We start from the raw sequence: 72089 nt of genomic DNA on the forward strand, positions 1-72089 counted from the left end.
TAAGGGTCCTTCTTGAGTTGTATTTAACTTCACATATATTATCCATATAACTTGTCATATGTCCTTTATAAGATCTCGACATGTGGACCCCACCTCAGCTTACGATTACGAGGGCTATATATCTTTTAACGTATCATTCCAATCGTATTGTACGAATTCCAAATATCATACTCATGCTATCCTCATGCTAATACAGTAGAATTTCATCCTTTATACATGTAATATTTTCTCCTTCTTGAGCTCACATTAAGCCATCTGTAGCCTTAGTAACACGAAATTTTCTGGGGCGTAACATCCTTCCCCTCTTAGAAACATTCGTCCTCGAAAATTAGTTCGCTCATGAACTGGAATTAGCTACGGTGACGCATGCCTTAAAGATACGGCGGCATTACTTACACGGGGTCCGCGTTGATATTTATACGGACCCTAAGAGCTTTCAGTATACATATATTTTAAGAAAAAGGAGCTGAACTTGCAGCAAGAAAAGATGGTTCGAATTATTGAAGGATTATGATGTTAATATTTTGTACCACCCTAGGAAAGCTAACATTGTGGCAGACGCACTTAGTCGTGAACCCATGGACGGCATTGACCGGCGTACATTCGGAAACAAAGAATTGGTTTGTAAAACTCATCAGTCGGCTAGCCTTGGAGTTTGTTTGGTCGGTTCTGAAGATATTGAAATTTTCGTCTTAGAAGTTACAGAATCATCGATTATAGAATAGGTAAATCAGCGTCAGTTTGAGGACTTTATTCTTGCATGATACAAAGATACGATCTTTGACAAGGAAAATACTCAGTTTGAGGTTTCGTCTGATGAGTATTATTATACCGAGGTAGATTATGTGTGCCCGACATCGTAGGGCGGCAACGGCCAATTATGAGCGGAGCGCATAATGTTCGGTATTTCGTTTATCCCGGATCCACTAAAAGGTACCATGACCTCGGATGTCTATATTGGCGGAATAGTATGAGACGGGACATCGCAAGGCTCGTGGCCCAGTACCCGAATTGCCAACCAGTCAAAATTGAGCATCAGAAACGGGGTGGACTGTTCAGGAAATGGGAATTTTGATATGGAAGTGGGAAATAGTCAATATGGATTCCATTACGGGTTTGCCCCGTATTCCACGGAAGTATGATTTCCATATGGGGTATGGTTAATAGGCTGACAAAATCAGTCCATTTTCTCCCCGTCAGAGCCATTTATTCAGTTGAGGATTATGCCAGACTATATGTATTAAAGGAATAGTGAGACTCCACGGAGTTCCTATATCTATTGTCACTGACAAAAGTACTCAGTTATGACTAATTTCGGGGAATCTGTTCCCTGGAAGGATTAAGGGCTCAGGTAAGTCTGAGCACAGTATTCCACCCTCAGAGCAGACAGGCCGAACACACTAGGCAAATGCTAGAAGATATGTTTTGGGCCTGTATTATTGACTTCGTAGGTAGCTGGGATGATCACCGCCATGGATTGAGTTGCTTATAATAACAACTACTATTCTAACGTCTAGAGGGCTCCTATGAGGCTTTGTATGGCAGAAAAATTCAGGTCACTGAACGGCTAGTTCGATACTGGCGAAACAGAATTAATCGGTCCAGATATGATCCAATAAGCCGTTGATAAAGTGAAACTTATCCGAGAGAGACAATTAGCAGCTTCGAGTCGACAGAAGTCATATTCTGATAAGTGACATCGACCCTGGGAGTTCCAGGTCGGTAATTGAGCATTTTTTTGAAAGGATCGCCTATGAAAGGCATAATGCAATTCGGCAAGAAAAAAGGGTAAGCTCAGCCCGCGACGTATCGGACTTTATTCGATTGTTTGAAAAATTAAGAATGTCTCCTATGGATTAGATTTACCATCTGATCTGGAAGTGGTACATCGGGCATTTCATGTATCTATACTTCGTGAATGCGTCGGTGGCCCTCCCAAAATATTTCCAGTAGAAGAGATTCAAGTGACGGAGGAATTTTTTGATGAAGAACAATCTATAATTATTCTGGATCGCCAGGGGTAGAGATTACACACTAAATATATACCCCCTATTAAGGTCTTGTGGCAAGACAATAATGGAGAAGTAATGACCTTGGAAGTTGAGGACGGAATGAAAAAGAAGTGCCCTCACTTGTCTCTTATGCCCACCAGTAATCTAAATTCCTTACTTGGCTAAATTCAAAGATGAATGCGTATAAATTGTGTTGACCATAAAAAGAAACTCCCCCGAAGTGCTTACAGACCCTACAAGACTAATCTAACATTCGAGGATGAATGTTTTAAAGGGGGGGAGGATGTTATATCCCGTACTTTCGCGTATTCGGAAAAATTTGAGATAATTTTGATTTGTAAGGAATAAGGCCATATGTTGATTTGAATTAGTATATGTGTGTGTTGTTCACGAAAGATATTGGTGTGGAAACACGGAGGAAGGCCAAGGGCAAAAATTGGAATTATGAAAATTAGTTTCGGGAATTACAAAACGAGAATTATCATTAATTGGGCTCAAATAAAAGAGCAAAATGAGGCCCAAAATGAGGTGGGGTGGCCGGCCATGTGCCTTGGCCCAACCACCAAATTAATGAATATTTTTCCATGTGACATAATTAATATAATAGTCTTCATCTATTAGAAGACACAAGAAGCAAAAGGAAGAGAGAGAAAAACAAAAGATGAAGAGCAAGGAGATAAGGGCCATTTCGGCCAAGGCAAGGGGAATTTCACCCCTCAAAATCTTGCCTCTAAAATTATTGTTTTGTGATTTTCCTACTATATTAAAGGCCCTCTACAACATGGTGCAATTGTTTGGGAAGAAAGAGCACTAGTTCCTCCAATATGACAACATGGTTGAGTGAAGGAGATTGAAGAAAAAGGTAAGAATTCATTCCACGTTATTATGTTATGAAGGTTTGTTTGTGTTGTAGTGTATGAAAATGAGTAGAATTCATGAAAACATGAAAGTTTGCAAAGTGGGTGTGTATGTATATATGTGGCCGTGTACGTGCTTGGTTGTGTAGTTAAGATGTGTTGAATTTTATGTTGTATTCTAGTTGTGTGTAGGGTGGAATGTATATTGGAAATGAAAGTTGAATGAATTTGGTTGGAGTTGGAAAGATGATATGTGGCTGTGAGGTGTATTGGAATTGGAATGGGAATGAATCACTTTTGTTTAATATGTTAGTTGTGTTGTTGTGATGCTTGCAATGTAAATGAAGATAAAATGATATAAGTTTGCATTGAAATGGAATGTAGAAGTTTGTGTCGTTTAGTATGATTTTATGACATTATGAAAATGGAGTTGTTAAGGTGCAAATTATGATAATTGTTGATGAATTTGGGATATGGAAGCATGTTATGAATAAGTCTGTTAAAGATTAGAAGTTTTGAATGAATTATGACTCGGGCGGAAAGTTTGTATATTATGTATATCTTGTGAATATTTTGTAGAAATGATATGAAATGCTTCTAAATTGTATTGTAATGATCTTGAGTAGTAATGAATATGAAAATATTGAGCTTAGTTTGGAAGTGTGAAGTCGGAATGAACGTTATTGCATTATGTCGGAAAGTAGAACTAGTTGCCTTATATTGCGATGATTGTTGACATTGTTGATGTTGTTGGGTTGTTGTTGCTACTATTGAGCCGAGATGATTCTCGGGGGCGCTATATTTATAGGGGAGGTGCTGCCGAAATTTCGGTAGACAAAACTGAAGTTAAGTGCATTCTTAAGTCTTGAAATTCCTAATTGGTAACAATGACCAATTGCAGATTTTGGACGAAACGGGAATCGAGTTTGAACGAGCGTACGAAGTGAGAAAGGTATGTAAGGCTACCCCATTCCTTCTTTTGGCATGTCCTAGGTATACTAGGTCGATATCGGAGCCTTGGAGGCCATTCTGTTCTTGGAAATCCGAACTAGAAATTGGGTACTATTCATTCAATTCAATTGAAGCATAAAACTCTCATTTGTGTTAAAAAGTGATCTAATGCCTGAAACGTTTGTAAATGTATTCGAATCGCTTCGAAACTTCCCCGTATGATCTCATAGACCCCAAATGTCCGTAACTCATGTCCGCCACCTCGACTTGACCCGAGGTGGGCCCGCTAACTCCGAAACCTTTTGTTTGCCCTATAAAGCTCATTTTTGTATAACGTCGGCAAAAGACTTTTGTTTATGAACTTGGCTATTGTAAAATAATGTTTGGATTGCCACGATGTCCTAAATTATATTTTGAACTATAATTACCGTTTTGGAAATACTTTTGTGAAATGAACCCCGTTTTGATTAATTGTTCGAACTATTTTGACTAATGAGTCAACATGTGATTTTATCAAGTTTGCAAAAGTATTTTGATATATGAATTGCATTGTTTTCTCATGATTCCGCTCGTGCCCTTATTATGATTTCGTTCACCAGTTCCCGGGCTGGTTATGATTCGTACGCCCTATGATTAATTCGGCCGTATGCTGTGTTACGGTTCCCGAGACCTCGCCATAGGGTCGGGTTCCATTTGGAGTTATGTTGTGATATGGCTGGTGATATGTTATGATGATATGTGTGTTCGGGGATGTACGGAGATTTGAACCTTCTGGTGTTATGCTGTGTGTGGCACCTGCGTCGGAGGGGTGACCACGTTCCTGAGCTTTCATGATTTTTAATTGCATTATGTACATACGTTTTGGTACAGATTTTCATATACTGGTCAGTATTCCTTTGTTTGTATCCTGTTTGGTTTCAGTTACGGTTTACACTTCTGCACTCTATGCTTTACATACTCAGTACATCTTTCGTACTGACCCCCTTTCTTCGGGGGCTGCGTTTCATGCCCGCAGGTACAGAGATCCGTGATCTGCCAGCATAGGCCACACGTCCTGCTATTATAGAGTGCTCCTTTTGATTCGGAGCCCATATGTCGGTATAAATATTTTGTGAGGTATATGTATCTGTATATTTGACTATTTGGGGTACGGCGGGGCCCTGTCCCGTCATATGTTTTCGTTTTGTATTTGTAGAGGTCTGTAGTCATGTTTGTGGGTCGAGGGTCCTATATGTGTCTGTTGGATTAAGATCTGTGTCTTAATGCGGTCCGTCTGTTAAGGTGGCCAGAATGGCTCTTATGTTTATATTTATACATATGATCGGTGATGTGCATTCTGCCGCTTCTAGTTGTTCCGGTATGATATTTTGGTATGCGACCGCTTAAGACAAGTTTTGTTTTATATTATGTTTAAAATAACTATTATGAAATCTGAGTTAAGCTTTGATTTGACGATTTGGCTCGTATGTCCGTTTGGGGTGCCCAAGTAGGGCGCCAGTCGCGGCCCACGGGGATGGGTCGTGACAGAAGTGGTATCAGAGCGGTTTGTCCTCGGAATGTCTACAGGTCGTGTCTCGTAGAGTCTTGTTTATCGGTGTGTTGTGCACCACATCTATAAACATGAGGCTACAGGACATTTAGGGTGTTACTTTTCTTTGGATCTTAGATCGTGCGATAGAGCCAGCTGTAGGAAATGAATTTCTTTTTCTAACCTTTGATTGCAGCTGGAGAACGGTATCGACGTAAGACAGCGACTGGTGATATTGGAAGCTACACAGTACTCAGGTAAGCAATGATATGAAAGATGTATGTGGGGTAAGGTGTTTGAAATACGATTGGAACATAAAGTCGAACATTGAAAGGAGAAATAAAACATGAAAAGTGTAGCAGGTGCAGTTGAGTTTGGGCATGTGAGGTAAGCCTCGACATCTGTATACTTCTATCAGAAATTGTTAACCCCGTGTGGCTATGATGTGATATGATATGATATGTATATACGTATATGTGTTGGCCCTGTGAGGCATCGTTGGTATTTCCTGTGTACAGGTTTGGGATAGTAAGAAATACAGGGGAACCTCTGCCCAAATTTTTCTAGAAATACGAAAAGAAAAATGGGATATAAATTCCTAACATGTCTTAAAGGTCGATACCGATAGGATAAATCTATTATGGTGGATTAAAAGATTAAGAGGTACCCTCCATGTCATCCGTAAGAAGCATTACCCTTATCGGGAAGGTTTGATCTCGAGAAAACATATACGAGTAGTAAACTCGCAATTTAATCGGAGGGACCAGAAATATGTTCCAATCCATTTTGTCTTAGTACAGCCCATGTGAAGGGGAAAAAAATGTCCGACGATCAAGTTTCCTCTAATTGAAAGAATACAAAACGTGTGACAAGCAGTTGAGAATTGAGCGGTTCGCTCTCGGCTTAAGTATATAGATATATATATATATATAAACGTAGAGGTAATTATGTGAATTAAATATTAAAAGATTCCGCGAAGTTCGTCGGACTCTAGCTTTCTGTTGCGGGTGGTCGGAAGATACCCTACCGTAACATTTTATCAGTTCTCCTCGACTGAGTGGAGATAAAATTTATGGGATAAAAATTTAAACTCGTGGGTTGTTTGAAATTATATATATATATATACGCATGAAGGTAAATATTGAGGATTTACAAGGGGCGACACGGAAATCATAAAGTCAGAAAAGTAATAGAATTCTCGTTAGGCCGGGGTGGGACCCGCTACGAGAACGTTTTGAAAAGTTGTTAAGGCCCCGACTTGTCTTAAATTACGTGACAAAGGTTGTGTGGGGCAATCGGTGCAATTACACCCGTCTTAACGTGCCTAAATTCATTAAAGTTGTAAGGTTAAGCGTGCCAGGGCCAGAGCAATTCTGGGATGGGTGACCCCCTGGGAAATGTACAAATATTTTCGCAAACATAGGCATGAAAGACGAATAGGAAATTCTGGGTAATCAAAAGGGAATTAGGATGTGTGATATGGCTAGAAACTTTATAGGGGCCACAGGAGCTGAGACGGATTAGATTGCTAAAACGGGAAGAAAAAGAAGCGCAGCTCTGAAACTAGGGTAAGTATGAACAAGTGATTGAAGATGTATTGTAAAAGAAATGGTAGTGATATATATGTGTATGTATAGGGCCCCATTTATGACTGTGTTGATTGATTGGCGGATCTTGATAGCCATTATTGTAATATATGGAAAACATTAACCGAACAGAATCTATGAGATAAAGTGAAAAGTATGGTACAGATGTTACGAAATAAACTAAGATTCATTTTGCTACCGGTTGATATTGGAAGATTCTAATACGACGATGGTTGGAAAGAAAAGAGAATGATTGAGTGGAAGGTAATCAAATGTCAGAAAAAGTGAACCGTAAGAAACATAATTGAGTAGAACCTCTAAGAGAGTCAACGGGGAAAGCACGAGAATTATTTGTGAAAGCGGACTAAAATGAAGCAGTGCAGGACAAAGGAAACCTATGGTATGGAATGATGAATCGTGTGTGTATCGAGTAATTCGAATATAAAAAAAAACAGAACAACGGATAAGGAACGGGTATGAAAGAAGGAATAACTTGGCCAAATCATCCAATGAGGAAGGATATAATTATTAAAAGATAAATTGCTATATTAATTACGTTATCTGAGCGTCAGCTATTGGATAAGATGGTGTACTATGTAATTATGATTCTGTTAAGGTTTCGTACGAAGATAACCAAGTTGTAGATTAGAAAGAAAAGATAAGAATATGGTGTAAGTATAACTCCAAAGAGGGGTAGCGAAGGAGAGTGAGCAAAGTAAGTGTACATGCAAACAACTGACATACAGAAGACTGAAGCGATAAAGGACTGGCTTAGGCCTTAGACATCGACAGAAATATGTAGTTCTTTGAGAATGGTCAGATTATGGCCTATGTTACCCGGCAGCAGACCGCACGAGGGAAAATTAGTTCGCTCATGAACTGGAATTAGCTACGGTGACTCATGCCTTAAAGATACGGCGGCATTACTTACACGGGGTCCGCGTTGATATTTATACGGACCCTAAGAGCTTTCAGTATACATATATTTTAAGAAAAAGGAGCTGAACTTGCAGCAAGAAAAGATGGTTCGAATTATTGAAGGATTATGATGTTAATATTTTGTACCACCCTAGGAAAGCTAACATTGTGGCAGACGCACTTAGTCGTGAACCCATGGACGGCATTGACCGGCGTACATTCGGAAACAAAGAATTGGTTTGTAAAACTCATCAGTCGGCTTGCCTTGGAGTTTGTTTGGTCGGTTCTGAAGATATTGAAATTTTCGTCTGAGAAGTTACAGAATCGTCGATTATAGAATAGGTAAATCAGCGTCAGTTTGAGGACTTTATTCTTGCATGATACAGAGATACGATCTTTGACAAGGAAAATACTCAGTTTGAGGTTTCGTCTGATGAGTATTATTATACCGAGGTAGATTATGTGTGCCCGACATCGTAGGGCGGCAACGACTAATTATGAGCGGAGCGCATAATGTTCGGTATTTCGTTTATCCCGGATCCACTAAAAGGTACCATGACCTCGGATGTCTATATTGGCGGAATAGTATGAGACGGGACATCGCAAGGCTCGTGGCCCAGTACCCGAATTGCCAACCAGTCAAAATTGAGCATCAGAAACGGGGTGGACTGTTCAGGAAATGGGAATTTTGATATGGAAGTGGGAAATAGTCAATGTGGATTCCATTACGGGTTTGCCTCGTATTCCACGGAAGTATGATTTCCATATGGGGTATGGTTAATAGGCTGACAAAATCAGTCCATTTTCTTCCCGTCAGAGCCACTTATTCAGTTGAGGATTATGCCAGACTATATGTATTAAAGGAATAGTGAGACTCCACGGAGTTCCTATATCTATTGTCACTGACAAAAGTACTCAGTTATGACTAATTTCGGGGAATCTGTTCCCTGGAAGGATTAAGGGCTCAGGTAAGTCTGAGCATAGTATTCCACCCTCAGAGCAGACAGGCCGAACACACTAGGCAAATGCTAGAAGATATGTTTTGGGCCTGTATTATTGACTTCGTAGGTAGCTGGGATGATCACCGCCATGGATTGAGTTGCTTATAATAACAACTACTATTCTAACGTCTAGAGGGCTCCTATGAGGCTTTGTATGGCAGAAAAATTCAGGTCACTGAACGGCTAGTTCGATACTGGCGAAACAGAATTAATCGGTCCAGATATGATCCAATAAGCCGTTGATAAAGTGAAACTTATCCGAGAGAGACAATTAGCAGCTTCGAGTCGACAGAAGTCATATTCTGATAAGTGACATCGACCCTGGGAGTTCCAGGTCGGTAATTGAGCATTTTTTTGAAAGGATCGCCTATGAAAGGCATAATGCAATTCAGCAAGAAAAAAGGGTAAGCTCAGCCCGCGACGTATCGGACTTTATTCGATTGTTTGAAAAATTAAGAATGTCTCCTATGGATTAGATTTACCATCTGATCTGGAAGTGGTACATCGGGCATTTCATGTATCTATACTTCGTGAATGCGTCGGTGGCCCTCCCAAAATATTTCCAGTAGAAGAGATTTAAGTGACGGAGGAATTTTTTGATGAAGAACAATCTATAATTATTCTGGATCGCCAGGGGTAGAGATTACACACTAAATATATACCCCCTATTAAGGTCTTGTGGCAAGACAATAATGGAGAAGTAATGACCTTGGAAGTTGAGGACGGAATGAAAAAGAAGTGCCCTCACTTGTCTCTTATGCCCACCGGTAATCTAAATTCCTTACTTGGCTAAATTCAAAGATGAATGCGTATAAATTGTGTTGACCATAAAAAGAAACTCCCCCGAAGTGCTTACAGACCCTACAAGACTAATCTAACATTCGAGGACGAATGTTTTAAAGGGGGGGAGGATGTTATATCCCGTACTTTCGCGTATTCGGAAAAATTTGAGATAATTTTGATTTGTAAGGAATAAGGCCATATGTTGATTTGAATTAGTATATGTGTGTGTTGTTCACGAAAGATATTGGTGTGGAAACACGGAGGAAGGCCAAGGGCAAAAATTGGAATTTTGAAAATTAGTTTCGGGAATTACAAAACGAGAATTATCATTAATTGGGCTCAAATAAAAGAGAAACATGAGGCCCAAAATGAGGTGGGGTGGCCGGCCATGTTCCTTGGCCCAACCACCAAATTAATGAATATTTTTCCATGTGACATAATTAATATAAGAGTCTTCATCTATTAGAAGACTCAAGAAGCAAAAGGAAGAGAGAGAGAAAAACAAAAGATGAAGAGCAAGGAGATAAGGGCCATTTCGGCCAAGGCAAGGGGAATTTCACTCCTCAAAATCTTGCCTCTAAAATTATTGTTTTGTGATTTTCCTACTATATTAAAGGCCCTCTACAACATGGTGCAATTGTTTGGGAAGAAAGAGCACTAGTTCCTCCAATATGACAACATAGTTGAGTGAAGGAGATTGAAGAAAAAGGTAAGAATTCATTCCATGTTATTATGTTATGAAGGTTTGTTTTTGTTGTAGTGTATGAAAATGAGTAGAATTCATGAAAACATGAAAGTTTGCAAAGTGGGTGTGTATGTATATATGTGGTCGTGTACGTGCTTGGTTGTGTAGTTAAGATGTGTTGAATTTTATGTTGTATTCTAGTTGTGTGTAGGGTGGAATGTATATTGGAAATGAAAGTTGAATGAATTTGGTTGGAGTTGGAAAGATGATATGTGGCCGTGAGGTGTATTGGAATTGGAATGGGAATGAATCACTTTTGTTTAATATGTTAGTTGTGTTGTTGTGATGCTTGCAATGTAAATGAAGATAAAATGATATAAGTTTGCATTGAAATGGAATGTAGAAGTTTGTGTCGTTTAGTATGATTTTATGACATTATGAAAATGGAGTTGTTAAGGTGCAAATTATGATAATTGTTGATGAATTTGGGATATGGAAGCATGTTATGAATAAGTCTGTTAAAGATTAGAAGTTTTGAATGAATTATGACTCGGGCGGAAAGTTTGTATATTATGTATATCTTGTGAATATTTTGTAGAAATGATATGAAATGCTTCTAAATTGTATTGTAATGATCTTGAGTAGTAATGAATATGAAAATATTGAGCTTAGTTTGGAAGTGTGAAGTCGGAATGAACGTTATTGCATTATGTCGGAAAGTAGAACTAGTTGCCTTATATTGCGATGATTGTTGACATTGTTGATGTTGTTGGGTTGTTGTTGCTACTATTGAGCCGAGATGATTCTCGGGGGCGCTATATTTATAGGGGAGGTGCTGCCGAAATTTCGGTAGACAAAACTGAAGTTAAGTGCATTCTTAAGTCTTGAAATTCCTAATTGGTAACAATGACCAATTGCAGATTTTGGACGAAACGGGAATCGAGTTTGAACGAGCGTACGAAGTGAGAAAGGTATGTAAGGCTAAACCATTCCTTCTTTTGGCATGTCCTAGGTATACTAGGTCGATATCGGAGCCTTGGAGGCCATTCTGTTCTTGGAAATCCGAACTAGAAATTGGGTACTATTCATTCAATTCAATTGAAGCATAAAACTCTCATTTGTGTTAAAAAGTGATCTAATGCCTGAAACGTTTGTAAATGTATTCGAATCGCTTCGAAACTTCCCCGTATGATCTCATAGACCCCAAATGTCCGTAACTCATGTCCGCCACCTCGACTTGACCCGAGGTGGGCCCGCTAACTCCGAAACTCTTTTGTTTGCCCTATAAAGCTTATTTTTGTATAACGTCGGCAAAAGACTTTTGTTTATGAACTTGGCTATTGTAAAATAATGTTTGGATTGCCACAATGTCCTAAATTATATTTTGAACTATAATTACCGTTTTGGAAATACTTTTGTGAAATGAACCCCGTTTTGATTAATTGTTCGAACTATTTTGACTAATGAGTCAACATGTGATTTTATCAAGTTTGCAAAAGTATTTTGATATATGAATTGCATTGTTTGCTCACGACTCCGCTCGTGCCCTTATTATGATTTCGTTCACCGGTTCTCAGGCCGGTTATGATTCGTGCGCCCTATGATTAATTCGGCCGTATGCTGTGTTACGGTTCCCGAGACCTCGCCATAGGGCCGGGTTCCGTTTGGAGTTATGCTGTGATATGGCTGGTGATATGTTATGATGATATGTGTGTTCGGGGATGTACGGAGATTTGAACCTTCTGGTGTTATGCTGTGTGTGGCACCTGCGTCGGAGGGGTGACCACGTTCCTGAGCTTTGCATGATTTTTAATTGCATTATGTACATACGTTTTGGTACAGATTTTCATATACTGGTCAGTATTCCTTTGTTTGTATCCTGTTTGGTTTCAGTTACGGTTTACACTTCTGCACTCTATGATTTACATACTCAGTACATCTTTCGTACTGACCCCCTTTCTTCGGGGGCTGCGTTTCATGCCCGCAGGTACAGAGATCCGTGATCTGCCAGCATAGGCCACACGTCCTGCTATTATAGAGTGCTCCTTTTGATTCGGAGCCCATATGTCGGTATAAATATTTTGTGAGGTATATGTATCTGTATATTTGACTATTTGGGGTACGGCGGGGCCCTGTCCCGTCATATGTTTTCGTTTTGTATTTGTAGAGGTCTGTAGTCATGTTTGTGGGTCGAGGGTCCTATATGTGTCTGTTGGATTAAGATCTGTGTCTTAATGCGGTCCGTCTGTTAAGGTGGCCAGAATGGCTCTTATGTTTATATTTATACATATGATCGGCGATGTGCATTCCGCCGCTTCTATTTGTTCCGGTATGATATTTTGTTATGCGACCGCTTAAGACAAGTTTTGTTTTAAACTATGTTTAAAATAACTATTATGAAATCTGAGTTAAGCTTTGATTTGACGATTTGGCTCTTATGTCCGTTTGGGGTGCCCAAGTAGGGCGCCAGTCGCGGCCCACGGGGATGGGTCGTGACAATAATGATTGCCCCTTCGGGCAGCCGCTTCCAGCATAATAATGATGGCCCCTTCGGGCAGCCGCTTCCGGCTTAACAATGATGGCCCCTTCGGGCAGCCGCTTCCGGCTTAATATCACCATCATATCAACACAAACTCAATCCACAAATATCAATTTCAATTCATATAATAAGTCACTAAACAATTCATCACAATCTAGTTATTAGCCTTAGTCTTTATAAGAAGTTATCAAATTTTTGTCTCGCTAGACTCAGGAGGACATACTTCCAGGTTTGAGGGTAGAATTGTTATGAAATTCTTACTACTTATAGTCTAATCAATTTCATCTTATTGCCCTACTCAAAGAATAAATGATCATATCAATACAAAGGGATGATACTATGGAATGTAAACATAAATCGTAAATGAAATGAAGTAGTAAAATATCGCACCCCTTTCGGAGTGGTTTTGAAAATCAAACTTTATGTTTCCTTTAGTATAAAACTCATTTCTTCTAAATCATTAGTAAAACCATATACACAACTCAACTTGGCATCTTATGGGTGTTCCCTTTGGAACAGAATAGGAGTACAATATCAATAAGCCATCACAAGAAACATTTAGACCTTATTCGTCTAAGAATGGAATCATATGGAGTACATATAGAATGAATAACAGCAAGAATCATGCCAAAGGAAGAAAGGTTTGCCTTACATACCTTGTCGCTTACGTGATTAGCTTAACTTATGCTTCCAAACACTGGCCAATTTACAATCAAGGTAAAGGAAACTGTAGACAACTTGAAAGAGGCTCATATACTTCTCTAAGCTCGTAATTAACTTTCGTAAATTCGGGCAGCATTTTCCCTGAAAACTTCGTTTCCCTCTAATTCCAATTCAATTTAACAACGCAATCAGCAACCAACAACAACAACAACAACCATCTCATATAAGCCTCTTTAAACTCAAAGCATCAACTCCCAAAGATATACACCAAAACAGCCCAGTATACGCTTTGTATACGATATCTACATTCACTTTATTCTCCTAAATTCAAGAACTCCAACTTATCAAAAACATCAACACAAATATCAACAATCAATTTATATCAATATCCAACTAATTCTATCCATTTAATCATACCAAAACAGACCCCAACTTATTTGATATCCAAAAATGATAACCGAACTTTCCACGTTATTTTCTCTATTGTAACCCGTCAAATCTATCAATGATCATGATAAGAACATAATTAACATTTTAAAAATACCTTATCTGAGCAGCCACCACGAAGCCAACATCCCCCAAGTTCAAAGTTTAGCTTAAAATGACGGCAACAACTCATACTACACTTTATCATTCACGAGCCTGGGGATTCGAGGCCTCGAACTTGCTCGATTCTCCACTTTCTCTTTCTAACTCTCCTCTCTCTCTAAAAGTTTGTAGACTGCTTGATTTGTAAAATGAGTGAATTTGTATGCATTTAGCCCTTATATATGGGTCTTGGGTCGGTTCCCACCGACCTTGAGTCGGGTTGGGCCGAGCCCACTGCCCAGCTTGACCTTGCTGCATTAAAACGTCAATAAATTTTTATCCCTATGTCGTGTGAAGGCCCATGACCTATGGTTGGAAGGCTAATTCAATTATCTACAACTGTCATATTTGGAGTTTTCCCATATTCCCAAATAATGATGGGGTTATGGCCTCCCGAAGTCAGATAACCCAAAAACGTAACTTAAAAACATCTTTTTAGAGGGCTTTCACTTTGATTTGGCTCAAGGGTCCTTCTTGAGTTGTACTTCACATATATTATCCATATAACTTGGCATATGTCCTTTATAAAATCTCAACATGTGGACCCTACCTCAGCTTACGATTACGAGGGCTATATATCTTTTAACGTATCATTCCAATCGTATTGTACGAATTCCAAATATCGTACTCATGCTATCCTCATGCTAATACAGTAGAATTTCATCCTTTATACTTGTAATATTTTCTCCTCCTTGATCTCATATTAAGCCGTCTGTAGCCTTAGTAACACGAAATTTTCTAGGGCGTAACACTCCGGTTGGGTCGTGACAATAGTGGTATTGGAGCCGTTCTGTCCTAGGTGTGTCTACGAGCCGTGTCCAGTTCAGTCTTCTTTATGGGTGTGTTGCGGGACACACTTATAAGCAGGAAGTTGCGCGAATTTTAGGAATGAATGACCTTCTTTTTTCATAAGATCGTGCAATAGAGCCATGATATAAGGATTTCTCTATCCTTAACCGTGTATTATGTGTTTCAGAAATGCCTGTAAAGAGGAAAGTTCCGGTAACCCAAAAGGGCAAGACAGTGGTAGAAAAGCGGGTTTAAAGAATACCACCACCAGTCATAGAGGGGGATGAGTCCCAGAATGAGGTTCCGTCTAGATCCTCCTACTCATTACCCGCTTCAGAGGAGAATGCGGGAGCCTCAGCCCCAGCTCCTCCACCAGATGCTTCGGGCCAAGATGTGAAAGAGGCCATTCATTTACTTACTCTATTGGTTGCCGCTCAGACTCAGCAGCAAGGTACAGGGCAAGGTGATAGGGCAGTTAGTGCACGGGCCCGTGATTTTATTAGCTTGAACCCTCCGAAATTATTTGGGTCAAAGCCAAATGAGAACCCTCAAAACTTTATTGATGGGATGTTGAGGACACTTCGGTTAATGTTTGCTTCAGACATTGAATCGGTAGAGTTGGCGTCCTATAGATTGTGGGATGTTGCGGTTCATTGGTACACAGTTTGGATGGCTTCACGAGGAGTCAATGCACCTCCTCCGGTATGGCAAGAATTTTTGGATGCCTTCCTTCGACATTACTTACCTCCCAAGGTTAGGTGGGCTAGAGCCAACAAGTTCTTGAATCTTAGGCAAGGAGGTATGAGGCCTTATAGTATAGTATCCGCTTCAATTCTTTGGCAAGGTATGCTCCGGCCATGGTAGCGGATATGGGTGACCAAGTGTACCGATTTGTGAGGGGCCTAGGGCCACATTTGATGGATAGGTGCTTGACTGCGTCCTTTCAGGACAACATGGATATTTCACGCATTCAAGTCCATGCCCAGAATTTGGAGGAAAGCCAACAATCACAAAGAGGTGAACGTGAGCTTGATAGAGGTTATAACAAGAGGGCTAGATCTTCGGGTCCGACGGGCGAGTTTAGAAGAGGGCAAAGACAGTAGTTTTCTAGGCATTCAGGCCATCCTATGACTAGTTCGCCACCACGGTTTACAGGCCAGAGATTTGATAGATGTACTTATTCCGGGCCGAGTCAGAGTTTCAGGGCTTCAGGTTCTCATTTCAGAGGTGATTCGGGTCAGGCAAGGCCACCCGTGCCATGATGTTCTCAGTGCAGGAAGTTACATTGGGGCCAATGTCGATTAGGCTCAGAGGTTTGCTATACGTGCAGTCGGCTAGGCCATATGATGTGTGACTGCTCCTTGGTTGGTGGAAGGGGTAGAGTCCAGCCTTCAGGATCGGCAGTCGGGCCTTCATCATCGATACGCCCTTTGGGGAAAGGTTCACAGGCGCCGATCAGCCATGGTAGAGGTAGAGGGAGAGCTCTCAACTCTAGTAGTCCTCAGCACCGTATTTATGCTTTGGCTGGGCGCCAGGATCTTGAGCCTTCCCCCGATGTCGTCACAGGTATATTATCAGTATTTTCTCATGATGTATATACTTTGATAGATCCGGGCTCCACAGTCCATATAAGGAGGGTCCGTATAACATTACCTTTATAGAAAGGGAAGTTTCCATTGTGGTGTTATATGGTCCACTTATACGGACCGTATAATATTATACGGATCGTATAAGTCCGTCGAGTAGATTTTTATTTTTTTGTATAAATAGATGGCCCTTGTTCTTTTATTTCAGTTCTCACATTTCCACATGTCTTGAGAGCGCCAAAACGTTCTCCCAGCATATTCCACTCCAACCAAAGAGATTACAAAGATCAAGAGGCAAGAATCAAGGTACCCATGTGTTAGAAGTCTTGCTAGGGTTAGTAGGCTACAAGAAATTCTTGGGTATTGAAGCTAGGGTTTTCACATAAGTTGATAGCTGCTCGAAAGCTCATTCCCATGAGATAAAAGGTTAGTTTTCATGCTTATTTCAGGTTATCATGAATGCTTGGTTGTTGAACAACTTGGGTAGAAGAAGAAAGTAGAAAATGAGGTCTAAATGTAGCTTTTGTGATGTTTTTGAGTAGTAAGGTAACTTGAGTCATGATTCTAAGTTTGATATAGGTATAATCTTTTTATGGAAGGTAGTAATAGTGATGAGGAAGCGTTGTATGAAAATGTGCTAAGAATGGGAGTGAAGTTATTAGTATAAGTTGAGCATGAGAATGAATTTTGAAGGCTTAATGGAATGTGATTACTTGATTATGATATTGTGGATGTTATTATGGATGTTTGGGAGTTGTTTTGTAATACGGTGGAAGTTGACGAAATAGGGGAAATGCTGCCCAATTTTCATTAGATCAAGAATTATTCTAGTCTGAATTTAAGAGTATCATCAAGGCTTAACCATGGTATGAATCCTTCTAAATGTAGATTTTTCAAGCTTCAACGGTGAACGTTAAGTAGTTAAGAAGACCAAGGGGTATATAAGGTTAACCCTTCTTTCATTAAGGCATGATTACTTTGTTATATACCCTCTCATGAGTTCCATAATGTCTTCCGAATGACTCTATCTCTAAAAGTTACTAAAGCTCATGATCCTCGATACTTTCACGATGCTATTACCTCCCTTATATGATAGTTGATCCTCTAAGGATAGACGTAACGAAAACGATGATGGTGCTGATGTTGATGATACTTATGGACTCTTATGTATACGTGTCTAAGTATGTATGAATGTTATGTAACACCGAGCTTATATGGCCGGGTATGATACCTATCACGCGCACACTACTGCCGTTGGGTACGGATACCACTGAGCCTTGGTAGGGCCACGTATGTATAACACCGAGCCTTGTCATGGCCGGGTATGTGAAACACCGAACCTTCATGGTCAGGTATGATACAAACATATTTATATATATACATGAGTAAGCATTAAAAATGGAATGTCCCTATGAGAGACAAGTAAGTAAATATGATGATGGCCATTAGAGGTACAAATGGCTCTATTGCCTTCCGATTCTTCTATCTTATGTTATTTCTTATGCTATTTCTTATGCTACTACTATGATGTTGATTATGCTTTACATACTCAGTACATTATTCGTATTGTCGTCCTTTTGTTTGTAGACGCTGCGTCATGCCCGCAGGTGGACAGGGAGACAGGCTTGATCCATAGATTTTTTGTTCAGGGACTGCATAGAGGAGCTTCATTTCATCCAAAGCTACAATTGTTGGTATTATTCTTTTGTGTACATACATATGGGCTTGGTGGGGTCCTATCCCGTCTATATGATGTTACATACTCATCTTAGAGGCTCGTAGACAGTTGTGTATGGTTAGATGTCTTGTAGCCTTGTCGGCTCACATTTTGTATATTATTTTGTTAGCCTCGTCGGCTTGTGCATATGGACATAAGCATTGTTATTGATGATGATAAAAATGTGTTGTTGCCCGATGTGATTGGCATTGTGGATGTATAGAATTTATGAGTAGGTCATGTGGCTCACCTAGATGTGAATGTACGGTAATAGGTGCCCGGTTGGGTTAGCACCGGGTGCCCGTCATGGCCCTCCGGTCGAGTCGTGACAAACAGTTGACGGTACATACAAATCAGCGAGGAGCCGTAACGATTAGGAGTTAAGATCACCATAATGGGAACAGAGCAATAACTGGATATTAGTTGGCCACTGACTATATACATAAGAACAGAAGGCTATAAAACTTATGGATGAATTCGACAAAGAGTTAAGGGAAAATGAGAGGAGACTGATAAGCTCACATTGCAAGGGTATGAAAACCAGGGTTAAGATAAGGGCAATCAGTGAAAACTTTAAGCTCGCAAGCTATAACATTAGAGGACGAATGTTTTAAGGGGGGGAGGATGTTACATCCCATACTTGCGGATAAGCACTTATCAAATTTGAGCATAAGAATATTGGACTACGGCTGAGTAAAGAATCTTCAGAGTATAAGAGACGAAGCATTATTAAGTACATTCTATGAGTAAAGGATACATATGAGGAATTCCGGGAGGTCCTATAAAGAATTGAGTGGAAGGAATTGAGTTAGTATGACTTTGGAAAAAAGATAAGCGTCACTTTGAACAACAAAGTATAAGTCAACTTGGGGAAAGAATATCTTTTAGTATATGAGGAGTTTTGAAGTGAAACGAAAGCCTAAAATGAAGTTCGGGAAGTCTAGTTTCCAACGCAATAAACCGTGCATCGATCAGGCATCAGAATCAAACATTGAAGGAATTTCAAGACGAACTACCAGGGCAGAGGATAACTCTGCCCGAACGCGCCAGGAAGTAGCGCGAACGCGTAGAGGAGCAACTCTGCGCGAACGCGCCACAAGGCTGCGCGATCGCGCAGAGCAAATTTTAGGTCGGTGGAACCCGACTCTAGAACACTATATAAAACCCCCCTCATTCTTCATTCAAAAACACCTCAAAAACTCTCTAATATTTTGGAAATTTCCTCAACCTTCAAACACCAAAGTTTAGCCCGAATTAAGTATAATCTCCAGATTCAAGTTCAGACATCGTATAGTTACGATTATAAAATCGTATTGCGATGGATCTTGGCTTGGATTCACGACGGATATTGAAGATATTGCAGTTCCAGCGGAAGTAAGGTATGAATCTTCCCTTGTTGATATTAATTCAGGTTACTTACGGAGATAAGGCTACTAAATGACTATATAATAAAGTTGGTTAGTTAATAAATTTGGAAAACATCGTGGGGGATGGTTTATGGAGCATATTGGTGTTGATAATGTTGTTGTTGATGTTGGTATTGTTGTTGTTGTTGTTGGTTGTTGGATTGTGAATTCGGGCTAGGCATATAAACAGGGGAGATGCTGCTCGAATTTCGGTAGATTCTAAATGGAATTAAATTTAAGGCTTAAGATGGGCGTATGGCATTGAGCCTAACAAAAGTATGAATGGTTTACATGTAGATTTATGATCTTGGAGGGATAAACATTGAGTGGCCAAGGAGACCGAAAGGTACATTAAGGCTAGTCCCTTTCTTTCTAAAGGCATGATTCCTTTCTTGTGAATCTATACATGTCTTCCATAGTGTCCTTATATCCAAAAGCTAGAGATTTATGATTCTTAGAGTCTTATGATGCTAAATATGAGTATGCTTTTACGATGATAATGATGATGATGATTGTGATGATCTTATTTCTAGAAACTCCAAAGTTATGGTTTTAATACTATCATGAGATCATTGAGTATCTTTCATGATTTTCTTGATTTCATCCATTGTTGTTGACCTCACCTTATGATAGTTGTTCCTTCAAGGTGAGATATAGCGATGATGATTGTTCCGCAGCACTACTATTACAGGCCATCTTTATCTCATGCATAAGGCCATCTTTATCTCATACTATTTTATATATGTATGAGAAATGTTTTTGTGAAAAGGCTAAGCATGCATGATATCTGCCTTAAGAGGCAATTGGAGGTACAGGCCATCTTTATCTCATGTTATGTTTCATATTTCTTATTATGTTTTTATTCATACCTTACATACTCAGTACACTATTCGTACTAATGTCCTTTCGTGTGGGCGCTGCGTTCATGCTCGTAGGTTCAGGTAGTCAGCCAGACGATCCAGCCGAGTAGGACCTCCACTAAGCTGCAGTCAGTGCGCTCTATTTGGTTCGGTGCTGCAGCCCTTTTTGGTATGCTATCATGACATGTAGATATATGGGTATGACAGGGCCTTGTCGTGTCCTCCCTACAGCTCATATTCCATAGAGGTCTGTAGACAGTTGTGTATAGTAGGAGTATTGTTTAGCTATGTCAGCTTTTATTTTGTTGTACTTCATATGTAGTGGCCTAGTCGGCCTACACTGTTATCCTTGGTACGCATGATTGTTTAAATATATGTATGTACGGGTTGTGAGTTTTCGATGCAAAATTCGTGTTAACTCTACCGGAGACGGTATAGTTCAGTTATGAGTTATATATGGGCCACCAGGTTAATCAGTGAGAAGTAGGTACGAGTATAGGGGTGATTGGTCAGTAGTGGTCGGGCACTCATCACGGCTCATCGGTTTGGATCGTGATAACAAGAACGCAGCTCAGACGATAATTCAGCCTTTGAAGAAGTGTCACCTCTCATGTATAGTAATTGATGAAAGAAAGCAACTCTCACAATAATAATTATGGACAAACAAATTAGGTCTCTTAAATTAGGAGAATGGGAGAATGCTGATTGAATTTTCCACTACTCAAACATGTAAGGATCCTGAAAGATTCGATCGATTACATTTTTATAAAAAAGCCTTATATCACTAAAATAATTACCAGATATTGCTGTCATAAAATTCATTTTTTCCATCAATCTTCAGATAAATTCATTACTTAATCCTATGAACGGTAATTTTTGCACATATGCACAACCATAAAAAGAGGAGTGCATTTTGATATCTGAAAGAGGCTTTTGATGCTCTCTAATAAGAGGAAGGAGATCAGTTCCATCAGTTCTTCTTACTTTACTCTTGCTACACGAAGAGAGAAGAAAGATTCCTAGTCTCACTTCCTTAATATTCTATTTGTAGAATACTAGATGGGCATGGCCCGTGCTCAACACTAATGCTCTATCACTTTCGCTATGGTATTATTAGTTTTATAATTTACAGGAAGTTGATTCATTCATCATTCGTAAAATTATGGGAAGTCATCAAACTTCTACCACTGTAATAAACAAAGATAATCAGAATTATAGAAGGAATAAAATAGGCTCCTGTATGCATTTAATAACATTAATCTTCATTATTCTGGCATTAAGTATATCAAAATAGTTACCGAACCATGAAATCAACACTGATCCACATTGAAATCAAAATAGATTAGATAACCATTACCCAAACACTACTACGTAGATATATGCATATTAAGGGCATGGATGCATAATATGCCATTTTTATGTATGATAAGCACAAAAGATAACACAACTACATTCTACGTCCCTAGCACTATTTAGCTCAATCGTACTTGAATACTATAAACACTACAATTATGTAATAAAAAATATACTTAGGAAGTATTTGCATTTTCAAGCACATCACTCAGCATGCTTAATTAATCATTGCTATGAGTACCAGCTTAATCCCCAACTTGATAGTGAGAGCTTTGCTCTTCCAAAAACAGCAAAGTGGGAGAAGGTTGTTGTACCTTCAAAAAGCAAACAAATACCAATAGTGTAATACATATTCTGCAATAACTGGCAGGGAAAATATCATAGATTATCCTAAGAGCTGCATGACCTTAACATACTAAACTAACCAAAAGATAAAAAATTCAAATCGTTCGTGTACCTGTCCCAATGGAAGAATGAGTGATCTGTTCCCCTGCGGATCATGATCTTACCACTTTGTCCCTGATGGCCAGCGAGGAAAAATATCTTCATCATTTAAAAATCCAGGACCAATCTTTTATCAAGTGCGGAGCTCAACATTACACGCTGTAAATTGTTACATTAGCTGTAAATTAAGAAAAAATATATATAACTTGTATCTTATAGTTCAGCCAAAAAAATTGATAGAATTGATCAGAAAAGGAAACCTACTAAATGCACTTAGTTTGAAGATGTAGGTGCAGTTACGCATTTCTACATATATTCATATGCATAACTGTACTAAGCACTAAATCAAGAACAGTGCAAATGTCACAATTAATTTAAACCAAGAGTGTAAGAGTAGGACTAAAGCTAGCAAGAAAGTGGATAAGTTCTACTAACTTAATCCATATTATGAGTCTGCTAAAGCTTTTGAAAGACTACCATAACAGTTTTTTGTAGTTGTGGTTTAGGTACATGTCTTGTTGCTTTTGTTAATGAACTTCTTTTTCCTTTTAATCTTTCGGAGGAATTTGCATGTTAAGTTCATATAACATATCATGACAACTCCAGATTCTGATATTACTAAGGTACTATATTTTACTATAAAATAATAAGATGAAGTTCAGGAAATCATTTCAGAAGGGAAGTGTTAAGAGATAATTATATACAAAAATAACAGTGTTTCCCTCTCTATGTACAGTTTAAACTTTTAAATGAGGCAGTTCACTCAAATTTAACTAAAAGTACCTAAAGGACCATGTCTGAGGAAAAAGGGACCTGCTTCTGTTTATGAAACCTAGCAACCAAACTGATCCCATTGGGCTTGTGTTGACCAGATCTAGCAGTGAGTAGTAGATATTATTGTTGCATAGACAAACTCAGAGATGCAATGGTAAACAGTGAACAGATTATGACAAGGAAAATCTCATATCATGTTTATATTTGTACACAAATAATATGAATTACAGGGTCCAACACCAGTAAATGCCGCAATTATTATGTTTGCACTGGTAACTTTATCATCAAATATGGATCCTTGAGTACTCAATTTCTTTTGGTGATTCTGCCAAGCACAATGTTTGTGTTAGATAGAAGTCTACTATTTAGATGTTTACTTGGAAAATTTTCTCCTCTGTCCCAATTTGGTTATTCAATTCTAACTTGACGCAATTATTTAAAAAAGAATACACTGCATACTTAAATACCCCACTTGTGGGGTTGCATTAGGCATTGGTTGTATACTACATACTTAAAAGCCGTAAATCTAGTCCATGAATTCTCAGTTGTTTTGGACATTTTATCAAACACTAAGCGTATCAAAGTTCTAACTAATTTGGCTTTAGGACAAGAAGAATGGGCCTAAAAAATGAAAACCAACAGAATGAGACTGGTCCCATATCCTAAGTGAGAGCAGCATAATAATAGCTGAAACTAAATATTTGAAGGAGAACAACTGAATTTCTCATCCAGAAAGAGTTGCTATTAATGTTCAGAGTCAGCTTATCGACAAAATGTTCAAAATCAAGTAAAAGAACCATTTGCACGCAATTCTCGACCAACATCTGGAAAGTTGTATATTCAGTCGAGGAGAAACAAAATTAGCAATTGAAGAAGGTGGATGTTGAATATAAGGAAGATGTAAACAGCTATAGTTGATAACATAGCAGGACAAAAAAGTGGAAGAGTCTGAAGACTGATTTGTATGCAGTATGCTTTTGTTGTCTAATCTCTGGATTTAATTTTTCTGATTGAAAAAATGTTTTCCTTTTCAGGAGACATCAGCTATGTCCAAAAAACAGTGGCACTTTTGTTGCATAAGATCAACCATAATCTCACAAGATTTCAAGCAGAAGTAATCACAAAGAACCCATAAAGATCACTATTTTCGCCAACACCCATATAGATTATCTCATCAGATTAAGAACTAAATCTATCTACAAAATCTTTCTACTAAAACACACACACACACATATCAAGAAAACAAAAACAGGAATAAATCAACAGTCTGTTCATTCAGAAAGCAAATTCATTTAAAGGAAAAGCTAATCTAAGGAAAAAGTCGAAACCCACTATTCTAGTTACCAAATATCCTTGAAAACACCATGAATCATACACAGATAAACTTCAATCCCATCAAATCTAGAGCGAGATGTCTCCCAATCAACATCTCCATACAATACCAGTGACTAATTTCAACAGCACCAGCACATGTTTAAACCCTTTATTGAATCTATTCACTTACCAATTCAGATGAAGTGTCAAATTTCACTACTTTCATCAAATAAATAGAAGGAAAAAAAAGAAGAAGTTGAATTCTTAACCAACTCAAATCAACCAATGCACAACAATTTTAAGAACATTTTTAGGGTTTACCAAGAATCACAATCAACTATCACTCACATCATCGAAAGAGGAACAAAAAAATAAACATCTTTACCCAAACAACAAAAATTAAGACATACCTAGATCAAATCAGACACAAATCAACATACCCTGATGTTATTTTCACAAACAAAAAAAGTTTCATACCTACGCTTCCTATTTCCTACGCCAACTTAGTACATGCCCCAAGAGAAAGCACCCAAGTTGTAAGGAAAATGGCCAAAGCACTCGAGCATATCTGGGTATAAACATGCGACAACCTTGGTTACTGGAGATTAGGGCTTAGAGATTGGTAGACCTGCTGGTGTTTCCATAAAACAAATAAGTGTTTTTAATTTTTAGAATGTTTTAGTTTTATTATATTTCATTTGGCAACTATGTTTTCAAGGAAAAAAGGTTTTTAAGTTCTCAATGTTTTGGTACTCTATTTCATTTGCCGCTCCTCTTTGGCGCTCAAGGCCCAAATAATGAATTGCGATTTGGGACCAGTTACTGATTTTTTTAGAACTAGATTTAGTACATTCTATAAAGTACACAATTATGGACCAGATTATTATCTCATCCCTATGTGTACTTTTAGGGACCGAATTTTTATCCCGTCGTTAAATGTTGGTCGCAGATAAGCCTTTTTCTTGTAGTGTTTGGGCCGTAAATCACCAATAGTAGCGCACCCCCACTGTTATCATAATATAGTGTGGGTTCGTCCAACATATGGTTCATTCATCCAATATACGGTTTGCAAATCCAATATATGGTCCATATATCCCACCTTCGAGATGAAACTTGGACGAAACGTATTCTCTTCGATTCATTTAACCTCTAATCCTTCCAAAGCATACCAAACTTAAACTTAAACCCCCGTATACTCAAAATGGACATGTCTATTCTCAAGAAACCTAAATTATACTATCCTCTCAAAATCTACGACGACCAACTCATGATGGAACTCAACGTACGAAAGTACGAGGTGTAACATCCTTCTCTCCTCAGAAACATTCATCCTCGAATGTTAAACTCTCAAAAGTCCATAAAATTTTTGATAGAGTCTTCTCCATAATTATACGGCTACCCACCTGTCATGCAGCCCAATAACACAATATAATGCCACATAGGGCTACAACAATCAATTCAACCTCACACGAATGAAAGTAACTGACAATATAGTGGTTACCTAAAGATGATGGTATCATGGCCTGGACCTGCTCTAGGGTCGGAAACAAATAGGGGTATCTACATATCATATCTTCCTCGGCTTTCCAAGTAATCTCTTCTACATTCCTATTCCTCTCGAGCACTTTTATGAACACTACATCTTTTGTTCGCAATCTACAAACCTAGCGGTCTAGCAAGAACTTCCTCATATGATAACTACTCTGTAACCTGAACATCAACTATAGGTATGACTTTGGAAGGGTCTCCGATGCACTTAAGAAGCATGGATACATGGAAGACTGAATGTGTTACGTCCCGTATTTTATACATTGGGACAATCCGGATTAACTATGATAAGTTAGGGCCAAGACCATTCCGGGACTTGAAGTCGAGACTTTTGACCTTCGATTTTATTTTGAGACATAAGTTGTTCATGAAATTGTTAGCATGGAACACTTAGGAAAAGTTGGGACCAAAAGTCACATAATTGGAAGTTGAAAATCATGCAAGTAGTCCCACACTTTGTGGCCAATTTTAATTGGTCCAACTCATGTGTGGGCCATGGACACATGGAGAATTTATGTGGAGGCTTAAAAGATGACTTCTAAGTCATCTCTTATCATTTCAACACTTAGAAGAAATCAAGAAGTTGAAGAACAACTTCAACACCCCTCTCGGTCAAGAACAAGAGAAAACCAACTCCAATTTCATCCCTTCCAAAAATATTTCTTTGGTGCAAATCCACTAATTGAAGGTCCCTAAGTAACGTGGAAGTGTTGTTGGAGCGATCAAGCCATCCGTTTAGTAGATCGCAAACCCTAGACAAAGTGTGGAGTTGAAGAAGAAAGGTAAGATTTGATCTTGTTTTATGTGTCATAAATGTTGTATGCATGTTGTAGTATGCTAAAATGGACGAAAATCATGAGATAGGGTATGTTGGAAATGGGTCGTGTGCTTGGTGTGTTAGCCGTGTGAGATGTGTGTATGTTGTGTGGTGTGGAGGTGATGAATTGATCTTATGTAGCACGTTTGATTGTTGTAGTGTGTAGGATGGCTAAGAATCACTAATATATGCATGTGTGGTAATAGCCGAATGTGGGTCATACTATATGCCAAAGAACGCATTAATGTCGCTTAGTGTTTTAGTGGTTGTTGTGATGACTTTTATGTTGGAAATGAGAGTTTAATGTCGCAAGTTGATATGGTAAGTGTTGTGGACTGATTTGGAGAATTATGTGCAATTAATGCAACTTTTATTTTCATGAGAATAGCATTGTTAGAATGTGGATTGGTGGTGCAAATCATGATTCGAAAGTCGGAAGTGTGTACAGCGAGGTTCTCGGGTTTGGGACTGTTTTCGGAAAAATTGGAGCGATTGTTGGATTGTTGGAAATATTGTGTAAATTGTTTAAAATGTCCTTGAATATTGTTGGTATGGGTTCGGGTTGGAAATTGAATGTATGAGCGGTGATGTGGCTTGAATGTAAGCCGTCGAATTGAATATTATGAATGTTATTGAATGATGAAAAAGAGAGCTATTAATGTTATATTGCCTTTCGGATTGGTCATTGGGGTTGTTAGGTTGGTTATTGTTGTTGTGATTGTTGATTTGGCCGAGTTAAATTCTCGGGGTTGGCCTTTTTACAGGGGAAATGCTGCCCAAATTTCTGTAGACTTGAGTATTAGTTTGGAGTAAATCGCCTAAGTGCCTATGGCTAATGTTTGATATTCGTTGGCATATTTGTAGAACTTGGAGAGCCCGAGGCGTAGGTTGGGATTAGCTTGAGTTGGGCTAGCTTGGAGTGCGTACGAGGTATGTAAAGCTCAAACCTTCCTTCTTTTGGCATGCCTTAGTTATACATAGGTTATATCACGAGCCTCGAGGAAATTCTAAATTCGCAATCCGAGTACGTTATGACTCTTATATATTTCTTGGCACTCGTATGTTTGATGTGATGAAATATGAATCCTTATGTCTTTAAAATAACTGATTTCCAAATGTTTCACAAAAAGTTTTGTTTTAAAGAATTCCGTAATTATGGACGCCATATCTTTCACATAAAGGCTCGGATTGCTTCGATATCTTCGTAGGAGTTTGTATGGCGTATGATGAGTATGTTCTCCATAGGCGGGCCCAGCTCGGGTCGATACTCGTCCGTGGGTCCCGCGACTTTCCTTTATGTAATTCGGAAGACTTTTGAAATAATTTGGTATGACTATTATTTCGATTTCCAAGTATGGTCATTTTACTTATATTTGAGTCCATGATAATGATTTTATGCATATGGTTACTCACGACTCTGCTCGTGCGTTCTGTTATATCTTTCACCGGATCCCGGGCCGGTTCTGTTGTCGTGCGCACTTTGATATATTCCGGTGTTATGCTGTGTTGATGGTTCACCGAGCCACTCGCTAGAGGGCCGGGTTCCACTTATATTTGGCGTTATGCTGTGTATGGCGTTATGCTGTGTTATGATGTGTGACGGGGATACGGAGATTTGAACCTTCTGGTGTTATGTTGTGTTATGGCGCCATCGACGGGCGGGCGACCATATTCTCTGTGCCCTATGCATGACTTATATTTTGAGAGTAAACATTTTGATATTTTGGGTTTGCACTTATGTTCTGTACTTCTATTTCGTTTATGCCTCAGATTTGTTTTCTGTATCTTCTGCTTTGCATACTCAGTACATATTTCGTACTGACCCCCTTTCTTCGGGGGGCTGCGTTTCATGCCCGCAGGTGCAGACGCACAGTTTGGTGATCCAGCCGTTTAGGATACCCTCTTCTGCTTTTTGGAGTGCTCCTCTTATTCCGGAGCCTACATTTTGGTATATATCTTCGTTCGTTGCATATGTATGTATTTGTTCAGGGGTACGGCGGGGCCCTGTCCCGCCATATGATTTGGTCTGTCTGTTTAGAGGTCTGTAGACGTATATGTGGGTTTTGTGCCTACTTCTGTACGGGTGTGTTTGTATGATCCCACTTGCCATGGCAGCCTTGTCGGCGTGCATTTGTATATGTTTTGGGCTGTTGCGCCATTTGATAGCCTTGTCGACTTCTGATATATATGTACATATATGGTTGTGTTTGAAATGTGTCTGAGACAGTTTGATATAATTTGAGGCAGCGTGTGATATTTGTGCCCGTATACGCTATCTGTATGTGATTCGGATTTGATGAGTGTGTTCGGGTGCCCAGTTCGGGCACTAGTCACGGCCTACGGGGTTGGGTCGTGACAGAATGTACAGACTCTAAGTTTGAAGTTAGGTCTAACTCATAGGCTACTTGGCCTACTCTACGCACAATCTTGTAAGGCCTGATGTACCTAGGGCTAAGCTTGCCCTTCTTACCAAATGTCATGACGCCTTTCATTGGCGACACCTTCAAGAACACCTAGTCATCTACTTGGAACTCTAAGTCTCATCGTTGATTATCGGCACAAGACTTCTGACCACTCTAAGCTTCTAATAATCTCTCCTGTGTGAGCTTAACTTTCTTTACCGCCTGCTGGACCAAGTCAGGCCCTAATAGTCTGGATTCTCTAACCTCGAACAGTCAAATAAGGGATCTACACTTCTGCCTATAAAAGGCCTCATACGGGGCCATTTGAATACTAAAATGATAATTGTTATTGTACGCAAACTCAATAAGCACAAGTGGCCATCTCAGCTACCTTTGAAATCCAACACACATGCTCATAATATATCCTAGAGCGTCTAAATAGTGCGCTCGGCCTGTCCGTATGTCTGGGGATGGGAAATTGTACTAAGATTTACCTGTGTCCCCAATCCCTTCTGGAAAGACATCCAGAAGCAAGCTGTGAACTGTGCACCTCTATCTGAGATAATAGATACTGGGACACCATGGAGGCATACTATCTCTCTTATACATAACCTCGCATACTCCTCAGCAGTATAAGTAGTCCTGACTGGCAGAAAATGTACTGATTCTGTCAGCCTATCAACAATCACCCAAATACAGTCAAACTTACGCTGAGATCGGGGTAAAACTGTAATGAAATCCATATTAATCATCTCCTGTTTCTAAGTTGGTATGTCTATATCCTGCAACAACCCACAAGGCATCTGGTGCTCAACCTTTACTTGCTAAGAATTGGGACAGTGGCTATGAACTCGGCTATCTCCTTCTTCATACCATTCCACTAATAAATCTCCCTAATGTCTTAGTACATTTTCACCGATCCTGGATGAATAGAATAGCAGGAATAATGAGCCTCCGCTATAATCTGCTGGCGTAACCCTGCAACATCGAGAACACACAATCTGCCTCGATACTTAAGGACTCTGTCCTATGATCTCGAATGGTGACTTCTCCTTCAGCGGAGCTGTTTCTCTATAATGGGTCAATAAAGGATCTTCATCCTTACGCTTTTTTCACCTCGGCTACTAAGGATGATATTGTTGTTTCTTGGATAGTAACTCCTGCATCCCTTGAGTCTATCAATCTGACTCCCAAGCCGACTAACTGATCAAGTTCATGATCCAACTCTCTTTTCTCAGCCTGCAAATATGACAAGCTACCCATAGATCTGCGGCTGAGAGAATCAGCTACTATATTTGCGTTCCCTGGATGGTACATAATATGAATATCATAATCTTTCAGCAGTTCTAATCACCGCTTCTACCACAGATTTAACACCTTCTACTTAATGATATATTGAAGACTCTTATGATCTGTATAGATATCCGCAAGAAACCATATAACTAATGTCTCTAGATCTTAAGGGCATGAATAACGGCAGCTAAATTCAGGTCATGGGTCGGGTAATTCTTCTTGTGCTTCCTGAGCTGCCTAGAAGCATAAGCAATTACCTTACCATGTTGTATCAATTCACAACCCAATCCGATGCCTGAAGCGTCACAATAAACAGCATATCCCTCGAATCTCTGTGGGAGTGTCAGAACTGATGCCTAAGTCAATATGTCCTTCAACCCCTAAAACCTCCGCTCACAGGTGTTTGTCCATGTTATATCCCGTATTTCGTACGTTCGGATATCCCAAAGTAGTCGTGACGAAGTAAAGGGAATGACCATTTTCAAAAATTTATTATAATGTATAAGTTGTTGTGAATATTATTTACGAACATTGGTAGTATGGAAATAGTGAGGAAGACTAAGGGTAAAAAAGAAAATTCACGAAAAGGGTTCATGGAAAATATTGCGAAGGACTAAGGGCAAAATGGAAATTTCACAAAAAATATCAAGAATGTTCTTGAAGGGCCCTTGGCCGTGTGGCATGCCCCTATATGTCCACATTTTTATTAATTAATAACGGCTAATGGTAAATTATAACAACATAAGGGGCAAAGCTTGCCAAAGAAGACATTAGTCTTCTTTGTTAAAATTTCAAGAAAACTCTAGAAACAAAAAATGACAAATAAGTCATCTTTGCCACCAAATTAAGAAGAATCTAGAGATGGATAGGTGGCCACATAAGATTCGAGGAGACTATATATATATATATATATATATATATATATATATAAGGAGAGGACTAATTCATCAATTTGGAGAGTTGAAGAAACAAAGAAAAAAGAAGACACTTTGGAAGAAAAACAAAGGGCCAATTTCGGCCAAGCTTGGAGGTAACAAGAACCTTGGAAAAATTTCTCAAAAATTACTCTCTAGTAATTGGAAGGTCCCTAGCAAGGAGAAGAGGTCATTGGAACAAGTAGAACATTTATTGTTGCAAGATCAACATTCTAGCCAAGTGGGAAATTGAAGAAAAAGGGTAAGAACTTAATCTTCTTTTATATTTTATGTATGGTTGTATATGTTGTGGTGTGTGGGAGTGAATGGAACTCATGAAGATTATGAAAATATGGATGTTGAATAGTTGTCCGTGTATATGTAGTTGTGGCCGTGTGGTCATAGTGTGATTTGGAAGAGAATGGATTAATTCTATGTAGTATGTTAGTTGTTGTTGCAATGTATGGAAAAGGATGGAAATTCATGAAAATAGGGGTGTAGTTGTTGTGGCCGAGAATGTTATTGTGTGGTAAGCTATGATGAATTGATTTCATGTAATATTCTAGTCGATGTCGTTGCGGATTCTATGATATTATATGAAGGTTTAAAGGGTTGGAACGAAATGGAAATTGGTTGTAGATTGGTGGAGAAGTTGATGTAATATTAGTATGCTTCTTTATGTTTGTATGGATATGATGTTAGCAATGCATGGTTTTAATGTGGGTTATGAATCTAGAATAAAAATGTGTGGTTACACTTTTGTTGAAGTTTTCGGGTAGCATTAAATCATTGTGAATATTGTGAATGTTGTCGGACTATGTAGGAAGAGCGCTTAATGTTAGAATGTATTCTTGAATTGATTATTGACGTTATAGCTTGGTTGTTGGTTGGGTTGCTGTTGAATTGGGCCGAGCCATATTTTCGGGGGTGGCAAATTACAGGGGAAATGCTGCCGAAATTTCGGCAGACAAAGTGTTACTTTAAAGAATCAACTTCTAAAGGCTCTAATCAAGTTTTGGTAAACATGACCAATTTGTAGATTTTGGCGGATTTGGAACGTGAATTTGGAGTCGCATAAGAAGCAGAAAAGGTATGTAAGGCTTCACCCTTCTTTCTATGGCATGTCTTAGACGGAATATGTTGGATATGAGCCTCGGGAATAACTCTACCCTCCGGAATCCGCGCCTAAAGTTTTCTCTTTTTCAATCAGTAGAATTGAACTAAAAAGTGTGCAAAATGTTGGAAGAATTTCCTAAACCTCCAGAACTCGCATAAATAGGACCCGACTACCCTAAAACCCTCACAAGTAACGCCATGACATGTAACATATGTAAATTTGGTACGCCGCCTCATTTGACCCGAGGTGGGCCCATGGTCCCCGGATTTTCCTTATTGTTCCGTTTGATCTATTTTGAAGCAGAATCCAAAGAAAACTTTTGATCCTTATCCCGTTCACCGAGTGACAAGTACTGTAACTATGCTAATGAGGATACTTCTATGATGACAATGATAATGATGATGTTAAGAAAGGGAATATGCCTATGATAAGTATGACAAAGATGATTCCATGACTAAGATGATGAATATGATCTTATAATGATAACGATGCAGTACAAGATGAGAAAATGCCTACGGTAGATGTGTTAGCAAAATGTTCTGCTATGAAAAGGAAAATATGGAAACGTTAAACTAATTCTTGATATCTCACCTCTATTTCAGGTAATGACTACTCTAAAAGGTCCTATGTATATGAAACTGTAACCTATGACCCTATTTGATGTTTTCCTCATAATGACACTTTTCATTGGTAGTCTCGCCTCATAATACTCGTTCCTTCAAGGTGAGACAAAGCGACTATGGTTGTTCCATAATGTAATCGGAGGCTACCGACCTTCCGTCACTTTGATGGACACATGAATTTCTTTGAGCTCTCATGCATGCCAATGGTATGACATATGTATATGAATGTGAATATGTATATGTATATGTATACGGGGAAAAGGGAAAGGGCCACTGTTATATCACCACCTGATTCAGTTGGATTTCATCCCGGACGCGGGATATGGGAGAGCCGGATACGGCGTCTGTATATGTGATATATATATTTATATATAATATGTTGGGACACTGTTGGGGAGGGGGGTGGGAGTGCCGATGTACTCGGCGTCTGTAAATATGAATAAAGGATTCCGTTTTCTGAAATGTTCTGTTTTATGTACATGTAAGTAAGAAGTACTGTTTTTCTGAAAAAGGGACTAAGCATGCATGGCATCTGCCTGAAAGGCATTCATATGTACAGGTTACTTCTGTCCAAGATAATCTCCATATGTCTATTCCGTTATTAATCATACTGTATATTCCTTTATTATGTCACTATTCATGCCTTACATACTCAGTACATTACTCGTACTGACCCCTCTTCTTCGGGGGCTGCGTTCATGCCGCGCAGGTACACCAGATGAGCCACAGCTATCATAGAAGATGTTCCAGCGGAGTTGGCAGGCTCCACTTGTTCTGGAGTGTTGCCGAGTCAGAGTGTCTGAGCCATGATGTTTGTTTGATGTTAGAGACTTTGAAGACAGAGTCGTGGGTATAGAGTGTCGATAATATGTTGTATCATAAAGTCCATGTGATTGCAGATTCTGTTTGACTTGAGTACGATGGAAAAAAAAATCTCTTGAAAGTTTTACTATGTTTTCCATTTTTATTGATATAAGAGTCTAAGAAAGTTAAGTATGTAACAAGAGTCAGCGGGTTCGCTCGGCTCCAGATATGGGGTCGGGTGCCCATCACACCCTAGTAAGGTCGGGGTGTGACAAAGTGGTATAAGAGCAGGTCGGTCCAAGGGGTTGTCTGCAAAGTCGTGTCCAGTAGAGTCCTGTTTATGGGTGTGAAGCCGGCCACATTTATAAATAGGAGGCTGCGGGACATCTAGGAAATATTGACCTTCTTTCTGTCTTAGATCGTGCGATAGAGCCAAGTCATAAGGAATAAGGTTTCCCTATATGAGCTATATGTATAACGAAAGAAAACGAGCAAGGCTGCGGAAGCTTATGAAGGTAAGTCCCGACGTAATTGTTCTGTTACCTGAACTGGAAGTATTGGATGGCGGGAATGTGCCATATAGTCGTACGTTCTGTGAGGCCTTGATGACATTAGCCGCATGCAGGTTTTGAATAATAGAAACAGTAAAAGAGGTTCTGCCAGAACGGGTACGTCCCACAGGAAGAGGTATGGCAAAGAGATACTGTGAATAGGTAATAATTGAAATGCGTTAGTTCAGAAAGGTTATGGCCTTGGACGTGGCGACGAAGGTGGGATCGCTATCATCGGGAATCTGGAAGTCCAGGACAGGAGGTAGCCATACACACAGGTGAAAAGTGAACAATGGGAACCAAGAAGGGTAAAATGGTAATTAAGAAAGAACGGACGTGTTACGGAAATGTCCCGGAGCTTGTAATACTTCGGTTTGCTTCAGAATATGTAATAAAGGTCATGTGAGGAAGCGGACGTGAAAATATCAGCATTAAGACATCGAATTCCAGTGAAGTCTTGAGGTTAAGCGTGCTCAGGTGGGAGCAATTCCATGATGGGTGACCCCCTGGGAAGTTTACAGGAAATTCTACATATGCGGACATAAGAGACAAATGAGTAGATAGAGTAACCTAAGGAAAACTATAGTATATGGGACGGTTGGAAACCATAAGAAGACGCGTGAAACAAAGCAGACTAGCTCGGTGAAAGGACAGAAAGTGCACCACAGTCCCGGGATTAGGATAGGCTTGAACAGCGCTTGGAAGTATTTGGTGAACTAGTTGACAGTGAATATGTATGTATATATGAATGTATAAGATATCCCGTACACGACTGTATCGGTGGCGTGCGAGCCCCAAAAACTGAGACTACGGGAGGAAAGGTATTGATTACGCAATGGTGCCGAAGTACGAGTGACAACAAGAATAAATGGTACAAGTGCGGCGAGTGAACTGTTATTATTTTACTATAGGTTGAGGTCGGAAATTCCAATATAACGATACTCGGAAAAGAAAGAGAGTGTGATTAAATGGAAGATAGGAAGCTTAAATGTCGGAAAAGGGGAAAGTTAAGAAAACCTTAGTAAGTGAAACCCCCGCGAGAAATTAATGGTAAAAGTACGAGACCACTAGGATGAAAATTCAAGTAGGCATGTGAGACGAGATAGAGTGAGGTAAAAGGAAACAAGGAGAAATGTGGAGCGGTTGAGAGTTGATTTCAACAAGTAGGTCTAAGAGAATGGTGACCAGGGTAGAGGAATGTGAAGTAAGAAAAGGAATTCTCAGGATGGTGATGGTGTTGAGGTGACAGATCTGTAAAAGTACAAGTATGTAGCCATAGTAATATGCTTAGAGGTTTAAGAGAGTAACGGAACGTTTAAGCAATATGGACGCACAACTACAATACGAACACGTAGTTAAGAAAATATTACGAGCAAGAGAGCTGAGCAAGTGAAAGGACGAATAAAGGATAGAAAGGCATGGAAATGTGGACAAATGAGGACCTAGACAGGAAGTAAAAGAAGAGCTTAAGATAAGAAGTTTTCGATATGTAGGCAAAAAGTTGGAAAAGGAGGTGAGAAATAAGGTATAAGCGAAGACTTCATAAAGGACTATCAGCATATAAGGAACCCCTTAAAGGGGGGGGGGGGGGGGGAGGCCATATCAGGCTTACAAGGAATAACGATGAATGAAATGAGCACCAACACATGAAGTCAAAGACAAGTACACCTGTATCAAGAAGGTACGAAAGGAGACTGAAGAAGAATTGTAGTAAGAATCCAAAGGTGTGGCTTTTGTTAAGATATGGTCACGAAACAGTAAAGGAAAAGAGATGATCTGAGAAAGACAGGGATAATACGTTGGCCCAACAAAGTAGAAAATCCACGACACGGGAAGAAGATTCATGTAAAAACCGAGAAGTTAGATTATAAAAGGAATGAGGTAAAGGATAAGGAGTGAGCGTGAAGGAAAGGACGACTACAAAGGGACCCTCCCGAAATATTATGACACTCCATAAGACCAGTTGAACATTCGAGGATGAATGTTCTAAAGGGAGGGAGGATGTTATATCCCGTATTTCGTACGTTCGGATATCCCAAAGTAGTCATGACGAAGTAAAGGGAATGACCATTTTCAAAAATTTATTATAATGTATAAGTTGTTGTGAATATTATTTACGAACATTGGTAGTATGCAAATAGTGAGGAAGACTAAGGGTAAAAAAGAAAATTCGCGAAAAGGGTTCATGGAAAATATTGCGAAGGACTAAGGGCAAAATGGGAATTTCACAAAAAATATCAAGAAAGTTCTTGAAGGGCCCTTGGCCGTGTGGCATGCCCCTATATGTCCATATTTTTATTAATTAATAAGGGCTAATGGTAAATTATAACAACATAAGGGGCAAAGCTTGCCAAAGAAGACATTAGTCTTCTTTGTTAAATTTTCAAGAAAACTCTAGAAAAAAAAATGACAAATAAGTCATCTTTGCCACCAAATTAAGAAGAATCTAGAGATGGATAGGTGGCCACATAATATTGGAGGAGACTATATATATATATATATATATATATATATAAAAGGAGAGGACTAATTCATCAATTTGGAGAGTTGAAGAAACAAAGAAAAAAGAAGACACTTTGGAAGAAAAACAAAGGGCCAATTTCGGCCAAGCTTGGAGGAAACAAGAACCTTGGAAAAATTTCTCAAAAAATTACTCTCTACTAATTGGAAGGTCCCTAGCAAGGAGAAGAGGTCATTGGAACAAGTAGAACATTATTGTTGCAAGATCAACATTCTAGCCAAGTGGGAAATTGAAGAAAAAGGGTAAGAACTTAATCTTCTTTTATATTTTATGCATGGTTGTATATGTTGTGGTGTGTGGGAGTAAATGGAACTCATGAAGATTATGAAAATATGGATGTTGAATAGTTGTCCGTGTATATGTAGTTGTGGCCGTGTGGTCATAGTGTGATTTGGAAGAGAATGGATTAATTCTATGTAGTATGTTAGTTGTTGTTGCAATGTATGGAAAAGGATGGAAATTCATGAAAATAGGGGTGTAGTTGTTGTGGCCGAGAATGTTATTGTGTGGTAAGCTATGATGAATTGATTTCATGTAATATTCTAGTCGATGTCGTTGCGGATTCTATGATATTATATGAAGGTTTAAAGGGTTGGAACGAAATGGAAATTGGTTGTAGATTGGTGGAGAAGTTCATGTAATATTAGTATGCTTCTTTATGTTTGTATGAATATGATGTTAGCAATGCATGGTTTTAATATGGGTTATGAATCTAGAATAAAAATGTGTGGTTACACTTTTGTTGAAGTTTTCGGGTAGCATTAAATCATTGTGAATATTGTGAATGTTGTCGGACTATGTAGGAAGAGCGCTTAATGTTAGAATGTATTCTTGAATTGATTATTGACGTTATAGCTTGGTTGTTGGTTGGGTTGCTGTTGAATTGGGCCGAGCCATATTCTCGGGGGTGGCATATTACAGGGGAAATGCTGCCGAAATTTCGGCAGACAAAGTGTTACTTTAAAGAATCAACTTCTAAAGGCTCTAATCAAGTTTTGGTAAACATGACCAATTTGTAGATTTTGGCGGATTTGGAACGTGAATTTGGAGTCGCATAAGAAGCAGAAAAGGTATGTAAGGCTTCACCCTTCTTTCGTACGTTCGGATATCCCAAAGTAGTCGTGACGAAGTAAAGGGAATGACCATTTTCAAAAATTTATTATAATGTATAAGTTGTTGTGAATATTATTTACGAACATTGGTAGTATGGAAATAGTGAGGAAGACTAAGGGTAAAAAAGAAAATTCACGAAAAGGGTTCATGGAAAATATTGCGAAGGACTAAGGGCAAAATGGGAATTTCACAAAAAATATCAAGAATGTTCTTGAAGGGCCCTTGGCCGTGTGGCATGCCCCTATATGTCCACATTTTTATTAATTAATAACGGCTAATGGTAAATTATAACAACATAAGGGGCAAAGCTTGCCAAAGAAGACATTAGTCTTCTTTGTTAAAATTTCAAGAAAACTCTAGAAAAAAAAAATGACAAATAAGTCATCTTTGCCACCAAATTAAGAAGAATCTAGAGATGGATAGGTGGCCACATAAGATTCGAGGAGACTATATATATATATATATATATATATATATATATATAAGGAGAGGACTAATTCATCAATTTGGAGAGTTGAAGAAACAAAGAAAAAAGAAGACACTTTGGAAGAAAAACAAAGGGCCAATTTCGGCCAAGCTTGGAGGTAACAAGAACCTTGGAAAAATTTCTCAAAAATTACTCTCTAGTAATTGGAAGGTCCCTAGCAAGGAGAAGAGGTCATTGGAACAAGTAGAACATTTATTGTTGCAAGATCAACATTCTAGCCAAGTGGGAAATTGAAGAAAAAGGGTAAGAACTTAATCTTCTTTTATATTTTATGTATGGTTGTATATGTTGTGGTGTGTGGGAGTGAATGGAACTCATGAAGATTATGAAAATATGGATGTTGAATAGTTGTCCGTGTATATGTAGTTGTGGCCGTGTGGTCATAGTGTGATTTGGAAGAGAATGGATTAATTCTATGTAGTATGTTAGTTGTTGTTGCAATGTATGGAAAAGGATGGAAATTCATGAAAATAGGGGTGTAGTTGTTGTGGCCGAGAATGTTATTGTGTGGTAAGCTATGATGAATTGATTTCATGTAATATTCTAGTCGATGTCGTTGCGGATTCTATGATATTATATGAAGGTTTAAAGGGTTGGAACGAAATGGAAATTGGTTGTAGATTGGTGGAGAAGTTGATGTAATATTAGTATGCTTCTTTATGTTTGTATGGATATGATGTTAGCAATGCATGGTTTTAATGTGGGTTATGAATCTAGAATAAAAATGTGTGGTTACACTTTTGTTGAAGTTTTCGGGTAGCATTAAATCATTGTGAATATTGTGAATGTTGTCGGACTATGTAGGAAGAGCGCTTAATGTTAGAATGTATTCTTGAATTGATTATTGACGTTATAGCTTGGTTGTTGGTTGGGTTGCTGTTGAATTGGGCCGAGCCATATTTTCGGGGGTGGCAAATTACAGGGGAAATGCTGCCGAAATTTCGGCAGACAAAGTGTTACTTTAAAGAATCAACTTCTAAAGGCTCTAATCAAGTTTTGGTAAACATGACCAATTTGTAGATTTTGGCGGATTTGGAACGTGAATTTGGAGTCGCATAAGAAGCAGAAAAGGTATGTAAGGCTTCACCCTTCTTTCTATGGCATGTCTTAGACGGAATATGTTGGATATGAGCCTCGGGAATAACTCTACCCTCCGGAATCCGCGCCTAAAGTTTTCTCTTTTTCAATCAGTAGAATTGAACTAAAAAGTGTGCAAAATGTTGGAAGAATTTCCTAAACCTCCAGAACTCGCATAAATAGGACCCGACTACCCTAAAACCCTCACAAGTAACGCCATGACATGTAACATATGTAAATTTGGTACGCCGCCTCATTTGACCCGAGGTGGGCCCATGGTCCCCGGATTTTCCTTATTGTTCCGTTTGATCTATTTTGAAGCAGAATCCAAAGAAAACTTTTGATCCTTATCCCGTTCACCGAGTGACAAGTACTGTAACTATGCTAATGAGGATACTTCTATGATGACAATGATAATGATGATGTTAAGAAAGGGAATATGCCTATGATAAGTATGACAAAGATGATTCCATGACTAAGATGATGAATATGATCTTATAATGATAACGATGTAGTCCAAGATGAGAAAATGCCTACGGTAGATGTGTTGGCAAAATGTTCTGCTATGAAAAGGAAAATATGGAAACGTTAAACTAATTCTTGATATCTCAACTCTATTACAGGTAATGACTACTCTAAAAGGTCCTATGTATATGAAACTGTAACCTATGACCCTATTTGATGTTTTCCTCATAATGACACTTTTCATTGGTAGTCTCGCCTCATAATACTCGTTCCTTCAAGGTGAGACAAAGAGACTATGGTTGTTCCATAATGTAATCGGAGGCTACCGACCTTCCGTCACTCCGATGGACACATGACTTTCTTTGAGCTTTCATGCATGCCAATGGTATGACATATGTATATGAATGTGAATATGTATATGTATATGTATACGGGGAAAAGGGAAAGGGCCACTGTTATATCACCACCTGATTCAGCGGGATTTCATCCCGGACGCGGGATATGGGAGAGCCGGATACGGCGTCTGTATATGTGATATATATATTTATATATAATATGTTGGGACACTGTTGGGGAGGGAGGTGGGAGAGCCGATGTACTCGGCGTCTGTAAATATGAATAAAGGATTCCGTTTTCTGAAATGTTCTGTTTTATGTACATGTAAGTAAGAAGTACTGTTTTTCTGAAAAAGGGACTAAGCATGCATGGCATCTGCCTGAAAGGCATTCATATGTACAGGTTACTTCTGTCCAAGATAATCTCCATATGTCTATTCCGTTATTAATCATACTGTATATTCCTTTATTATGTCACTATTCATGCCTTACATACTCAGTACATTACACGTACTGACCCCTCTTCTTCGGGGGCTGCGTTCATGCCGCGCAGGTACACCAGATGAGCCACAGCTATCATAGAAGATGTTCCAGCGGAGTTGGCAGGCTCCACTTGTTCTGGAGTGCTGCCGAGTCAGAGTGTCTGAGCCATGATGTTTGTTTGATGTTAGAGACTTTGCAGGCAGAGTCGTGGGTATAGAGTGTCGATAATATGTTGTATCATAAAGTCCATGTGATTGCAGATTCTGTTTGACTTGAGTACGATGGAAAAAAAAATCTCTTGAAAGTTTTACTATGTTTTCCATTTTTATTGATATAAGAGTCTAAGAAAGTTAAGTATGTAACAAGAGTCAGCGAGTTCGCTCGGCTCCAGATATAGGGTCGGCTGCCCATCACACCCTAGTAAGGTCGGGGTGTGACAGTCCAGTGGAACTTAGCTACCTTCTGAGTCAGCTTCATCAGTGGTGCTAAAACAGAAGGGAAGCCCTTTACAAATCTCATGTAATACCCTGCCAAACCCAAAAACCTACGAACCTCCGTTGGTGTCGTGGGTCTAAGCCATGTCTTCACGGCCTCTATCTTCTGAGTTTCAACTCTGATGCCCTCATCTGATACAATATGCCCAAGGAAAGCCAAAAAGTTCAGCCATAACTCACATTTAGAGAACTTCACCTACATCTTCTGATCTTGAAGAAAGTACGGTACGCAAATGACCTGCATGCTAAGCTTCTGATCAGGAATAAACCAGGATGTCATTTGTAAACACAATCACGAACAAGTCTAAGAAAGGTCTGAATATGTTGTTCATCAAATCCATGAACACTGTTGGCGCATTAGTGAACCCGAAAGACATAAGAAGAAACTCAAAATGACCATATCTTTTCCTAAATGTTGTCTTCGGGATATCTTTCTCTCTGACCCTAACCTAATGGTGACTTGACCAAAAGTCTATCTTCAAGAAACATCTGGCATGATGCAACTGATCAAATAAATCATCATCCTCGTAATTGAATACTTGTTCTTTATCGTCACCTTATTCAGCTATCTATATTCAATACACATCCACAACGAACCATCTTTATTCCTTACAAATAACACTGGTACTCCCCACGATGACGTACTAGGTCTGATAAAATCCTTCTCAAGCAAATCCTTCAACTCCTTCAACTCAGCAGGAGCCATCTTTCAAAGAGGGATGGATATTGGTTGAGTATCCGGTAGCACATATCTAGTGAAATCAATATCCCGGTCTAGTGGAAGACCTGGAACTCATCTAGGAATACATCTAGGAACTCATTAACCACAGGAACTGACTGAAAAGTCACGGTTCTATTTCTACATTCTTAACTCGAACTAAATGATATATGCAATCCTTCGTAATCATCTTCCTTGCCTTAAGATGCGAAACAAACCTACCTCTAGGCGAAGCTGTATTACCCTTCAACTCTAGAACTGGTTCCCCTAGAAAGTGGAATGAAACAATATTGTCCAATTCCCAACGTTAGCATAAACAAAAGCTCACCAATCCATACCCATAATAATGTCGAAATTGACCATCTGTAACTCTGTTAGATCTGCTAGGGTGTGACGACCACAAACAACTATAAGTAACCTCGAAAAATTGTTTTAGCAATAATAGTCTTGTCACGACCCGACTAGGGGCAGTGACGAGTACCCGATACTTTTACCGAGCACCCCTTATCTATCATATTACCTTTACCTTATGGCAAGCCGTGTAAACAGAGCCATATTTTTTTTTTCCTTTCTGAACATTAACATCAACAGCGTCACCATAAACATAAGTAGTAAGCTTTCCGCTATCGCGTTATACCGGGACGCGAACAATTAAAAATACAACACATCTAACTGTACATAGCTGACTGTGCATATCTGTCTACGAGCCTCTAGACATAGTACACTTATACATGGAAAGGGCCGAGTACTGTCGTGCCCGAATGTACATACACAAAATAGTACCGCTGGAGTGAGGCTCCGAAACAACTGGAGCGCTGTCAAGTGTGGCTGGTAGAACTTCTAAGGATCACGTCCACCTGTCTGCTGACCTGCGCGGCATGAAACGCAGCGTCCACAAGAAGGGACGTCAGTACGAATAGTGTACCGAGTATGTAAGGCATAAAAGATAATATAAACAGTAACAGAGAGTACGATTAACAATATCATGGAGTCATAGGACATATAACGGGGCAGGAAAGTAACCTGTACGTGGGAAGGCCTCTGTTTCAGGCCGGCTATCATGTAGGCTTGTCCTTTTCTCTTTGAGACATTTCTTTCTCGTAGACACAGAAAATAGGATTTATATCGTGTCATATTTTATCATATTATGTGCTGCTCTATCATAGCGTGTCGTATCACGTCATGTCGTAGCATCTCATTTCATAGTATATCTTGGCATAGCGTATCATGTCATAGCATTGCCCCTTTTTCAGAACACGGTGTCCCTTATTCTCGTATACAGAAAACAGTACAATTCAGTAAACGGTATCTTTTACTCACATTTACAGACGCCGAATACATCGGCTCTCCCAACCCCCCTCCCCAACGGTGTCCCAACACATCATATCATATATATCATACATCATATATATACAGACGCCGCATACGGCTCTCCCATATCCCGCGTCCGGGCATCCCGCGTCCAGAATGAAATCCAGCTGAATCAGGTAGTGATATAACAGTGGCCCTTCCCCTTTCCCCATATACATATACGTGTACATTTACTTCTCTATTATACATATACATGTCTTGTATACAAATACTTGTCCTATATACATATACATGTCCATACACATATCCATGTATCATATAACCAGCATGCATGGGAGTCCAAAGAAAGTTACGTCTATCGGAGTGACATAAAGTCGGTAACCTCCGATTACATTATAGAATACTCGTGATCGCTTTGTCTCACCTTGAAGGAACGAGTATTTTAAGGTGAGACTATCAACAGAGAATAATATTAAAGTAAACGTAGAATGAAATCGTGGGCATCATAGATGACAGTTCATAGACTTTGAAATCTTTAGAAAATAAAGTCATAGCTAGGAAATATAAATAGGATTCAAAAATTAGTTTATCATTTTCATGTTTACATAAGATACTTAGCTTAGTCATCTTAGTCATAGAGTCGTTCCGGTAGTACGTATCATAGGCATATCCTCTTATCTAACATCATTGTTATCATTATCGTCATGGAAGTGCCCTCGTTAGAGGAGTCATAGTACGTATCATTTGGTAACGAAATCGGGATCAAAGGTTCCCTTTGGATTCACTTCAAGTAAGTCAAGCAAGACTGTAAGGAAAATCTGAGAGTAGCGGGCCCACCTCGGGCCGGATGGGGTGGCGTATATGATTTACATATGTTACGTGTCATGTCATTACTTGTGAGGGTTCTAGGGTAATCGGTTCCCACTTATGCAAGTTCTAAGGGTTTAAGAGATCTTTCCATCATTTGCACACTTTCTAGTTCAATTCCATTGAACAGAAAGTGGAAAACTTTAGGTGCGGATTCCGGGGACTAGGGTTGTCCCCGAGGCTCGTACCCGACTTATTACATCTAAGACATGCCATAGAAAGAAGGGTGAAGCCTTACATACCTCTTGCCGCTCCGTATGCTATCCCGAATTCAAGTCGCAAATCCGCCAAAATCTACAAATTGGTCACATTTACCAACTTTGGTTAGAGCTTTTGGAATTGGAATCTTATAGTAACATTTGTCTACCGAAATTTCGGCAGCACTTCCCCTGTAAATACTCCATCCCACCAAGTTCAACTTGGCCAATTTCATTCAACAACAACCCCGGGAATTCAACCCGGCCAAAGTATCAACAACAATGCCAACAACAATACTAACAATTCAATCAATATACAATTTCCTTCAAGACCTTCCAACTTTCATAAAACAATACTAACCCTATAATATATATTTCAACAACACCATACTAATATCATTGTCTTCTATACATGTAAGAACATAATATTCAATTTACATAAACTTCCACCAAAACCATAATTCACCCACAAAGCATTTTTCACCTTCCAATTTCATTAATAACAATCATAATTTGCATCTTGCCACTTTCATTTCCATATTCACATAAACTACAATAAAGTCACATATTTTCCTATAACAACCTCACAACAAATTTTCCATAACAACAAGAACCATTTATCTTCCATATTACACTACAACTATACGGCCAACATCAAGCATACACACTACAAACTCTCCAAATTTATTCAACTTCCATTATTCCACATAGCATTCACAACAATAATAACCAAATACTAGATGAAACAATTGAAACATGATTCCTACACATACATACACATATTACACCTCACGGCCACATCCCATAATATTGTTCTTCATGAATTTCATCCACTTTTGTACACTACAACATGGATAAATATTCATAACATGTAAAAGAGCACAAATCCTCACCTTTCTTTTCCTCCACTTCTTCACTTGACTACAACTTGGCAACTTGTATGATTTTGAATTTTTCTTGCTTCAACAACAACTCCACTTTGTTAAGGACCCTCTACTTGGTAGAAAATGATTTTTGAAGGAATTTTAGTCAATTTTTTCTTGTGGAATTCCTCTTGGCCGAAATGGCCTCAAGGTTTTCTCCTTTTTTTTGTTCTTGCTTTTTCTTGAAAGTTCTAGAGAAATAATGAATAAGATGACTAATTAAGTCATCTTATGGACTTATAAATTTTGCTCATATGGGCTTTGGCCCATTTACTATAGATGGCCTAAATGGCCCCTTTTTCCTCCAAGCCCATATTATTATTATTTTGTGCTTTTCATGAAAATTTAATTTTTCCACATTCCAAATTTTCCCTTCGTCTCCCTCCATATTTCCACGAGTCATATTGCGAATTTCCTTTTATTCCCTTGACCTTTCTCATTATTTCCACTTTAATATTTTCATAACAACTTATATGCCCAGCAAAGTAAAAATATGGCCTTGATTACTGTCTTCCCGCGATTGTCTTGAATTATCCGATTGTACAAGAATGCGGGATATAACAAGTCTCACCAACAGGTGTAGACATATAAAATGACTCTCTCAACGACCCTGACACTATACCAAACTTCTCTACAATAAACGGAGTGACACACAACCCAGGATCTATCAATGCATAAAAATAATATGAAAAGACTCTCAATGTACCTGTCATAACATCTGGTGAGGCCTCTAAGTCCTGATGACCTGCCAAGGCATATATGTTGTTTTGAGCATCGCCTACACTAGAAGCTCCACCTCTGCCTCTGCCTTTACCAGCTGAAGACTGAAACCTGCGCCTAGAACGGCACACTGATGCTGATGACCCTGCTAAATAACCTGTCGGCTATGCCATACCACTCGGTACCCTCTGTGGGAACTCTCTCATAAAATGATCTGGGTTGCTACAAGTATAACAAACCCATGACCCATACTAACATCTCTCATAGTGCGCTCTACCATAATTACCACACTGCTGTGGTAGTGATCTGGTCTGCCCTGGATCCCTCTACTGCAGTGACCCTGATGCACGGGAGCTCTCACCTAGTCCAGATGGAAACTGATCTAATATCCCTAAGACTGAGGTGGTGGTGGCCTAGATAGCTTACCCTAATACTAGAGACTGAAACTCCTCCGACTATCACCTTGCTGACCAGTAGATCAAGCCCTCTTATGATGCTCCCTCTCGATCCTCTCAGTCACCGGCTATTGACGTCTACGATCCACCCAATTCTGCGTGAATGCTTGAATACAAGCAAGGTCCATATTACCATTCAGTACCATAGTGGTACAAGCCGCATCACATATCGAGGTACAATACTGATATAAACATATGGATCCTAGCCCTCGATGAATCAAAGAAGGATGGAGCATCTCTGGCCAAAGAATTAAATCGAAGGCAATAATCACAGACACTGGAACTACCTTGGTTGATAGTCAATAACTGATCAACCCGAGCCTCTCGTATCTCTAACTGCAAATAGTGGTCAAGAAAGGCCCCTGAAAACTCAGACCAATGCGCTGGAGGTGCCTCAGGTCCCCTATAATTTTCCCACCCCTCATACCACAAGACAGGTATATCTCGAAGCCTGAAAGCCACTAACTTCGCCACCTCAGTCTCAGTAGGATGCATCACCTTTAAGATATGGTAAAGCTGATTAACGAAATGTTGCGGGTTCTCATCTAGCCTAATCCCTGTGTTTTCTAGGGGCTCCAGTGCCAAGAACTATCAAACCCTTGAACTGTCGGGCCCCTCAGTGATATCGACTCCCTTTAAGTAGCCACAAGCTAAGTTAATAACTATATTACACTCCTAAGGTCTTGAGTAGTTGGTGCGGGAGGGGGTACTAGAGGTGCTACCTCCCTCGGAAGCTTCTCAGGTGATAGAGGAGTTGATGTGGGCTGCGAAGATGACTCACCCAAGGCCTTATCTTCTGGATGTCCCCTGCTAGTCCTCTCATCAGCTTTCGTATCAACACTTCGGCTAGCTATGGTCTCTCTAGTCACCGACATCGCTTTATACAAACACAATATGATAAGTTTAACTCAAATGTCCTCTGAATCGGCTCTAAAGCTTGATTTTGATCTGAACGAAGGGTAACCTACTCCTAAATGCCCTTTAGCTCTCTGTTTATATAATGTGGTGCATAACACATTTATAAACAAGATTCTACTAGACACAGCTTGTAGAATCCCTAGGAAAAGACCTGCTCTGATGCTATGTTTGTCATACCCCAAATCTTGAAAGGCGTGGCCGGGACCCGATGCCCCACTCGACTCGAGCGAACCTGTTACACCCCATACAGTTACACGTTAAGTTTCCTCATGAGTTGGTTAATATAGATTCAGTGAGTGGAGTAACCTTCGAGGTCATATGGGATTAGACATGTCTATCGTGAGTGTATAAGAGTTTTAGATCATGTTTAGTAGGTATTCGAAGGTCCCGGGATCATGCGAATCTAAGAAATTAAGTTTGCTGAAACTTTGTAAAAATTTGGCAAAATTCTGGACAGGATTTTTTGTCCAACTTTTGGGAGGTATATCTTCTAGAATATGAGGAGTTATGGAACCTATGTAAATTCAAGTTCAGAGAGTTTCCTTTTCAATTCAACTGACAGATAACAAATCAGAGAAGTACGGTACAAAATATAGCCTGTAAAAAAATTTACGATTTCAAGAAGTGACCGTATTTCCCATGGCAGAAAGGCATGCTAAGAATTATGACCAAGAAATACATACCATATTTAAAAATATGGTCCGTACGTTTGGCCGTATTTTTATGTCGGTTGTAGTTTATTTTTTTTTATATAATTCGCATACCCTTCATTCTATTTCATTTTCTCCATTTCCCCTAACTTCCAACATTCTAGAGAATCTTATCCAACACTTTCTAATCAAATTCTGAGTAAATTCAAGGATCAAAAGAGAAGATTACGTGTTTAAAGGGTCTAAAGTGATCTTGGAAGCTTGTTTCTCCTTGTGGTAGTGGTCTTGGAGAGTGCTTCAATGTGAAGCGCTCTTAGGATTGATGTGTTCTTGAGTTTTGAGGTAAGAATTTATCTTAACTCCATGTTTATGAGTTTATATAATGGTCATGTTAGGGTTGGAAGAAAAGGAGTTGGAGGGAAGGTTCAAATATGAAGTTGAGTTTATGTTGAGATGTAATCTAACTTGAGTTATGTTGTAAATATATTTTTAAGCTTAAAGCGTGTTGTAAAGATAGTTGTGGATGTTGAGATTGTATTGAGGATGTTATTCTTGGTATAATTGGAAGAAGAAAGTGTATAAGTGTTGTATAAAAAGCGTATCTTAGGCTGTTTTGATGTAAATCTTGGAGTGAGTAGTGATATGGAATTAAAGACACTTATATGAGGTTGTTATTGTGCTGTTGGCTGCTAGGTGTGCTATAGTGCCTAAGGAGATTGGATACTAGCGCGACAGTTTTATTGAGGGTTTTTGTTGACGACTTGAGGTATGTTAAGACTAACTTTCCCTCTTTTGGCATGATCCTTATGAACGAAACATGAACGTAACGCTACTCTATACTGAAATCTATTCTTAATAGTTAGGGATGTTCCATGTTCATTCATCTTCTAGTAATGTTGTTCAGTATGTCTTCCTTCCGATTCAGTATGACTTATGGAGTCACATGTTAATGAAAATGCTATCTCATAATGACGTCCGGAGGTACAACGACCTTACGTTACTCTACTCAGGATGTACTCTTACCATTTTCATGCATTGTATATATATATATATATATATATATATATATATATATATATATATATATATATATATATATATATATATATATATATATCTATGTGTGTGTGTGTGTGTGTGTGTGTGTGTGTATACAGAGGCCTATGACCCCTCAGGCATTATATATGCGTATATCTTGTATTATAGATATGCGGTATGGGGAAGGTTACGACGTTATATACGTACTAACACTAGATCAGCCGGTCATATGATGTTGATACCTACAGAGGCCGATACGATGATGATGATGCCCACATAGGCCAATATGATATGATGGGATGCCCACAGAGGCTTGACAGGCATTATATATGCATATATATATATATGACCCCCAAGCGTTATATACTCATATATGTTTGCATGCACTGTATTTTGCATATAATTGGCCCTCAGAGGCAGTTCAGACATAAAGGTTGCATTCCTTTTACTTGTGTACTTTTGTGTCTCATTCATGTTACTTTCATGCCTTACATACTCAGTACTTTTCCTATACTAACGTCTCTTTCCTGGGGGTGCTGCATTTCATGCCCGCAGGTTTAGGTAAACAGGTTGATGACCCGGCACTGTAGGTTTCTATTTAGCTGAGCCCTTCAGTCCTAGCGGATCCAAGTGGAGTTGTTGGTACAGTACCCCCAATTCCTCCACGTGATGCTTCAGGCCTGGAGATGCGAGATGTTATTTAGTTATTGGCTCAGTTAGTGGCTGCTAAGGCCCAGCATCAGGGTACTGGTTATGTTAACAGGACTGTTAGTACCAATGTTTGAGACTTCACCAATTTGGACCCTCTAGAATTCATTGTATCGAAACTAGATGAGGCACACATAATTTTATAGATAGAATGCTGAGGACAGTGAGGGTAATGCTTGCTTCTGACACTAAATCATTGCAGTTAGCTTCATACCATTACGAGATGTTATTGTAAAGTGGTATGAGCCTTGGGAGTTATCTAGAGGGGCCAATGCACCCACAACAGTATGGCATGAGTTCACTGAGGCCTTCCTTCAACATTGTTCTCCAGCAGGTACCTGATGGGCTCGTGTTGATAGATTATTGAACTTACACTGGGGGAATATGAGTGTTCAGGAGTACAATCTCCTCTTTCACTTACTAGCCAGGTATGCTCCCACGATTGTAGCTGAGATGGAGGACCGGGTACACCGAATTGTGATTGGACTTGGGCCACACTTAATTAATGATTGCATGACGGCCTCACCTCAGGAGGGTATGGATATCTCTCATGTTCAGGCATATTTCGGGGTTCAGGGGAGCGGAAGCAGCAGCACTAAGCAGATCAAAAGCGTGATAGGGGCTAGAGTTTCAGCGGCTAGCGTGCCTCCATATTTTCTAGGATAGAGGTTGGATCTACCCACTTATTCTGGGCCAGACAAGAGTTCCAGGACTTCCAGTTCCCAGTTCAGGGGTGATTCCAGTCAGATGAGGCCATCTCTGCCAAGATGCGCTCAATGTGGTAAGTTGCATGGTGGACAGTGCCGCTTGGGTTCAAATGTGTGTTATACCTGCTGTCATCCTGGCCATATTGTGCGAGATTATTCGTCGAGACGTGGTGTAGGTGTAGTTCAATCGATAGGATCTATAGTTGGTTCTTCATCATTGGTGCACCCTTCTGGGAAAGGTTCTCAGACACTAGATGGTTGTGGTGGAGGCAGAGGTGGAGCATTCAATCTGAGCGGTCCTCAGAACCGCATCTATGCGTTGGTTGGTCGGCAGGATCCTCAGTCGTCACCTGATGTTGTTACAGGTATATTATCAGTCATCTTCCATGATCTATATGCATTGATTGACCCAGACAATACTTTGCTATACGTCACTCCTTTTATTATTGGTAAGTTTGGGATAGAACTGAAAATGATTAGGCCTTTTAAGGTGTCTATACCTGTCGGAGATCTAGGGATCTAGATGGGTATACAGGAACTCTGTAGCTATAATTTCCAATCGTCATACCATCGGAAACTTGATTGAGTTGGATATGTGGACTTTGATGTTATTATGAGTATAGGCTGGTTGGCTTCTTGTTATGCTAACGTTGATTGCACAAAAAATATGGTCCGGGTTAACTTTCCGAGAGAGCTAGTGCTGGAATGGAACGGTAATATAACTTCACCGAGAAGTTGATTGCAAAGGGTTGTATTTACCATATTATTTGAGTCTGAGATGCAGAAGTAGAATCACCGTCCCTTCAGTCTGCTCTGGTGGTTATTGGATTTCTAGATGTGTTTCCCGATGAACTTCCAGGCATTTCGCTTGAGCGTGAGATTGACTTTGCTATCGATGTCCTACCAGATACTCAGCCGATATCTATTCCCCTTTAGAGGATGGCCCCTGCTGAGCCGAATGAATTAAAGGAGTAGTTGAAAGATTTGCTTGAGAAGGGCTTTATTAGGCCTAGTACATCGTCGTGGGGAGCACCAGCGTTATTTGTAAGGAAAAAAGGTGGCTCATTGCTAATGTGTATAGATTATAGACAGTTGAATAAGGTGATGATAAAGAACAAGTATCGGCTTTCGAGAATTGATGATTTATTTGATTAGTTGCGAGGTGCCAGGTGCTTTTCAAAGATAGACCTGAGGTCAGGTTACCATCAGGTCAGGGTCAGAGAGAAATATATTCTGAAGACGACATTCGTGACTAGATATGGCCATTTCAAGTTTCTTGTGATGTATTTTAGGTTGACTAATGCGCCAGTAGTATTTATGAATTTGATGAACCGCGTATTCAGATCTTTCTTAGTTAGTTTATGATTGTGTTTATCGATGATATTCTCGTCTACTCTCAATCCGAGGCTGAGCATGCGGATCACTTACGTGTTATGCTTACAGTTCTTCAAGACAAGAAGTTGTATGCGAAGTTCTCTATATGTGAGTTCTAGTTGAACTATGTGGATTTTCTCGAACATATTGTATCAGGTGCAGGCATCGGGGTTCACACTTAGAAGATAGAGGCCGTGAAGACTTGGCCTAGATCCACGACACCGATAGAGCTTCGTAGTTTTCTGGGGTTGGCAGAATATTTGAGGAGATTTGTAGAGGGCTTCTTCTCTATTTCAACGCCATTGAAAAAATTGATGCATAAGGCAACTAAGCTTAAATGGACAGATGATTGTGAGTAGAGTTTTCAGGAGTTGAAGAACAGACTGACTACAATGCCAGTTTTGACACTTCCAGAGGGATCAGAGGACTATGCTATTTATTATGATGCTTCGGGTGTCGGATTAGGTTGTGTGTTGATGCAGCACAAAAGGTTATTGCTTATGCTTCGAGGCAGCTGAGGAAGCATGAGAAGAATTATTCGACCCATGATTTGGAGTTAGGTGCGGTGATTCATGCGCTTAAGGTTTGGAGACAGTATTTATATGAAGTTCATGTTGATGTTTATACAGATCATAAGAGTTTTTAGTATATCATTAAGTAGAAAGAATTGAATTTGAGTCAGAGGCGTTGGTTGGAACTGTTGAAGGACTATGATGTTGACATTTTATACCATCCAGGGAAGGAAAATGTAGTAGCTGATGCCTTTAGCCGCAAATCTATGGGTAGTTTGTCCTACTTGAAAGCAGACAAAGGGGAACTAGCTCACAAGCTTCATCAGTTAGCCAGCCTAAGAGTTGAGTATTGGACTCAGGTGATGCAGGAGTTATAGTTCAGGATACAGCAACATTTTCCTTAGTAGCTAAGGTTAAGGAACAGCAGTATGAGGATCCTTCTCTGATTCGGTAGATGGAGACAGACCCACAGAAAAAGAAGTCACCCTTTGAGATTTACAGAGAGGTTGTCCTAAAGTATCGAGGTAGATCAGGTGTTCTGGATGTGGCAGGGTTACGTCAGCAAATTATGGCAGAAACTCATTATTCACACTACTCTATTCATATAGTGTCGACAAAGATGTACTATGATATCAGAGAGTTTTATTGGTGGAATGGTACAAAGAAGGATGTAGTAGAGTTCGTGGCCCAATGCCCTAATTGTCAGCAAGTAAAAGTTGAGCATCAGAAGCCTGGTGGGTTGTTGCAGGATGTAGAGATTCTGACTAGGAAATCTGAGGCGATTAACATGGATTTCATTACCGGCTTACCTCGTTCTCGGCGCAAGTTTGATTTGATATGGGTGATTCTTGATAGGCTTACAAAGTCATCACATTTTCTACCTATCAGGACTACTTATTCAGCCAGGTATTATTTGAAGTTATATATTAAGGAGATAGTTCGACTTCATGGTGTTCTAGTATCTATTATTTCTTATAGAGGTGCACAATTTATAGCTAACTTCTGAAGATCCTTCAAGAAGGGCTTGGGGACACAGGTACACCTCAGTACAACATTTGATCACCACACAAATAGGCAGGTTGAGCGTAGTATTCAGACTCTCGAAGATATGCTGCGAGCACGTGTGATAGATTTTGGAGGTAGCTGGGATAATCATTTGTCACTTATTTAGTTTGCATACAATAATAGCTACCATTCCAGTATCCAGATGGCCCCATATGAAGCCCTATATGGTGGGAAGGCTAGATCTCCTATCGGGTGGTTTGAGGTCCGAGAATCAAAGTTAATAGGGCCTAATTTAGTTCAGCAGATGGTGGAAAAGGTCAAGCTCATTCGGAGAGATTAATAGTGTTACATTTCCCATTTTGGTATGTCATTAGTCTGTAGTGTGTTAATCACCTCGGCCTCGATTTTTAAGAATTCTCTTCAAGGTTGTGGGATATTACACAAGTTTAACTCTAGTATACGAATAGCTAAGTTTAAGTATTATGATTACTGGAAGATTAGAGGTTAAATGAATCAACGACGAATGGAAAAGTGCGTAGTGCAACGTGACGCCACCGTCAACATTGTTGACGGTGTTCAGGGACAAGTTGGCGCCCAACCAATTGAGAATCAGGGCTGTGGCAAGTTGACGGTGGAAGAACGACGGTCATCGACCATGTGGATGCCATCATCGAACAGTTTGACACCACCGTCCTTTTGAGGGCTTGGCCACCTTTCCTCTTTGTTATATTAAGTTTAAACTCGACCATTCCCTTATTTATTCATCCAAAAAGATCCATATACTCTATAAGAGCTCTCCAAAGCCTTCAAGATAATTTGGCCCTCATTTCTTCATCCAAACAGATCCATATACTCCATAAGAGCTCTCCAAAGCCTTCAAGATAATTTTCCTCAAATCGAATCAAGTTTTCACCTTAAAAGTTTGGAATTAGTTAGACGATCATTATAGTATTGATGACTAAGTGTGTGGCTGATCTTTGGAGCTTGGAGCTGCGACCCTAATTGAGTTTTCTTAAAATTAAGGTATGTTTTATCCTCTACTTATGTTAATTTAGTTTTTATGGAAGAATCCCATAGTTTAAAGTGTCAAAAATGGTGCTATGAAGGCATAAGCTAGTTGGTTGATATGGTTGCCTTGTGGGATATTTTTGACAAATTTTTTGGAGAGATCCTTACTTGTTTATGTTGTTATTATTGTTGGTGATGTTGTGAATATTGCGGGCTGTTGTAGAGTTGGATTGGAGTAAGAATTATAGGGGAAATGCTGCCCGAATTTCGTTAAAGTTCTATTCGTACTAGAACTAGATAATAAGCGATGTAAATGATATAATCGTGATTTATATCATCTTGATTGTCGACCTACGAATTCTAGGAGTAGACGTTGGACATTTAGATAGATTTCCAGGTATGTTAAGGCTATCCCTTTTATTCATTTTGGCATGATCCTTATTATACGAATGAAAGAAGTAAACGAGCGAGTTCCAAAGACTCTATTCCTAGATAGTATAGGATTCATTGTATCCTTGATTTCATATGCTCCATATCTACAGCCTCCAGAGATCTATTATATTGATATTCTAGCTTCTTATGTTACTGGGAGATATTATGGTACCCTAAGCAGATCAGAGCATCCTTTTACGAGTCTTTCATGCATTTATATATATGTACAGCTATTTCTTACACCGCGCCGCGCTATAGTCGGTCGGGCAGGAACGTAGATGTGCACAATATTGCAGTGGGTACGGTATGAGATTACCCCAAATGCGAGATGAAATGATATATGGATCGGGCTGTATGTTCCACAACACTAGTAGTTATACTACGATATATGTATATGATTTTGAAATAAAGCATGCATATCATATGCCGCAGAGGAACTTTCAGTTATATAGAGTACATAGACACTTCCAGATATTGGATTAGCTTTCATGTTTCAGATGTCTTTCATGATTAATATGTACATGTTGTTCTTATGCCTTACATACTCGGTACATTACTCGTACTGACTCCCCTATTGCTCGGGGGGCTGCGTTCATGCCCCCAAGTTTAGGTAGACAAACAGGCGATCCAGCTCAGTTGGACTTCCACCCAGTAGCATTCAGTGCGCTCCACCTGGTTCGGAGCTGCAGTCTATTTTTGGTATGCTATTTGATATGTATATTGGGTATGACGGGGCCCTGTCCCGTCCTTTCTACAGTTCTATGTTCCATTAGAGGTCTGTAGACTGTTGTATGTAGTTGGAATGTTGTGTAGCCTTGTCGGCTATTATTTTGTTGTACAGTATCTGTAGCGTCCTAGTCGGCTTGCACTGTTATCTTCAGCACGTATGTATATATGATTATGAGTTCTTGAAACAGAGTCCATTGATTTCATGCTTACAGGAGTCAGTATAGTTTAGTTATAAGTCATATATGGGCCACTCTATTATTCAGTGAGATATAGGTATGAGTATAAGGGGGTATGATCAATAGAAGTCAGGCACTCATCACGACTCATTGGTTTGTGTCGTGACAGAAGTGGTATCCGAGCCAGGTTCTGTCCTAGGGTTATCAACAAACCGTGTCTAGTAGAGTCTTGTTTATGGGTGTGATGTGCACCACACTTATAGAAAGGAGGCTGCAGGACATTTAGGATGTTGAAATTCTTTCTCTCTTAGATCGTGCGATAGAGCCGTGTGGTAAGAGTTCGCCTTCTAATAACTTGTTTTTATTTCAGCGATGCCTCCGAAGAAAGCTACAACTACCCAGAAGGGCAAGACAGTGACTGGAGAGGCTACTAGCCGTATTCCAGGGATTACTAGGGCTCGGGGCGAGTCTTAGAGTGAGACTCCATCTCAGACTTCGCATACCCTGCCTGCACCATAGGAGTTAGAGGGGTGCCAACCCCAGCTCCAGCACCTACCCCAGTGCATCCAGTTCCTCAGCCAGATGCACCAGGTCAGGATATGCTGGATGCTATACAGTTGTTGACCAGATTGGTAGCCGCTCAGGCTCGGCGTCAGGGCATTGGTGTTGATCAGGCGGACCGAGCTATTAGTGCGAGGGTCAAGGAGTTTCTTGGTTTAGATCCCCCAGAATTCTCCAGGTTAAAGCAGAACATGGATCCCTAAGACTTTATTGATAGCATGCAGAGGACTTTGAGGGTCATGCATGCTAACGAGATTGTGTCAGTTGAATTGGCATCTTACAGGCTTCGTGATGTCGCGATACAGTGGTACCAGACTTGGGAGTTATCCAGGGGAGAGAATGCCCCTCCCGAAGTTTGGCAGGAGTTTTCAGAGGCCTTTGTCCGTCATTACTTACCACCCGAAGTTCGACGGGCCCAAGCAGATAGATTCTTGCATATTGAGCAGGGCAGCATGAGTGTTCGAGAGTACAGTGTGCACTTTAATTCATTAGCTAGATATGGCCCAACTATAGTGGCTGAGATAGAGGATCGCGTTCACAGTTTTGTGGTTGGTTTAGGGCCACATCTAATTGATGAGTGTATGACAACTGCGTTACAGCCAGGTGTATCTATTTCTTGCTTACAAGCATATGCACATAATCTGGAGGATCATAGGCGTCAGTGGAGGATAGAGCATGAGCGTGACCGGGGACATGGTAAGACGGCTAGATATTTGTATGGTGTTTGTGAGTTTAGATAAGGACAGAGACAACAGTATTCCCGGTATCCATCCCATTCGGCGCCGAGTGCACCTCCGCGATTTTTAGGTCAGAGATTTGATCGACCTTCTATTCCGGAGCTGGCCAGAGTTCTAGAGCTTCGGGTGCTCAGTATAGATATAAGTCAAGCAAGATGAGACTACCCTTGCCACGATGTGCCCAGTGTGGTAGGCTACATGCTGGACAGTGTCAATTGCGATCCGACTCTTGCTATGCTTGTGGCCAGTCAGGTCATGTGATAATGGAGTGTCCGTCGAGGGGTGGTGTAGGTATAGTTCAGCCTATAGGTCCGTGACTGGTTCTTTTTTATTTGTACGCCCTCAGGGCAAGGTTCACAGACAGTAGAAAGTCGTGGTAGAGGAAGAGCTGACGCATCTAGCTCGAGCAGTCCTCAGAACCGCATCTATGCATTAGCTGGTCGACAGGATCGTGAGTCATCTCCTAATGTTGTTACAGGTATATTATCAATCTCCTCCTATGATGTATACACACTGATTGACCCAGGTTCTACTTTGTTATATGTTACTCTGTTTGTTGCTGGTCAGTTTGGGCTAGAGCCTGAGTCGATTAAACCTTTTGAGGTGTCTATGCCAGTTGGTGACATAGTCATAGCTAGGTGAGTCTATCGGGGTTTTGTAGTCATCGTTGTAATCGTCATATCATAGCAGATTTGATTGAGCTAGATATGATCGATTTTGATGTTATTATGGGTGTGGATTGGTTGGGTACCTGTTATGCTAATGTTGATTGTAGAAGGAAGGTTGTCCGATTCTAGTTTCCAGATGAGCTAGTTTTAGAGTGGAAGGGTAATGCTACTTCGCCGAGGGTTAGGTTTATTTCCTACCTAAAGGCAAGTAAGATGATTATAAATGGGTATATTTATCATCTGGGTCGGGTTCAGGATATACAAGCAGAGTCACAAACCCTTCAGTCTGTTCCTGTGGTTAATGAATTCCCAGAGGTGTTCCCAGATGAGCTTCCACGCATTCCGTCAGAGCCAGAGATTGAATTTACTATTTATTTATTACCAGATACACAACCAATATCCATTCCTCCTTATAGAATGGCACCAGCAGAATTGAAAGAATTGAAGGAACAATTGAAGGATTTATTCGAGAAGGGCTTTATTATGCCCAGTACATCATCGTGGGGAGCGTCGGTATTATTTGTGATAAAGAAGGATGGCTCCTTGCAAATGTGTATTGATTACAGGCAATTGAATAAGGTGACTATAAAGAATAAATATCCACTTCTGAGAATCGATGATTTATTTGATCAGCTATAGGGTGTCAAATATTTTTTGAAGATAGACTACAGATCGGGGTATCATGACATTAGGGTGAAAGAGGAAGATATTCCGAAGACCGCATTTAGGACTAGATATGGGCACTACGAGTTTCGTGTTATGTCATTTGGGCTAGCTAATGCTCTAGCCATATTCATGGACTTGATGAATCATTTATTCAGACCCGTCCTAGATCTATTCGTGATTGCATTTGTTGATGATATTTTGGTTTATTCACCGTCAGAAGCTGAACATGCAGATCATTTACGTGCGCTGCTTAGAGTTTTTCGAGATAGAGAGTTATGTGCGAAGTTTTCTAAGTGCAAGTTCTGGCTGAACTCTATGGCTTTTGTTGGTCACATTATCTCAGATGATGGCATTAGAGTGGATACTCAAAAGAGAGAGGCTGTAAGAGATTGGCCAAGGCCCACGACAAAGGCCACGACACCAACAGAGATACGTAGTTTCTTGGGTCTGGCAGGATATTATTGGAGGTTCGTAGAGGGATTTTCTTCTTTTTCAGCCCCACTGACGAAGCTGACTAAAACTCAGCTAAGTTTCAGTGGATGGATGCATGTGAGCAAAGTTTTCAGATATTAAAGGAGTAGTTGACTTCAGCATCCGTCTTGACTCTTCAAGAGGGAACAGATGGCTATGTGATATATTGTAGTGCTTCAGTTATTGGGTTGGGCTGTGTATTAATGCAACACGGTAGGTTGGGTAATTCTTCTCGTGATTCCTCAGCTGTGTATTAATGCAACACGGTAAGGTTGTTGCTTATGCATCTAGACAGCTGATGAAGCACGAGAAGAATTATCCAACAAATGATCTTGAGTTGGCTGTACTGATCCATGCTTGGAAAATATGGAGGCACTACTTATACGGTGTCCATGTTAATATCTATACCGACCATAAGAGCCTCCAGTACATCTTTAAGCAGAAGGACTTGAACTTACATTAGAGGCTGTTACACCTCGGAAATTTCTCCGTACTTGTATGATGAGTGGAATGATGAAACGTTGAGTGAATGATGTTTTATTAAGTCGGGGATGGCTAATTAAGAATTTTTGGAAATAAGAAAGTCACGGAAAATTTTCTGTCCAGTGGTCGTATACGGCACTATACGGTCCGTAAATCAATTTACGGGCCGTATAGTGCAATCGTCCCTTAGCTAGCCAAAAATCTCAAGTTCTGCCCAGTGATGATATGGTTAAATACGACCCAGTTTACGGCCCGTAAACTGGTTTACGGTCCGTAAACCAGGTCGTAAACTGCCATGTCCATCAGCCAAACTTTTTGTCTTTGAAATGGTTAAATACGACTTGGAGGACGGCCCCCGTAAACTGGTTTACGGACCGTAAACCTCAGTCGTAAATTGCCATAATCCCCAGCCAAACTTTCTGTTTTTTGGAGTGCTTAAAAACGACCACAGTGGACGGACCGTAAATCAAAATACGGTCCGTATATTGTGGTTTACGACCACTGTTCATCCCGACAAATTTTCATTAAAGACCAGATTTTGAATTATTAAAAGGGAACTTAAGCCCATTTCACGTCATTTTATCCAACACTTCAAGAACACTCTAGAGTGTTCTTCAACACTTCAACTCTAAGAATAGCAAGAAAATCCAAGGAAACCTAAGATTATCAACACCAAATTCATGAATATAAGTGTAAGAACTCATCAAAGGATCTTCTAAGTCAAGAAATTCCCAAGAAGGTGGAACTAGGGTTTTGGCTAAGTGAAGTATTTCAACTTAAGGATTGTTCAACCATCCTCCAAGGTAAGTTTCATGATTATTCCATATTGTTTGAAGTATTGGAAAGCTTAGACACTTGAAATGTAGAAGAACATAAAAATGGGTCATTATTGAGTGAATAGTGGCATAAATGAATGATAGTGGAATCGAACTATGAATATTGAAGTGTTGTGAGTACTAATACGTTATAAATGATGTTTATATCATGAAACAAGCATTAAATGCATGAAAACACAAGGATGAGCTAGAAGTAGAAATAAGGGAAAATTGGAGGAAAATGGTGGATTTTGCCAAATGTACGAAAATGACGATTGTCGATGACGATATTGCGAATAATATTATGAATGTTTGGAGTTGATATAAAACATGAGAAAAATGGTATGAGCGAAGGAAGCGTTGTCCGACTTTTCCTAGAATTAGTGATGCGTTCTTGTAGTTAGTTTACTAATGTTGATACGGATTCTCTTATGAAGGTAACGACGTGATATCGACGGAGAAAAAGTGAGCGATATCTTAGCTAAACGACCAAGGTATGTGAGGCTAGCCTTTCTTTCTAATGGCATGAATCTTTTAACTTGAATCCTTATTCCTTTCATGAGTTCTTGCATTCTAAGAAGTTAAAAGCTTATGTCTATGAATGTCTATATGAGATAAGTTATGCGATATGATGACACGAGAATGATGATGATGTTATTCCTTGCCTACACTCACCTTATGTACTAGTCCTTTCAAGGTGAGGCGGAATGTCTATGTTGGTTCCATAAAGTAATCGGGGGATCACGACTTTACGTCACCCCGATAGAGTAAAGTTGATCATGAGTCTTATATACGCATTATGATAAGATAAGTATTTTATGATAAGGATATTACTATAAGCATTTACACTGAGCATGTCATGAGCATTTCACACCGGGCCTAGTTGGCCGGGCAGACACCGCTTCGGCGGGCGGCGATACGGATACACCACGACCTACGAGCGTGGGCAGACACCACTAGTGGGCGGCATGAGATGGTACCCCAGACGCGGGAGGCCTGGACGCGGGCTAATATTATTGATTATCACACCGTACCGACATGGACGGGCAGCTTGCATATGATGCATACATGTTATGATGATGAGTAAGACAACATGCATTACTTCATGTATGATTATCAGTCAGATTGATGTTATCCTCATATTATTGATGTTTCCTTTCATTATGTATGTCTCTCATACTCGGTATAATATTCGTACTAACGTCCTTTCTTCGGACGCTGTGTTTATGCCCATAGGTAGACAGGGAGGAGAGCTCGGCCCAGGTCCTCAGTAGCTATCAGCTGATAGATATCACTCCATTGTTCGGAGGTGCTTATGACTATTCTTTTGATGTACACTCATACATGCATATTTTGGGCATGACGGAGTCTTGTTCCGTCCATGTATTCATTATGTTAGTAGAGACTCGTAGATACGCAGTGTGGGTTAGATGGTCTCACAAGATGTTTTCCTATGTATGTATATTATTTTGATGGCCAAGAGGCAAATGTATATAAAGTATTTATATTTGATTAAATATAATTTTCCTACAATTGGTATGTAAAATTGATAAAAGAGTATTAAATGAGCAAGATAAGTAATAGAGTGTGCGGTGCTCGGAAACTAGCTCCGGGTGCCCGTCGCGGCCCCTAGCTGGGTCGTGACAGAAGTGGTATCAGAGCAGTTCGCCCTAGGAAGTGTCTACGAGCCGTGTCTAGTAGAGTCTTGTTTATGGTGTGTTGCGCGCCACGCTAATAAACATGAGGCTACAGGGCATTTAGGAAAATGACCATCTTTCTTCTCATGAGATCGTGCGATAGAGCCATGTCTAGGATTATATCATTCCTAAAGGTGCGTTATGGTTTCAGAAAATGCTGCCGAAAGGAAAAGATACAGCTGCCCAGAAAGGCAAAGCTTCGACAAAGAGGCAGGCGGAAAGAGAGCCTCCGACAAATGTAGAGGAAAGTGAATCGCAAAGTGAGGCCGCGCCCAATGTAGAAGAGCAGGGAGGAGCTTCAGCTCAGATTCCTCCACCGGGTGCTTCGGGTCAACAAGTGTCCGAGGCCATACATTTAGTGACACAGTTGGTTGCCGCTCAGGCACAACGACAGAATGTGGGCCCAAGTGATCGTTCGGCTAGTACAAGCGCCCGTGATTTCCTTACTCTAAATCCTCCAGAATTTTTCGGGTCGAAGCCGGATGAGGACCCACAAGGTTTTATCGATGAGATGTTGCGGACGCTGAAACTTATACATGCTTCTGAGACCTAATCCGTGGTGTTGGCCTCATATAGACTTCGTGACGTGGCCGTACTATAGTATAAGAATTAGGTGATAACCAGAGGGGAGAATGCACCACCTCCCGTGTGGCAAGAGTTTGTAGATGCCTTTATTCGTCACTACTTGCCACCTGAAGTCCGCCGAGCTAGAGCGGACAGGTTCTTGAATTTGAAACAAGGAAGCATGAGTGCCCGAGAGTATAGTATGCAATTCCATTCATTGGCCCGGTATGCTCCGACTATGGTGCCTGACATGGGAGACCGAGTCTATAGATTTGTGAGTGGTTTAGGACCACACTTGTTCAGAGATTGTCTGACAGCCTCTTTACAAGACGGGATGGATATTTCCCAGATACAGGCTCATGCTCAGAACCTCGAGGAACGACAACGACAGCAGAGAAGTGATTGTGATGGTGACAGAAGACAAGGTAAGAGGGCTAGATCTATGGGGGAGAACAGTGAGTACCTAGGGGGACCGAGACAAACATATTCTAGGCACTCAGGTCAGTCAGTGACTAGTGCACATCCTAGATTCTCAGATAGGAGGGTTGATCGTTCTACTCAATCAGGCCAGGGGCAGAGTTCGAGGGCCTCAGATTAGCAGTCCAGGGGAGACTTTAGCCAGAGGAGACCTCCAGTGCCGCGGTGTAGCCAGTGTGGAAAATTACATTCCGGACAGTGTCGTCAGGGTTCGGATGCTTGTTATGCTTACGGGCAAGTCGGTCACATGATGAGAGATTGCCCCTCAGTAAGAGATAGAGCTGGGACTCATCCCACAGGTTCAGCAGCGGGTTCTTCTTCAGCACGCCCGACAGCACAGACTCCTCAGACTACAGCAGACAGAGGCAGAGGTAGAGGGGGAGCATCCACTTCAGGTGCTGTTCAGCCCCGTGTGTATGCTTTAGCTGGGCGACAGGATCTTGAGTCTTCCCCAGATGTTGTCACTGGTACCTTGACTATACTTTCCCGTGATGTATATGCTCTGATTGATCTAGGTTCTACCTTCTCATATATTACTCCGTATATCGCTGATTGTATTGGGGTAAGACCTGAGCCAATTAAACCCTTCGAGGTATTCACTCCGGTTGGTGATCCTGTAATAGCGAGGCAAGTATATAAGGACTATGTAGTCATTATATGTGATCGTCAGACAAGGGCTGATTTGATTGAACTTGAGATGATAGATTTTGACGTAATTATGGGTATGGACTGGTTGGCATCGTGCTATGCTAATGTTTGTTGCCGAACAAAAATAGTTCGATTCCAATTTTCGGGAGAGCCCGTACTTGAGTGGAAGGGTAATACAGCTTCCCCAAAGGGTAGGTTTATTTCCTACCTTAAGGCGAGAAAGATGATAGCCAACGGTTATATTTGTCATCTAGTTCGGGTTCATGACACGGAAGCGGAAGAGCCAACTTTCCAGTCTGTCTCGGTAGTGAATGAATTCCCAAGAAGGTGGAACTACGGTTTTGGCTAAGTGAAGTATTTCAACTTAAGGATTTTTCAACCATCCTCCAAGGTAATTTTCATGATTATTCCATATTGTTTGAAGTATTGGAAAGCTTAGACACTTGAAATGTAGAAGCACATAGAAATGGGTCATTATTGAGTGAATAGTGGCATAAATGAATGATAGTGGAATCAAACTATGAATATTGAAGTGTTGCGAGTACTAATACGTTATAAATGATGTTTATATCATGAAACAAGCATTAAATGCATGAAAACGCAAGGATGAGCTAGAAGTAGAAATAAGGGAAAATTGGAGGAAAATGGTGGATTTTGCCAAATGTACGAAAATGACGATTGTCGATGACGATATTGCGAATAATATTATGAATGTTGGGAGTTGATATAAAACATGATAAAAATGGTATGAGCGAAGGAAGCATTGTCCGACTTTTCCTAGAATTAGCGATGCGTTCATGTAGTTAGTTTACTAATGTTGATACAGATTCTCTTATGAAGTTAACGACGTGATATCGACGGAGAACAAGTGAGAGATATCTTAGCTGAACGACCAAGGTATGTGAGGCTAGCCCTTTTTTCTAATGGCATGAATCTTTTAACTTGAATCCCTATTCCTTTCATGAGTTCTTGCATTCTAAGAAGTTAAAAGCTTATGTCTATGAATGTCTATATGAGATAAGTTATGCGATATGATGACACGAGAATGATGATGATGTTATTCCTTGCCTACACTCACCTTATGTACTAGTCCTTTCAAGGTGAGGCGGAATGTCTATGATGGTTCCATAATGTAATCGGGGGATCACGACCTTACGTCACCCTGATAGAGTAAAGTTGATCATGAGTCTTATATACGCATTATGATAAGATAAGTATTTTATGATAAGCATATTACTATGAGCATTTACATTGAGCATGTCATGAGCATTTCACACCGGGCCTAGTTGGCCGGGCAGACACCGCTTCGGCGGGCGGCGATACGGATACACCACGACCTACGGGCGTGGGCAGACACCACTAGTGGGTGGCATGAGATGGTACCCCGGACGCGGGCTAATATTATTGATTATCACACCGTACCGACATGGACGGGCTAGCATGCATATGATGCATACATGTTATGATGATGAGTAAGACATCATGCATTACTTCATGTATGATTATCAGTCAGATTGATGTTATCCTCATATTATTGATGTTTCCTTTCATTATTTATGCCTCTCATACTCGGTACAATATTCGTACTGACGTCCTTTCTTCGGACGCTGTGTTCATGCCCACAGGTAGACAGGGAGGAGAACTCGGCCCAGGTCCTCAGTAGCTGCCAGCTGATAGATAGCACTCCATTGTTCGGAGGTGCTTATGACTATTCTTTTGATGTACACTCATACATGAATATTTTGGGCATGACGGAGTCTTGTTCCGTCCATGTATTCATTATGTTAGTAGAGACTCGTAGATACGCAGTGTGGGTTAGATGGTCTCACAAGATGTTTTCCTATGTATGTATATTATTTTGATGGCCAAGAGGCAAATGTATATAAAGTATTTATATTTGATTAAATATAATTTTCCAACAATTGGTATGTAAAATTGATAAAAGAGTATTAAATGAGCAAGATAAGTACTAGAGTGTGCGATGCTCGGTAACTAGCTCCGGGTGCCCGTCGCGGCCCCTAGCTGGGTCGTGACACAGGTGCAACCAAGATATACCACGATCTCAAATTGATATATTGGTGGGATGGCATGAAGCGAGACATAGCAGAATTTGTAGCACAGTGCCCAAATTGCCAGCAAGTGAAGGCCGAGCATCAAAAACCAGGAGGCTTATTGCAAGCAATGGAAATTCCTATGTGGAAATGGGAAGAAATTAACATGGATTTTGTAGTAGGATTAACCCATATGCGAGGGAAGTATGATTCTATATGGGTGATCGTGGATAGACTCACGAAAGAAGTTCCTTTTCTTCCCGTTAGAACCACATATTCAGCGGAAGATTATGCTAAATTGTATCTCAAGGAGATTGTACAACTTCATGGTATTCCTTTTGCCATTATCACAGACCGAGGGGCACAGTTTACAGCCAAGTTCTGGAAGTCCTTTCAAGAAGGTCTAGGTACCCAAGTTAAGCTCAGCACAGCATTTCATCCGCAGACTGACGGGCAAGCCGAGTGCACTATTCAGACCTTAGAGGATATGCTACGGGCATGTGTATTGGACTTTGGTGGTAGTTGGGATGAGCATTTACCTCTTATTGAATTTGCCTATAATAACAGCTATCATTCCAGTATTCAAATGGCCCCGTACGAGGCCTTATATGGAAGAAAATGCAGATCTCCAATTGGATGGTTTGAAACCGGAGAAGTACAATTGATAGGCCCCGACTTGATCCAACAAGCAGTTGAGAAGGTTAAAGTGATTCGAGACCGACTGTTAACAACCCAAAGTCGCCAAAAGTCTTATGCAGATAATCGCCGACGAGACTTGGAATTTCGAGTGGGCGATTGGGTGTTCCTGAAGGTATCGCCGATGAAGGGAGTGATGAGATTTGGCAAGAAGGGAAAGCTAAGCTATATAGGACCCTACCAAATCATTCGCAAGGTGGGTCGAGTAGCCTACGAGTTGGACTTGCCTTCAGAGCTTGAATCCGTGCATCCAGTATTCCATGTTTCGATGCTCCGCAAGTGTATTGGAGACCCAACAAGAATAGTTCCGGTTGATGATGTGCAAGTAACAGAGAAGCTAACATACGAGGAAATGCCCATTACCATTTTGGATAGACAAATACGAAGGCTTCGGAATAAAGAGGTTGCTTCAGTCAAAGTTCTATGGCGGAACAATAATCGAGAAGAAATGACTTGGGAAGCGGAGGAGAAGATGAAATCCATGTACCCCCATTTGTTCCAATCCCCAGAAGAGATTCAAGATGAGACGTCGATGGTGTAAGGTATGTATGTTTTAATTTTATGTTTTTGGTCGTGTGTGGCCATAAATGTGTTGATATTGTGATATAGCCCTATGAGGCGAAGATATTGTGGGTTGTATTAATGGAAAGGTAGTATCCAAATTACAAAGGAAACTCTGGCAAAAATTTTCCAGAATCACCGAGTGTCGAACATTCGAGGACGAATGTTCCAAAAGGGGGGAAGAATGTTACACCTCGGAAATTTCTCCGTACTTGTATGATGAGCGGAATGATGAAAAGTTGAGTGAATGATGTTTTATTAAGTCGGGGATGGCTAATTAAGAATTTTTGGAAATAAGAAAGTCGCGGAAAATTTTCTGTCCAGTGGTCGTATATGGCACTATACGGCCCGTAAAGTGATTTACGGACCGTATAGTGCAATCGTCCCTCAGCTAGCCAAAAATCCCAAGTTCTGCCCAGTGATGATATGGTTAAATACGACCCAGTTTACGGCCCGTAAACTGGTTTACGGTCCGTAAACCAGGTCGTAAACTGCCATGTCCATCAGCCAAACTTTCTGTCTTTGAAATGGTTAAATACGACTTGGAGGACCCGTAAACTGGTTTACGGACCATAAACCTCAGTCGTAAATTGCCATAATCCCCAGCCAAACTTTCTGTTTTTGGAATGCTTAAAAACGACCACAGTGGACGGACCGTAAATCAAAATACGGTCCGTATATGGTGGTTTACGACCACTGTTCATCCCGACAAATTTTCATTAAAGACCAGATTTTGAATTATTAAAAGGGAACTTAAGCCCATTTCACGTCATTTTTCATCCAACACTTCAAGAAAACTCTAGAGTGTTCTTCAACACTTCAACTCTAAGAATAGCAAGAAAATCCAAGGAAACCTAAGATTGTCAACACCAAATTCATGAAAATAAGTGTAAGAACACATCAAAGGATCTTCTAAGTCAAGAAATTCCCAAGAAGGTGGAACTAGGGTTTTGGCTAAGTGAAGTATTTCAACTTAAGGATTTTTCAACCATCCTCCAAGGTAATTTTCATGATTATTCCATATTGTTTGAAGTATTGGAAAGCTTAGACACTTGAAATGTAGAAGCACATAGAAATGGGTCATTATTGAGTGAATAGTGGCATAAATGAATGATAGTGGAATCGAACTATGAATATTGAAGTGTTGTGAGTACTAATACGTTATAAATGATTTTTATATCATGAAACAAGCATTAAATGCATGAAAACGCAAGGATGAGCTAGAAGTAGAAATAAGGGAAAATTGGAGGAAAATGGTGGATTTTGCCAAATGTACGAAAATGACGATTGTCGATGACGATATTGCGAATAATATTATGAATGTTGGGAGTTGATATAAAACATGAGAAAAATGGTATGAGTGAAGGAAGCGTTGTCCGACTTTTCCTAGAATTAGTGATGCGTTCGTGTAGTTAGTTTACTAATGATGATACGGATTCTCTTATGAAGGTAACGACGTGATATCGACGGAGAACAAGTGAGCGATATCTTAGCTAAACGACCAAGGTATGTGAGGCTAGCCCTTCTTTCTAATGGCATGAACCTTTTAACTTGAATCCCTATTCCTTTCATGAGTTCTTGCATTCTAAGAAGTTAAAAGCTTATGTCTATGAATGTCTATGTGAGATAAGTTATGCGATATAATGCCACGAGAATGATGATGATGTTATTCCTTGCCTACACTCACCTTATGTACTAGTCCTTTCAAGGTGAGGCGGAATGTCTATGATGGTTCCATAATGTAATCGGGGGATCACGACCTTACGTCACCCCGATAGAGTAAAGTTGATCATGAGTCTTATATACGCATTATGATAAGATAAGTATTTTATGATAAGCATATTTCTATGAGCATTTACATTTGAGCATGTCATGAGCATTTCACACCGGGCCTAGTTGACCGAGCAGACACCGCTTCGGCGGGCGGCGATACGGATACACCACGACCTACGGGCGAGGGCAGACACCACTAGTGGGCGGCATGAGATGGTACCCCGGATGCGGGAGGCCTGGACGCGGGATAATATTATTTATTATCACACCGTTCCGACATGGACGGGCAGCTTGCATGTGATGCATACATGTTATGATGATGAGTAAGACAGCATGCATTACTTCATGTATGATTATCAGTCAGATTGATGTTATCCTCATATTATTGATGTTTCCTTTCATTATGTATGCCTCTCATACTCGGTACAATATTCGTACTGACGTCCTTTCTTCGGACGCTGTGTTCATGCCCACAGGTAGACAGGGAGGAGAGCTCGGCCCAGGTCCTCAGTAGCTGTCAGCTGATAGATAGCACTCCATTGTTCGGAGGTGCTTATGACGGTTCTTTTGATGTACACTCATACATGCATATTTTGGGCATGACGGAGTCTTGTTCCGTCCATGTATTCATTATGTTAGTAGAGACTCGTAGATACGCAGTGTGGTTAGATGGTCTCACAAGATGTTTTCCTATGTATGTATATTATTTTGATGGCCAAGAGGCAAATGTATATAAAGTATTTATATTTGATTAAATATAATTTTCCTACAATTGGTATGTAAAATTGATAAAAGAGTATTAAATGAGCAAGATAAGTAATAGAGTGTGGGGAGCTCGGTAACTAGCTTCGGGTGACCGTTGCGGCCCCTAGCTGGGTCGTGACAGTGGAGATGGCTAGAGTTACTAAAAGATTATGATGTTGATATTTTTTACCATCCTGGGAAGCCCAATGTAGTAGTCGATGCTCTTAGTCGTAAATCGATAGGTAGCTTGTCATATTTGCAACCGGAGAAGAGAAAGTTAGCCTATGAAGTTTGTCAGCTAGCCAGTCTTGGAGTTCGATTATTAGTCTCAGGTGATATGGGAGTTACTGTCCAGGATACAACGATGTCATCTTTGGTAGTTGAAATAAAAAAGCGTCATTACGAGGATCCTATTTTAGTTCGTTATCAAGATACGACTCCTTAAAAAGAAAAGACGCCCTTTGTGATTACAGGGGATGGAGTACTCAGGTATCGAGGTAGATTATGTGTCCCTAATATTGGTGGACTTCGTCTGTAGGTCATGGGGGAAGCCCATTATTCCTGTTATTCTATTCATCCGGGCACAACAAAAATGTACCATCATATCATGGAAGTATATTTGTGGGATGGTATGAAGATGGACATAGCGGAGTTTGTCGCTCAGTGTCCAAATTGCCAGCAAGTTAAGGTAGAGCACCAGAAGCCCAGAGGTTTATTGCAAGCTATTGAGATTCCGACATGGAAGTGGGAGGTGATTAATATAGACTTCATTACTGTTGCACCTCGAAAATTTTAGCGTCATGTGCATTGTGAGTGAATTAACATAAGTTCAGAGAGGTCATGGAACCTTTATAAGGTTAATGAATACTTTTAACAAGTATTAAGCAAGCGTCTAAAGGTTCCGGGATGAAGCAAATCGAAGAAAATAAGTTTGTCAAAAATTTGGAAAAACGTTGGCAGAATTTTGGGTCAACTTTGGAGGGGTATATTTCCTAGTATATTAGGAGTTTTAAGGTATTTCACAAGCCTAAAATGAATCTTGTCGATTCTAGTTTCTGACCCAACAAACCGTTCGTCGATACGACATCGGAGTAGAGAATTACAGACATTACAAGTTAGGGTGACTGAGCAGAAACACGCGCTACAGTAACTGATGTGCTACAGTAGTTGCGCTGCTGCATTAACTGCTACAGTGCCTGAACCGACTTTATCCATCTATAAAAGGGTCAATACCCCATTTTTTTCACTAAAAATTAGATCTAAAGGCTCAGCAACGTATAGGGTCATTTTGGTCATAAACAATTAAGGGATTTGAGTGACTTTAGCTAATCAAGGCTCGGGTGGTGCATAGTTGTGACTATAGCATAATTTTGCGGTGAAATTTGGCATGGATTCAAGGTGAACATCGGAGATATTGCTGTTTTAAAAAGACGAAGGTATGAATCTTTCCTTATTAATGTTGCCTTAGGTTTATTTACGAAGGTAGAGCGATTAAATAAGCGTATAGTTAATTTATCGGTTAAGAAATCGGATAAACATCATATGAGATGTCTTATGGAGTATGTTGATGTTACTGTTGATGTTGTTGATGTTGGTATTGTTGTTGTTGTTGTGGGTTGTTGGTAATTGTGATTTCGGGCTAGGGATATAAACAGGGGAGATGCTGCCAAAATTTCGGCACATTCTAGAAAGAGTTAGTTTGAGGGCTTAAGATAGGCCTATGAAGATGCATCTAACAATAGTATAAATTTTCTTGAATATAGATTTACGAGCCCGGGAGGCCAAACGTTGAGTAGTTAAAGTTAAGGTGACCAAAAAGGTATGTTAAGGCTTTCCCTTTCTTTCATTTTGGCATGATCCTATGATATGAACGAACAAACGAGTAAGCGAGATTCGATATTACTCTACTCTTAGAAATACTAGTAGTACTTCTGTCTTTGATGTTCCTTCTGTTCATGAGTTTTGAGATTTCATGTTTTAATGATGTTAGCTCAATAAATGTTCATCAGAGGTAGAATGACATCATATTATTCAGAGAGTCATATTATTTTATTTTACTTGTGCAGTGCACTTATTTTTATTTCTCATATCTGTATATATATGTATAAGGCACAGTTGATAGGGGGTGAAGCTGTGGCCTATGTTGTGATATTTGTGTATATGTATAAGGCACAGTTGACAGGCGGTGAAGTTGTGGCCTATGTTGTGATATTTATGTATATGTATAAGGCACAGTTGACGGGGGTGAAGCTGTAGCCTATGTTGTGATATTTATGTATATGTGTAAGGCACAGTTGATAGGAGGTGAAGCTGTGGCTATATTGTAATATTTATGGATAAATATATGGCACAATGGACAGGGGGTGAAGTTGTGGCCTATGTTACGACGTTGATATATTTATAAGACACATCGGACAGGGGGTGAAGATATGACCTATGTTGTGACGTTCCTATTCATTTTTATGTATATATATGATATGTTTTTTTTTTTAAAGAAAGCATGCGTGCTGTACGCCCTCAGATGCATTTTCAGTAAGCAGAGATATACAGATATGTTTAGATAGTAAGACATATAGATGCATTCATACAGATGTATTCAGTCGGTCAGTTTAGCTTTTGATTTTCAGAGTT

At 40.0% G+C, this 72089-nt stretch overlaps 2 long non-coding RNA genes across 3 annotated transcripts; one reads left to right on the forward strand and one right to left on the reverse strand.

Moving 5' to 3' along the window:
• Positions 1-21811: 21811 nt before the first annotated feature.
• LOC132603439 (uncharacterized) lies at positions 21812-25190 on the reverse strand. Of its 2 annotated transcripts, XR_009568303.1 has the most exons (3): positions 24832-25146; positions 22280-22444; positions 21812-22136 (listed from the first exon to the last, which is right to left on the reverse strand). It is a non-coding gene; the product is annotated as an uncharacterized LOC132603439 (long non-coding RNA). The 2 variants fall into 2 exon arrangements; XR_009568302.1 differs by having other exon boundaries at positions 21812-22444; positions 24832-25190.
• A 13496-nt stretch (positions 25191-38686) lies between these two features.
• Positions 38687-41102, forward strand: LOC132602275 (uncharacterized). Its single transcript, XR_009567702.1, has 3 exons — positions 38687-38787; positions 39565-39615; positions 40975-41102. It is a non-coding gene; the product is annotated as an uncharacterized LOC132602275 (long non-coding RNA).
• The last annotated feature ends 30987 nt before the right edge of the window (positions 41103-72089 follow it).

This window comes from Lycium barbarum, chromosome 7, assembly GCF_019175385.1.
Source record: "Lycium barbarum isolate Lr01 chromosome 7, ASM1917538v2, whole genome shotgun sequence".
NCBI classification, from domain to species: Eukaryota; Viridiplantae; Streptophyta; class Magnoliopsida; order Solanales; family Solanaceae; genus Lycium; species Lycium barbarum.